A 71,727-nucleotide genomic window follows, 5' to 3' on the forward strand; every position below is an offset into this window, starting at 1 on the left:
GACCATTTCGAGACTCCTCGTCATGTCCGTGATCACATCCGGGACTCTGAACAAACTTCGGTACATCAAAATGCATAAACTCATAATATAACTGTCATCAAAACCTTAAGCGTGCGGACCCTACGGGTTCGAGAACAATGTAGACATGACCGAGACATGTCTCCGGTCAATAACCAATAGCGGAACCTTGATGCTCATATTGGCTCCTACATATTCTACGAAGATCTTTTATTGGTCAGACCACATAACAACATACGTTGTTCCCTTTGTCATCGGTATGTTACTTGCCCGAGATTCGATCGTCGGTATCTCAATACCTAGTTCAATCTCGTTACCGGCAAGTCTCTTTACTCGTTCCGTAATGCATCATCTCACAACTAACTCATTAGTTACAATGCTTGCAAGGCTTATGTGATGTGCATTACCGAGAGGGCCCAGAGATACCTCTCCGACAATCAAAGTGACAAATCCTAATCTCGAAATACGCCAACCCAACATGTACCTTTGGAGACACCTGTAGAGCACCTTTATAATCACCCAGTTACGTTGTGACGTTTGGTAGCACACAAAGTGTTCCTCCGGCAAACGGGAGTTGCATAATCTCATAGTCATAGGAACATGTATAAGTCATGAAGAAAGCAATAGCAACATACTAAACGATCGGGTGCTAAGCTAATGGAATGGGTCATGTCAATCAGATCATTCACCTAATGATGTGATCTCGTTAATTAAATAACGACTCTTTGTCCATGGTTAGGAAACATAACCATCTTTGATTAACGAGCTAGTCTAGTAGAGGCATACTAGTGACACTCTGTTTGTCTATGTATTTACACATGTATTATGTTTCCGGTTAATACAATTCTAGCATGAATAATAAACGTTTATCATGATATAAGGAAATAAATAATAACTTTATTATTGCCTCTAGGGCATATTTCCTTCAGTCTCCCACTTGCACTAGAGTCAATAATCTAGTTCACATCGCCATGTGATCTAACATCAATAGTTCACATCTTTATGTGGTTAACACCCATAGTTCACATCGATATGTGACCAACACCCAACGGGTTTACTAGAGTCAGTAATCTAGTTCACATTGCTATGTGATTAACACCCAAAGAGTACTAAGGTGTGATCATGTTTTGCCTGTGAGAGAAGTTTAGTCAACGGGTCTGCCATATTCAGATCCGTAAGTATTTTGCAATTTTCTATGTCTACAATGCTCTGCATGGAGCTACTTTAGCTAATTGCTCCCACTTTCAATATGTATCCAGATGAAGACTAAGAGTCATCCGGATCAGTGCCAAAACTTGTATCGACGTAACCCTTTTACGACGAACCTTTTGTCACCTCCATAATCGAGAAACATATCCTTATTCCACCAAGGATAATTTTGACCGCTGTCCAGTGATCTACTCCTAGATCACTATTGTACTCCCTTGCCAAAATTAGTGTAGGGTATACAATAGGTCTGGTACACAGTATGGCATACTTTATAGAACCTATGGCCAAGGCATAGGGAATGATTTTCATTCTCATTCAATTTTCTACCGTGGTCGGGCTTTGAGTCTTACTCAACTTCACACCTTGTAACACAGGCAAGAATTCTTTCTTTGACTGTTCCATTTTGAACTACTTCAAAATCTTGTCAAGGTATGTACTCATTGAAAAAACTTATCAAGCGTCTTGATCTATCTCTATAGATCTTGATGCTCAATATGTAAGCAGCTTCACCAAGGTCTTTATTTGAAAAACTTATTTCAAAACACTCCTTTATGCTTTGCAGAATAATTCTACATTATTTCCGATCAACAATATGTCATTCACATATACTTATCAGAAATGTTGTAGTGCTCCCACTCACTTTCTTATAAATACAGGCTTCACCGCAAGTCTGTATAAAACTATATGCTTTGATCAACTTATCAAAATGTATATTCCAACTCCGAGATGCTTGCACCAGTCCATAGATGGATCGCTGGAGCTTGCATATTTTGTTAGCACCTTTAGGATTGACAAAACCTTCTGATTGCATCATATACAACTCTTCTTTAAATCCATCAAGGAATGTAGTTTTGTTTATCCATTTGCCAGATTTCATAAAAATGCGGCAATTGCTAACATGATTTGGACAGACTTAAGCATCGCTACGAGTGAGAAAATTTCATCGTAAAAAACCTTTTTCGACAAGTCTAGCTTTGTAGATAGTAATACTACTATCAGCGTCCGTCTTCCTCTTGAAGATCCATTTATTTTCTATGGCTTGCCGATCATCGGTCAAATCCATCAAATTCCATACTTTGTTCTCATACATGTTCTCATACATGGATCATATCTCAGATTTCATGGCCTCAAACCATTTCGCGGAATCTGGGCTCATCATCGATTCCTCATAGTTCGCAAGTTCGTCATGGTCTAGTAACATGACTTCCAGAACAGGATTACCGTACCACTCTGGTGCGGATCTCACTCTGGTTTACCTACGAGATTCGGTAGTAACTTGATCTGAAGTTACATGATCATCATCATTAGCTTCCTCACTAATTGGTGTAGTAGTCACAAGAACAGATTTCTGTGATGAACTACTTTACAATAAGGGAGAAGGTACAGTTACCTCATCAAGTTCTACTTTCCTCCCACTCACTTCTTTCGAGAGAAACTCCTTCTCCAGAAAGTTTCCGAATTTAGCAACAAAAGTCTTGCCTTCGGATCTGTGATAGAAGGTGTATCCAATAGTTTCCTTTGGATATCCTATGAAGACACATTTCTCCGATTTGGGTTCAAGCTTATCAGGTTGAAGTTTTTTTTTACATAAGCATCGCAACCTCAAACTTTAAGGAACGACAGCTTAGGTTTCTTGTCAAACCACAGTTCATACGGTGTCGTCTCAACGGATTTAGATGGTGCCCTATTTAATGTGAATGCAGCTGTCTCTAATGCATAATCCCAAAATGATAGTGGTAGATTGGTAAGAGACATCATAGTTCGCACCATATCTAATAAAGTATGGTTATGACGTTCGGACACACCATTATGCTGTGGTGTTCCAGATGGCGTGAGTAGTGAAACTATTTCACATTGTTTTTAACTGAAGGCCAAACTCGTAACTCAAATATTTTACTTCTGCGATCATATCGTAGAAACTTTTTATTTTTGTTACGATGATTCTCCACTTCACTCTGAAATTCTTTGAACTTTTCAAATGTTTCAGACTTGTGTTTCATCAAGTAGATATACCCATATCTTCTCAAATCATCTGTGAAGGTCAGAAAATAACAATACCTGCCGCGAGCCTCAACACTCATCGGATCACATACATCAGTATGTATTATTTCCAATAAGTCAGTTGCTCGCTCCATTGTTCCGGAGAACGGAGTCTTAGTCATCTTGCCCATAAGGCATGGTTCGCAAGCATCAAGTGATTCATAATCAAGTGATTCCAAAATCCCATCAGCATGGAGTTTCTTCATGCGCTTTACACCAATATGACCTAAACGGCAGTGCCACAAACAAGTTGCACTATCATTATTAACTTTGCATCTTTTGTCTTCAATATTATGAATATGTGTATCACTACGATCGAGATCCAATGAACCATTTTCATTGGGTGTGTAACCATATAAGGTTTTATTCATGTAAACAGAACAACAATTATTCTCTAACTTAAATGAATAACCGTATTGCAATAAAAATGATCAAATCATATTCATGCTCAACGCAAACACCAAATAACACTTATTTAGGTTCAACACTAATCCCAAAAGTATAGGGAGTGTGCGATGATGATCATATCAATCTTTGAACTACTTCCAACACACATCGTCACTTCACCCTTAACTAGTTTCTGTTCATTCTGCAACTCCCGTTTCGAGTTACTACTCTTAGCAACTGAACCAGTATCAAATACCGAGGGATTGCTACGAACACTAGTAAAATACACATTAATAATCTGTATATCAAATATACCTTTGTTCACTTTGCCATCCTTCTTATCCGCCAAATACTTGGGGCAGTTCCGCTTCCAGTGACCAGTCCCTTTGCAGTAGAAGCACTTAGTCTCAGGCTTAGGACCAGACTTGGGCTTCTTCATTTGAGCAGCAACTTGCTTGCCGTTCTTCTTGAAGTTCCCCTTCTTCCCTTTGCCCTTTTATTGAAACTAGTGGTCTTGTCTACCATCAACACTTGATGCTCTTTCTTGATTTCTACCTTCATCGATTTCATCATCATGAAAAGCTCGGGAGTCGTTTTCGTCATCCCTTGCATACTATAGTTCATCACAAAGTTCTACTAACTTGGTGATGGTGACTAGAGAATTCTGTCAATCACTATCTTATCTGGAAGATTAACTCCCACTTGATTCAAGCGATTGTAGTACCCAGACAATCTGAGCACATGCTCACTAGTTGAGCGATTCTCCTCCATCTTTTGGCTATAGAACTTGTTGGAGACTTCATATCTCTCAACTCGGGTATTTGCTTGAAATATTAACTTCAACTCCTGGAACATCTCATATGGTCCATGACGTTCAAAACGTCTTTTGAAGTCCCGATTCTAAGCCCTTAAGTATGGTGCACTAAACTATTAAGTAGTCATCATATTGAGCTAGCCAAACGTTCATAACGTCTGCATCTGCTCCTGCAATAGGTCTATCACCTAGCGGTGCATCAAGGACATAATTCTTCTTTGCAGCAATGAGGATAAACCTCAGATCACGGATCCAATCCGCATCATTGGTACTAACATCTTTCAACACAATTTTCTCTACGAACATATCAAAATAAACACAGGGAAGCAACAATGCGAGCTATTGATCTACAACATGATTTGCAAAATACTACCAGGACTAAGTTCATGATAAATTTAAGTTCAATTAATCATATTACTTAAGAACTCCCACTTAGATAGACATCCCTCTAATCCTCTAAGTGATCACGTGATCCAAATCAACTAAACCATGTCCGATCATCACGTGAGATGGAGTAGTTTCATTGGTGAACATCACTATGTTGATCATATCTACTATATGATTCACGCTCGACCTTTCGGTCTCCGTGTTCCGAGGCCATATTTGTATATGCTTGGCTCGTCAAGTATAACCTGAGTATTCCGCGTGTGCAACTGTTTTGCACCCGTTGTATTTAAACGTAGAGCCTATCACACCCTATCATCACGTGGTGTCTCAGCACGAAGAACTTTCGCAACGGTGCATACTCAGGGAGAACACTTCTTGATAATTAGTGAGAGATCATCTTACAATGCTACCGTCAATCAAAGCAAGATAAGATGCATAAAAGATAAACATCACATGCAATCAATATAAGTGATATGATATGGCCATCATCATCTTGTGCTTGTGATCTCCATCTTCGAAGCACCGTCGTGATCACCATCGTCACAGGCGCGACACCTTGATCACCATCGTAGCATCGTTGTCGTCTCGCCAATCTTATGCTTCCACGACTATCGCTACCGCTTAGTGATAAAGTAAAGCATTACAGCGCGATTGCATTGCATACAATAAAGCGACAACCATATGGCTCCTGCCAGTTGCCGATAACTCGATTACAAAACATGATCATCTCATACAATAAAGTTTAGCATCATGTCTTGACCATATCACATCACAACATGCCCTGCAAAAACAAGTTAGACGTCCTCTACTTTGTTGTTGCATGTTTTACGTGGCTGCTATGGGCTTAAGCAAGAACCAATCTTACCTACGCATCAAAACCACAATGATAGTTTGTCAAGTTGGTGCTGTTTTAACCTTCGCAAGGACCGGGCGTAGCCACACTCGGTTCAACTAAAGTTGGAGAAACTGTAACCCGCTAGCCACCTTTGTGCAAAGCACGTCGGGAGAACCGGTCTCGCGTAAGCGTACGCGTAATGTCGGTCCGGGCCGCTTCGTCCAACAATACCACCGAACCAAAGTATGACATGCTGGTAAGCAGTATGACTTATATCACCCACAACTCACTTGTGTTCTACTCGTGCATATAACATCAACATATAAAACCTAGGCTCGGATGCCACTGTCGGGGAACGTAGTAATTTCAAAAAATTTCCTACGCACACGCAAGATCATAGTGATGCATAGCAACGAGAGGGGAGAGTGTGATCTACGTACCCTTGTAGATCGACAACGGAAGCGTTAGCACAACGTGGTTGATGTAGTCGTACGTCTTCACGGCCCGACCGATCAAGCACCGAAACTACGGCACCTCCGAGTTCTAGCACACGTTCAGCTCAATGACGATCCCCGGACTCCGATCCAGCAAAGTGTCGGGGTAGAGTTCCGTCAGCACGACGGCGTGGTGACGATCTTGATGTTCTACCGTCGCAGGGCTTTGCCTAAGCACCGCTACAATATTATCGAGGACTATGGTGGAAGGTGGCACCGCACACGGCTAAGAATATGATCACGTGGATCAACTTGTGTGTCTAGGGGTGCTCCCTGCCTCCATATATAAAGGATCAAAGGGGGGTGCGGCCCGCCAGGAGAGGGCGCACCAGGAGGAGTCCTACTCCCTCCGGGAGTAGGATTCCCCCCTTTCCTAGTTGGAATAGGATTCGGGAGGGGGGAAAGAGGAGAGAGAGAAGGAAGGGGGGCGCCGGCCCCCTCTCCTTGTCCTATTAGGACTAGGGGGGAGGGGCGCGCGGCCCAGCCCTGGCCACCTCTCCTCTCTTCCACTAAGGCCCACTAAGGCCCACATACCTCCCGGGGGTTCCGGTAACCTTCCGGTACTCCGGTAAAATCCCAATTTCACCCGGAACACTTCCGATATCCAAATATAGGCTTCCAATATATCAATCTTTATGTCTCGACCATTTCGAGACTCCTCGTCATGTCCGTGATCACATCCGGGACTCCGAACAAACTTCGGTACATCAAAATGCATAAACTCATAATATAACTGTCATCAAAACCTTAAGCGTGCGGACCCTACGGGTTCGAGAACAATGTAGACATGACCGAGACATGTCTCCGGTCAATAACCAATAGCGGAACCTTGATGCTCATATTGGCTCCTACATATTCTACGAAGATCTTTTATCGGTCAGACCGCATAACAACATACGTTGTTCCCTTTGTCATTGGTATGTTACTTGCCCGAGATTCGATCGTCGGTATCTCAATACCTAGTTCAATCTCGTTACCGGCAAGTCTCTTTACTCGTTCCGTAATGCATCATCTCACAACTAACTCATTAGTTGCAATGCTTGCAAGGCTTATGTGATGTGCATTACCGAGAGGCCCAGAGATACCTCTCCGACAATCGGAGTGACAAATCCTAATCTCGAAATACGCCAACCCAACATGTACCTTTGGAGACACCTATAGAGCACCTTTATAATCACCCAGTTACGTTGTGACGTTTGGTAGCACACAAAGTGTTCCTCCGGCAAACGGGAGTTGCATAATCTCATAGTCATAGGAACATGTATAAGTCATGAAGAAAGCAATAGCAACATACTAAACGATCAGGTGCTAAGCTAATGGAATGGGTCATGTTAATCAGATCATTCACCTAATGATGTGATCCCGTTAATTAAATAACAACTCTTTGTCCATGGTTAGGAAACAAAACCATCTTTGATTAACGAGCTAGTCTAGTAGAGGCATACTAGTGACACTCTGTTTGTCTATGTATTCACACATGTATTATGTTTCCGTTTAATACAATTCTAGCATGAATAATAAACATTTATCATGATATAAGGAAATAAATAATAACTTTATTATTGCCTCTAGGGCATATTTCCTTCAGGATTAGCTGCTGGCTCTTCCTCTTCTTCTGGATCAACAACCATGGAAGGTCTTCTGCCAACTACATAGACTGTCCTCTTCCTTCCTTCCTTTTCTTGGTTAGTTCCTTCTCTACAGCTTCTGAGATTTTATCTTTCTTGGAGATAGGAACTTTCCTCACTGTTGTCCTCTCCTTGGAGCTAGCAGATGGCCTAGAGCGTGCAGTTGTGCCATATTGTTTTGCAATCACCAATTTCTTATTCTTTGAGGTCACTTCCTCAAGCTGAAAGTCCTCATCTTCTATGTCTGAGCCCTTAGTTTTCCTTGTTCTTTTGGCAGCCTTAGGCAGGTTGCTGGGAGTGCTCCTGCTACCTTCATCAAAGCTTTCAGCTGGGCTTGACCCTATACTCAGGTCAACATTTGCTTCAAAGGCATTCTGACTATCACCGGCATCTGACATCTTGTCGACTAACCCTGTGAATAGTTGGATATGGGCAGAGTAGATGAGTCATCACAAAAAGCAGCTGATTTCAAAGAAAATTGAGTTCAAATCTTAGTTTCAAATTTTCATAGAAGGCATTTCGGATCAGCCAAGTTGATAATTTCAGTGATACTGAAGCACTTAACAGAAACTTGGCACACGGTTTAAGTCAGACCAATATGTGGCTCGGTGTCTTTGATATGCTAAGGTTTCATAGAAACTTACTTTTGGCCTCACCGATTAGTACAACTCGGTGGTAGCGAGACTTACTAGTGCAATGGCCAAGGCCAAATCGGTGACTCCGAAAATTTCAAACCGGTCGGTCCGAGATGCATTCTGTAGAAACTTAAACCTAAAACTTTTACTCGAATCTAATCTAAGGAGTTTCATGAGGAATGGATATTCCAAACTATGGCATGAATCATGGCGCAAACCGTAGTGCATTGAATCAGAAATTGAAGCATGAGGGGATCGGATTTTACCCTAACTTGGCACAAATCCTCTACGACGGCAACGGAGGGAGAGATTCCCGTTGATGGTGACAGAATCCGGCGGCGTGGGCGTGCTAGATGCAAAGGCGAATGTCCAGAGACTTGGCGAAGGCAGCTGTGGGGCGCAAGGTCGAAACGAGTCAAGAAATCTCAACTGTACGGTCTCGCTGGATATATATACCCATCAGCTGTCGGTGGCTCCGACTGAAACAACTCGGTGGCATCGATATGTGTAACTGCTGGCAGTATAGAACATCAGTGACTCCGAAATGGTTCAACTCGATGACACCAAGAAGGAAAACTCAGATCAGTCTAAATGGTTTCAGTACGACCGAATGACAGTGAGTTGGTCCAACCGAAATCATTCAGAAGGTTTTGGAGTTCAGTCCTTGCCAGATCGGTGGCTCCGACTGCACCTCACCCAGAGGGTCTGAAAAAGACTTGTTCAATTTTTGTAATGTAGCAAGAATAGAATTTGAGACAAGAAAGAATAAATAGCTAGAGAAGGTGCTTAGGCATCTTGTACATCCACTTGGCGAGAAAAACAAACACAAGCAAAACAACAAATGGATGTCCTCGAATGAAGAAAACATGCATGCCAACATGCTCACACAATAAGGTAGCAAATGAAATATGTGCCAAACATGCACAACCAATTCTAGCAACTATCAAGCAACGGGCGATGACTAGGTCATCTATATATGAGTATATTGACTTAGGAGCCAGATAAAAACATTTGATCATAGGTCATACGCATTGTTTAAGCACAAGTCTTAGAGCAAAGCTCCCCCTAGATGTGATATCCCCCAAAGAGGGATGAACTAACCTTGGGTTTTGTCGATGGTGACTTCATGTAGATGTTGAAGATGTGGATGCTCAATATTGATGAGGATCATCAAGAGTTGGGAGCAATCCTTTGGATTTGGGAACTTTCAGTAACTACATGGATTAGTCCCACAAGGATATCCATAGACATAGAGTGGAATACACATATGATGATGTCCATGAATGCATTGAATATCTTGTCCTTGTCTTACCAACAAGAGGGTTTGTGACTCCACGAACTAGTGCAAGATGTTGAAGTTGTTTGCACAAGTCCTTGCCAAACAGAATGTGAGTGAAGTTTGTAGGCGGAGTCACCCTCAAGAACACTCTAGTTCTTCTTCTTTGGGACCCACATCAACTTGATGGGAATTCTTGGAGTTGTGGTTGAACTTGATGTAGAGCTCGATGAAGTCTTGGGAACCCACTTGACCATGGCTTGAGGTGCTTCTTCAAATGAGTCAAACTCTTCTTGAAGCTTGTCCTTGCCTTTTAGCTTGTGGTCTTGTGGTGGAAGATCATCTTGAGCTTGTGTTCCCTTAAAGGAAGTTGGGTCATACTTCTCTTATTGAAGAACAAACTTCGTCTTGGGATATTGATCTTCTTCCCATTCAACTCCATTGGCATTGAACTTTCGTTCAAAACCAATACCTTGATTCTTCCGGTGTCTTCCTTGCTTGCGTACAATTTCCTAAAATTGCTTACTCCTGGCAAGACTCTTGTAAACACCTTTCTCTACAATTCCCTTCAATAAACTATTTTCTTGCTCAAATGTAACTTGGCTAAGAGAATCTTTAGTGGAATCAAGAGAGCTACTAGAAGCAACAATATTGGTTTTAGCATTGTTATTGTTACTACTAGATGAAGAATTCCTACCTCCTAGGAGTCACCCTCACCGAAGAACTCCTACCTCCTAGGAGTCTCCAACCTCCAAGAGTAACAAGACAAGTGCCAAGGATCCAAATCAAGCTCAAACACAAGGTGACTAGTCAAAGCGTGGGGAATGAGTGGATCTTGCTTTTGATGGGTGGTTCCCCTTTGAATCTCTCCAAGAATCAAAGGAAATAGGGCTTGGGAGAGTAGGTGAAGAAAATGTGGCGGCTATGGACGAAGTATGCTTAGAGGGTAGCCCTATTACTAACTGAGTTGGAGTATATACGGTGGAGCTTCAAATCCAACCGTTACAGCCCAAGAATGCACTACCGGACAGTCTGCCAGATCATGTAGCCCTAGATGAAACAGTCATGTAGTAGAACTGAATATAGGGTTTGTCTAGAACAAGGGAGAAGAATTTGACATGTCGGACAATCTGGTCCAGGGGACCGAACAGTCCGGTCTGTCTAGGAGAGAACACAGTTCTATGAGCAAGCAGCCAGATAGTCCACTCAGTGGACCGGGCGGTTGGATGCCCCATCGATCAGTCTAGTCCGAAGCACGGGACAATCTGGTCGATCAAGTGGCAACCACCGTGTTGGCATGGCTAATTTGAACTGTCGGACACCTGGACCAAACAGTTCGGTGGTGCACCTTTTTCAGCTTGGTTATTTTGATGTCTCTTTATTTGGTGGCTATGATATATGAGTGATCATATGAGTGGATGGTTGAAATGTGAATGAGCTTAACTTGTCACCTCACTACTAGCCCCCCTTAATAATGCAAGATCCCCATCAAGGAAAACAAATAGGCCAAAAGACTACCCTAAGCCTTCGAGGATCCACAACTCGCTCCTTAACTTCTAGGGGGACGACGATCATCCATCAACCATCAACCATGGACCTAATACTTGAGATATACTTGTGAATTGTATTAGTCCAACAACATGTGTGTCATCAACACCAAAATTATCTTTAAGTGCTTGATAGCACTTTCAGCAAACATGTGTCGCTTTGGTCCCTCAAGATTGGTCGACATAACTTGTCTAACACACCTCGCATATGGACAATGCTTCTTCTGCTCCCGCTCCCACGAAGAAGTCATGCTAGCCGTCGCCGACCACCTTCATGATGCATGAGTCCCTCTGACCGAGTCCAACTCCACGACGCCCCCAAGAGGAAATACGGTGTTGAGCAAAGCCACTAGCGTAGTCATGGTCGATCCGTGAGGCCATCCTGCCAACCACCCCTACGACACACAAGCACAACGTCAAATCTTCTCCAAAAAAAAAAACACAATGTCACATCTCAACCTTGCAAAGCACGCAGCAAGGACCCCTCCACCACAGGCCCACAAAAACCTAGATGACCCAAAGCCACCGCACGCGCCTCTTCACCAAACCCCCTCACACAGATAATCTCCAGGCTCACCCTATAGACGGTAAGAACCGGTCGCCTACCCAGCAAATAATCTCCTCCCGTCTTACCTACATTTGTTCCATAACTTTTTCTTGAAATATATTCTGGTGGGGAGTCTTTTCCCCGGTGACAATTAAAAAAAAACAGAAGAATGGACTTTCAGCATTTCTCATATTCAAATTATCTCCACAAGACTGAAATTATACCTTAGTTTGTCAGAATTCACCTACTATTGAACAGAGACCTTTTACTTGGTTCAAAATAATTACTTGGTTCTCATTCTACAAGGCGGGAGAAAACTAGTGCGTCTATAGAACTGTCATCAGTATCTCCTAGGTAGAATCAAATCAATGCCAAGAACACGGCTGTGCTGAAACTCATGAGACTACTTTCTGCTGAAGTTACTGCCTACATTCACAATGGACACCAAAAACTGGAACCAGCCACAAACCCATTATACAATCTACCCCATTGTTCCAATGCCGGAGCAGCAAATAAAGCAATCAGTCTCGGCTATAACCATGTATACATGCCCCTACCAAAATCATTTTCTTATGTACCAGCTCTGCTCTGCACAAAAGAAGCAACATCTATCCTAGTAGGGTCTATCACACTCAGGACAACGAAATCAGCATGCTTGCTTCGTTGTCAGGGAGCAGGCAAGAGGGAAAGCCTCAAAGAATATATCCTTCTGCCAACCACAGCACCGACTGTCAACAAGTAGCAAGTAATATAGGCCTTGGCACACAAATGACCATATATTTGACAGCATTTCCCTTCTGTTGAGGTCACTTGGCCTCTTTAGCATACTTTCTCGGATGAGGCCTTTGTCCCGAGGCTTGCAGCCCAGATGGAAGGTTTCTCAATTGTAAATCTTCACAGGCTTCTCATATGTGTGTCGATTCTGCAGTCACCAAGCAAAGGACAGTTAAAGGACGGGGCAAGTCGGCACAATAGTTCATGTGAATTTACAACATAGTAGGTCACCTTAGCTTCTAATAACACACAAATTAGTCGTGTAAACTCTACGCATGGACAAAATCACCCCCAGCTAAAGCATTTGTCTGCATGCTCCCTTGAATATTGACGTTACATAATTTCTTTTTTAAAATACAGAAGTTATTTCTACAAATAAATTTGAAGTGTGTGCTTCAGCTCATGTAATATGTGTGCACTAGGTTAGTCTTATGCTATCAGAAACTTTTCCATCAATTAAGGTCTCTTGCAAAAGTAAATAATAAAGGCAGCTTCAAGAAAACTATTTTCCCTTGAGGATAACTATGGGTGAGAGCCAGATGTTTGCTGAAGTAAGAAGTCAGGACAATAAAAACTTTCTAAGGTCTGAAGGTACATGTTTAAAATATCACAATGGATGGGAACTGGCCATTTATATGTGACTCCCTACCCAAGACCTGTACTGTGGCAACCACCAGCCCGAACTGGTAAAGGAATATACTAGACCAGAAAGAGGTGCTTTCATACTAATTAAAATTGTAACGTTGACGGGGTTTTTGACATAACGTAACCTTGACGTTGATGCTTGTGTAACACGAAATACAATAACACTTCAGAAAAAATAGCAAAATGGAATAGACTGAAAAACACCATTTACTGCATATAAGCCTAGATCTTTACTAAATCTGGTTTTGTTTAAATATGCATGTTTCACCGACAAAATTTGAGAACACATCAAAACTCTTTTTTCTTAAGTATTGCATAATAAGCCAGCACTGCCTACCTGATTAGCTGCGTAAGACCTTTTGGGTGTTGTGTCAGTATGCTCCAAACCAAGGTATTGTTCCCAAGCTCCATAGACATCTCTCCTCTGTAAGATCAGAAGAAAAACCTCATCACGTGAACATATTTAGACTACATGCTAAAAATAACTACTTGCCTGAAAGCGTGCAGACACAGCATCAATATCCTGGAGGTATTCTGGACGATTCATGGATATGAATGCAACCTTCCACTGATCAATAAGAATCATCGGGGTCAAAAATGCATGTTGGCAGAGGAAAATATTATATTCACTAGAACCATGCACAATCATGATGGGAGGAAGATGCGGGGATGCATAACCCTGGCAGGAATGACCGGGTCCTTGGTAGCCTATGCTCGCTTGTGAGCTTCTCCTAGACTCATTTGAACTTTCCCTGCCTTTTGGATAGTTTCTTGTTAGGTGTCATCGGGTTTTCACCCCATATCAAGTGTTTCGATGAAGGGCACTTCCAGTGGGTTTCCTGGCGATGCGTTGAACTCACTTTCCCCTTTCTTTGTTTCCTTTAAACTTGGTCGGTGGACGGATGGTTTTATGTCCCTTATGCTTATAATGGAAAGGGGTTATGCCCGGTTCAAAAAAAAAAGGAATGACCGGGTCCGGCTTAGAAACTTAACCCATGGACCAAGTCGTAATTTTTTTGTTCAAAAGCTGATCATCCAGTGGTTATCTCAAAAACACTGATACGTGACTGGAGCATCGCACCCATATCGGTACATATCTGAAACCGATACGTCCCCTATACATGTTGGATAAGTATCGGCTGAGTATCCCCTGATATAGCATTAAAACAATTTTTAATTCTCAATACGTGCAGGATACTTGCACGATACATGTGGATACCTCCAACCGACCAGCCCATTAAGGGCAGCATAAGCTAGCCATCCCGACCCGATTCGAATCTTTCTCCCAGGTCCCAACCTAGACTGCATGGCCATGCAGCGTCACCAGATGCAACAGCCGGCGGCGACACAGCGGTTGGCTCAGGGAACCTGCAGCAGCTCGCTGAGAGCAAGCCAGCTCAGCTCTCTCTTTCTCCCTCTCCCTCTCTGTTAGCGGCAGCTACCTCCTGGCGGCGGTGCACTGGAGCAGGCACCAAGCAGCTCCAGCAGGTGGTGGGCTGGAGTCCCACATTTACCATTACTTTTTGAAATAGTCAAACGTATCCCCGTATTGGTACTTAGAAATACCGTATTCCCATATCTGAATTGGCCCTATATTGATACATGTATCCATATCTGTGCAAATTAGGCGGTTGTATTTCTAAGTATTTTATTCTCCTTCCCCCGTTCCTAGTCTATATGTTCAAATGTCCCTCTCCAAGTGCTCAAGCCAAGAATTAGAGATAAGTATGACCAAGGCCAACTCCAATGCACAACCCCAAATGGTCCGGCCGCGACCGTTTGGGGGTAAACGGACAAAAAACGCGGCCCAACGCGCGGGAGCAAACGGACAAACGTCCGCTTTTGACCCGTTCCCCACCCAAATTTGGGCCGCGTTTGCATCAAAACGAACACACGCGGACGAGCGGGATGCGTGCCCTTGTCCTCCCCTGGCCCGCCCGTCGGCGATACAGACGGCCCTTTTTCTATTCCCCTCCCGCCTCCAGCCGCCCCCCACCATAGCCGCTGCCATTTTCTCGACCACCTTGCTATCCAGCCCGGCCGTCGGATTTGAGCGCATCCGGCCATGAGAGGCTGCGCCTTGCCATGTATTGGGTACCGGACCGCATGACAACGCCTCCACACCGCATGCAGGTATTGACTCCGCCTCTAGCCGCTGGGATCTATCCCGTTGGCGGTTCACCGGCAACGACACGTCCGGCCGTCGTCCAGGGTCGGTGCTGGCCCAGCAACTCGTCGGCTCACCCTTGCCGCTCATAAAGTGCGACGACTGCCCATGGCAGGGCAGGTCGTTCATTGCGTATCTACAACGCCGGAACATCCCGGATGGGTGTTCATCAAGTGCAAAAACGATGGGGTACGTGCTTGTTCATCGGTTGTGCTCCCGGGTTCGGCGCATTTTCGATAGCTCTTTGCTTATACTCAAATTTGTGTGTAGGATGGATGCAAGTTTTGGCATTGGAAGAAGAATACATCGATCTATTGATAGGACGAAATTTGATAGATGTTCGTGCACTCGTTGTGAGGATAGAGGCTAGAGATGAGACTAGATGTGAAGCAATGTCTACTTCTTTAGAATCGAAGAAGAAAGTATGCAAGATCAAGAAGCTGCAGATCAACAATGAAGATATCGAGAAGATACTAATCCAACTTGTGGGAGAGTTATGAAAGTTGGATATCTTTTAAAATGTCTAATTGTAGTTCTTGTTTTCTTTGGTCTTGCTATTCTAGTCGAGGATTGGTGAATGTACTCCAATGTATCAAAATGCCTTTGATGAAATAAAAGAAATGGGACCAAAAAATGTATACATACGGGCACTAGCCGGCCGTGGCGGATCAGATGTGTACGCGCGTTGGGCGCACGGCCAGCGCATCCATGAAAACGGCCAACGCCGCCCAACGGACGTCCGTTTGGGGTCGTGCGTTGGAGTTGGCCTAAATAATCCATAAAATGGGGCGCAAGGAAGTGGTTGAATAGTCATGGCCCGCATTTAGTCGGTTCGGCTAATTGGTGAGATAATAATATAATAGTAGGAAAGAAGTGGTAGTCTGTTTACTTGTACATAGCTGGCCCTGTAAATGAAGGACCTAGTATGTAACTTGCATCGACCAATAAATAAACCAAAAAAATGCCCCAATAGTTCAGAGCCTCTTTGGACAGGAATGTGCCCTGACATAGGGTGCTTTTCAGAAATACTGTATTCCCATATCCGAATTGGCCCTACACCGATACGTGCATCCATATCGGTGCAAATTAGGTGGTCGTATTTCTGAGTATTTTATTCTCCTTCCCCGGTTCCTAGTCTATATGTTTAAATGTCCCTCTCCAAGTGCCCAAGCCAAGAATTATAGATAAATATGAATAAATGATCCGTAAAATGGGGCAAGGAAGTGGTTGAAGAGTCATAGTCATGGCCCGCATTTAGTCGGTTCGGCTGATTAGTTCGGCTAAGTGTCCAATGTATTAATTGGTGAGATAATAACATAATAGTAGGAAAGAAGTGGCCGTCTGTTTACCAGTACATAGCTGGTCCTGTAAATAAAGGACCTCGTATGTAACTTCGCATCGACCAATAAATAAACCAAAAAATGCCCCAATAGTTCAGTGCCTCTTTGGACAGGAATGAGCCCTGACGTACGTCCGAGGGGGACCTCGTTACACTCTTGTGTTCTGACCACCAACCCCCATCTCCAACCATACCTTCAGCTTCCATACACACGAATCAACAAAAGATAACCACCTGAGAACATAGTAGGGATAGAAATGGATCGCACACGGTAAAGTGGAGAAAGGCGTATTCCTACTTTTGTACAAGACACATAGAAGATTATTGTCTGGATAACAGATGTACACAAACATTTTCTGACAAGTAACTTATTTCAATTTAAATACCATTAAGGATCTTGATTGGGGGTGTAGGTAAGTATTTGAGTTTTTGACACTTCAACTCCACGCTCATATCCTCAACAGACATGGGTTGGAAATACCAGAAACGTCTGGAAATTTTGGGTATGCAGAACTGGAGCAACAGACATACTAAATCCAACAAACCTCCTCTATCTATACCAAAGCAATACATGCAGGCAGAATAGTTCATTCCAAACAGATTATTAGGATATGTAAGTATGGATTACCTTGGCGAATTCTTCATTGGGAACTCGGAGTTTTTTCTGCACACGGTCCATTACCTCTGCAGCAGTCTCACCTTCACGGATGACCAGCAAAAAGGGATCTCCAAAATTCTGAATCTGCTGTTGGCCATGATAACGATCTCAGCTTATATTGGTCCAGCATATCGGTAGCTACTCCATGCAACACACCATAGACTAATATCTTTTAAGGTAGAAATATGGAAAGTGTGGTACCTGGTTCTGATTAGGATCTTTCATGAAATGATAGACGTGAATCAACCGATCCTGTGCAGTGAGATTCTTCTCCTCCTCTGGAATCTGTTTCAGTAGAAACAATGTAGTGCAAGACAAATGACATAAAAAAAACGTGTGCAACATAACTAGTATGTCAACAGGTCAACATCATCAAACAAAACAGAGATAATGCCACGAACCTCCTCAGCACGTAGTGTCCAGTACTGATCATTTATGTTCTCTATCTTCTCATGAGGTGGAAATATCTGCAGATAGAGGTAAGATTATTTTATTCAGTGATGCCAAAAGAACGTCGAAAGAGTATGCCCGGATGTACAGAAGCACTGTGTATAAAGTGCACCATCTCCATTTGCAAATAAACATGCACGGACCTTATAAATCTTGTGGTAGAAAACTTCAAGCAAGCGGAGCTCAGCATCAGGATTGGATAGTTCAACCTGTTGAGCATACAACCACGAGATAAAGGGTTATAGTAGCTACTCAATAGATACCAGCCATGGGTTACATTTGCATCCAGTCAGGCTATCCAATTCTAGCTTCAGCTCCGAACAGAAGAAAAAAAGGGCTGAATAATCTGAAATGGTAGATGAGTGCTAACCTTGGTCTTCAAGTCAGTGATCACATCACTGATGGTGCTATTTTTCGAAAGCCTGATGCTGTGAATTACAACCTGGCAGATCATTTGCATTAATGATGCGGCAACTGAAGATGGAGATAAGAACATGTACCAAGCACTCAGGCAGCCAAACAAACCTCATCTTTCGTTGCATGGTGAAATGCAACTTTAAGTGTTTTTAAACACTGCAATTCTGGCAGTGGAATGTCCAAGACTTCATAATACAGTATGTCAGAAGTCTGAAAGGAAGGTAGGCAGAAAATTAGTATGAAATCGGGTCATGTTACATCTTTTAAATAATAAACTGGCCTTCCTGAATAAACAAAAGAAAGATGAAGCTAAACCTGATTATAATGGACAAGCATATCCAATAGATGCTCTACTCCACGATATCTGATGGGCTGTGGTTTAGGTTGCTGAGAATAGCAATTGTGAGACGTAAGCCGAACTTTTGATGGATCATCCAATCCAAGTTGGCGTGCAACTCTCTCAACAACATCATCATAAGTATGAAGCTTCGACCTAAGTGAAGAAAACTATTATATCTTTTCAAGTTGACTAAAAAGAAATATGTAAGTACAAAATTGGGAATGATTTGTGACCCCTCACAATTCCAAACAAAATCCCTCCTCCTTTGGTTTCTCCAGACACCGGAAGTGCACAACCTATGGTACTCAAAACAAATATTTATCTCAGTAATAGTAAACAAGACCCTGGGAAAAAAGAAGAGCAGTGAACAAGTTTAGCTGCAAACAGAAAAAAGAAGTTATGTATTGCATGTCTGCGATCTAACTAACATAAGGTATCAACTAAACCTGGGCATTCTTTGGGCCGGGTCGGGTTTCAGGCCAGGCTTGCAGAAGTTGACCCTCAACAACCAAGTCTGGGTGCCCAAAGCCCGGATATTGTAAGTACAAGCCCAAGCCCCGCCCAAGCAAAAGCCTGAAACCCAAGACCCAGTCCAAAAGCCCAAGAGCTCTACTTGGACAGCAGAAAAAATTCCAGGTGGTACATACTATGAAAATAATCTCTGAAATTGGCCAAAAAAAATGAACATCAAACAACGACACGGATACAAGTTGTACAGATCAATTTGAGCTCCAAACATACAAGCACCATACACCATAGGGCCATACACATCCAGCAATACACCATGGTGGCCTAGTACAATCGGCAATCTCTTCTGGATCAACTTGATATAGCAGCCAGCGGACCATGGCCAGCGAGACGAACCGCCGCGCAGGGGAGCAACTGACAATGGGAGGACACCGCAGCAGGGGAGAAGAGGCTGTTGGAATTATTGGGCTTTTAGCCCATTTTACTATTTCCAATATTCCTAGGAAATCCGAGAAGCCCACATGGCCCATTCATGCATGACAATGTGGAAAGTTTAGTCCCACCCCGGTTGTGCAGCATGTGTTGGACCAACATATAAGGTTGGTTCCTTCACACACCACTAAGAGCTTCAGAAGAGGCGAACCAACCCGTGGTTGGATGGTTAGAGGGACTGGTATCCCCAGCCCACCAGGGTTCAAATCCTGGTGCTCGCATTTATTCCTGGATTTATTTCAGGATTTCCGGCGATGCGCATTCAGTGGGAGGAGACGTACCTGTCGACGACGAGGTGCCTACCGTGACTTCGTAAATTTCAAGATGATATGCCGGCTCAGTATTTCGGAGGTGCTCATAGGGGTAGGGTGCGCGTGCGTGCGTTCATAGGGGTGAGTGTATGCGCGTGTATATGAGCGCTTGCGTCTGTACTGTGTTAAAAAAAAAAGAGCTTCAGAAGAGGGCACACACGCGCTCTCCTCTGCCGCCCGCCTGGCCTCGCACACGCGTCGCGTTTCGTGATTAAGCTAAGCCACACTAGGACCTATGCCACATGTACGTGCTGCCTTATTTTTGTCATGTAGGAAATAAGTTGAAATGTTTTTTTACTAGTGGAAATCCAAACTAACGTGGACTGTTCCTCTCCCTGTAGTGGATCAGTTTTTGTTTTCTTTGTCTCCCTGGTGGAGCCATTTCACTTTTTTCTACAAGAGCTCGCTCCTCTAATGTAGATGCAGCCATTTGACACCACACCTATGCCTCCTACTCCCTCCGTTCCTACATATAAGACCTTTTAGGTATTCCAATATGGACTAAATACGGAGCAAAATGAGTGAATCTATACTCTAAAATACAACTGTATACATCCGTATGTAGTCCACATTGGAATATCTAAAAGGTCTTATATTTGGAAACGGAGGGAGTAGTTCCAAAACCTTGCGCCTGCGACTTTCTCACTCCGCTTCATGGCGTGCACCGTGAAGTGCAGGCCTCTGAAACCACAACTCTTGTGATCCTGCACGGGAGAGAGGCGATCAAGTTTTCGAGGAGCGCTCTTGCGCGACTGCTGGATTCTTCTTCAACGTGGCTGCACCCAAGTTCTTCCCCAACAACTACTTCCCCGACGTCAAGACGACATAACTACTGATATGAACGACTCTTCTTCCATTTCACTGTATATGTTCTTATCCCTTTTGTTAGGGATTATGTTTGGACTATTGGCACTACAATTGATCTGGACATGTTACTTTTATCAAATGTCTACCATGCGTAGTACTTCTGTTCATTCGATCATTATGTTTAATATGTTCGTCATTGTTCGATGAGATATTGATCGTGATTAATATGGTTCATCATTGTTCAACGAGATTTTGTACATATTACGTGCAAATAAGAATAAATAAATAAAGTGCATCAAGTTCAACACACTTGTTTACGGCATCCATCACATTCGTGAATGTGTGGTGTTTCTACACATCAGTATACATGCATGGCACACCATGGCCAGATATACATGTGAAGTAGTACTGGTATATACGTATATACCAAATGGCCAAGTGGTACAGAGGCAAATGACCACGTATTCGTGCATGCCCAACCGATCAGGAGTTGTGGTGCACCGCATGCTTAGTTGCGTACATGCGCATCACAACTTAATGACCAGCCGGATAAGCAGGAAGAGATAACGATGACCCTCACAAGTACGTACTTATCTTATCTGCAACCATGAGGTCTCACCTGTGCCCTACCATCTGCCTATAAATACTAGAGCAGAACGATTAGCGGGGGAGGATAAGAGATACACGGAGGGAGGAGAGGGGGGAGGAGCCTGCGGAAAAGGCCCTAGCACTCGGTGCACTCGCACACAATGCAGCCACGGGGCAGCAAATGACGCCATACGGCGACGAGCATGTGGCTTGAAACAGGCCCACGGTGCCTTTTTCCATCAGTGAGCACGCAGCATACAGAGGCAGCTAAGGAACACAGCAGCCGTGGACGACGCACTGACATCGGCATGGCACACGTGCCCGAACCAAAAGCCAATCCATGGTTGTATGGCACCGCCGGGACAACACAAAGAGGAGGCTGCGGCATGGCACACACGGCCGAAGAACAAACGTTCAGAAAAGAAGCCCCGGTGCCATCTCCACGGCGTCAATGAGACCCTCAGTGGCAGCGACGTCAAGACTTGCATCAAGGCCGAGTCGATGCAGGAACCATGCACATTGATTAATATCTCTACTGTTCTCTTTACCTTCTTCATTAGGCAGATTAGGGATGCGAAGCCCATTAGCTGGACAGTGAAGCATGCATCCAAGGAGGGGCATAAACACACAGCCGGGAGGCGTACACATACAGCTGAGAGCAGCGACACAGAGCATGCCCCAACAAATTGAAAAGCATGCATCCAAGGAAGGGCATACGCACACAGCCGGGAGGCGTACACATACAGCCGAGAGCAGCGACACAGAGCATGCCCCAACAAATTGAAGACTGAGCGAGCGTCCGCGCGCGTCCAAGGTGGCCGCGGACAACGCGCCAGCGACTAGGGATTACATCCAGCCGGTGAAGCAGCACAAGCATCCATCAGGTGAACAAGCGTAGCTGCACACGCGCCGGGAGGAGGAGGCCGGTGTCAAGGCTCCACCACCATCTACCTCAACAAGGAGAAGAATGAAGTCACACACAGCGTCCATCTTTTTCAATGGAATGCCTGCCTAATTAATCCTCTCTCTCTATTTCTCCCATACTATCTCTCTCATTTCAACACATCCAGCGAGCAAACGATGGGAATAGCAACGGAGACGATGGTGGGATTATAAGAGCTGGCCCATGTGCCGCAGACTGCTAGCTCTGCCCTCAGACTACATCGCCAAATATGTATCATACGACGGTGCTGCCGGCGAGCGATCCAGCCTCGTCGCGGCCCTAACAGCCGAAGATAGAGGAGCTTCTCGTGTGCGGCCTGCCCGTCGATCTATTCCTTGCGCGCATCCGTTAAGGTGACCATACATCCTTGGCGTGCATCCGTTAAGGCAGCCATACATCCATAACAGGTATGGCGCCACTGTCGTTCGCCTTGGATACAAGCATTCGCTGCCTCCAGGCACATGCGTCCATAACGGATGTATGGCCGCCTTAACGGATGCGCACCAGGAACAGACCAACGGTGCATGCCTTCTCTCACCCATGCCCAGACGTACATCCACGAGCAGACCAGCAGTGCCTTCTCCCATCTAAACCAACATGCTACTTCTATGTCAACACAAGTGCGGAGGCGATGCGCCAAGCGAGAGAGGACAAGGCAGCAAAGTACACCAAGGGGATGGCACTAGAACGTGGCTTCGTTACACCATGTTTCTTCCACTACATGCACATATATACTTTCAGGTACAAGATGTTGCCTGCATATTGACTTTACCATGTCGTCGTCGACCGAGCTGCCACATGAGCCAACGCCATCACCAACCGTGACGCTCGACATATCAACACCTATCTTCACCGACCCAGGAGCTAGTTAGCTCATCGCACGGAACCGCGTCGGTGCCGTCGTCATCAACCTTCAGCTCGACGAAGGTGACTATATCGACATGGTGTTGCCATCTTCATCTACTTCGCACCTGACATGGACATCGTCACACTACCATCAGTCTACACTGACCAATTGACATCTTTCTACATCAACTCCTCATTTGGCAGGGACATTGTCTACATTGGCATGGCGTCATTCATCTACGTCAAATCTTCATCTAGTGAGGACATCATCTACATTGGCGCGCGCCAGACACCTACTTCGACATGATGTCGTCATATTCACAGACTTATCGCCCGCGCGGACGACTGCACCCGTACACCACCATTCTTCTACGTCAACCGTCTACACCAGGCAGAGGTCATTTGCCTAATTCCAACGCCCCGAGGTCTACATTGTCAAGCTTGCATTGTCGTCTATCATCAAGCAACGTCGCCACACGGCGAGGCTCAAGTCTACTTCAGCTTCTACATCAACACATCCCCAACATCGACCAAGCTCAGACGAGGTGAAGCCACTTCACCAACATGTCTTTTTCCAATGAAGTAATCCATATCTTGCCGGGCACCGACACGGCAAAGGCAAGCCACCATATTCGAAGCCTACGAGGCGGGCACCACTAGGCCGAGCACCGATAAGGCGAAGGCCGCCCATCTGTTTGAGCTAGAGACAACTTCATCATCGAACATCCACAAAGCCGGAGGGATACTGCTAAGCATCGTCGGAGTGACGGATGCACCACTCCACCCTTCTAGTCCACCACATCATCACCATCCTCTACACCGAGCACTTGGAGAAGACAAGACTTGAAGACGACCACCATTGTAGCAGCTTAATCGGAGGTGGTCCGCGACTTTGACTCGCGGGCGTAATTAATCGTTTGCTCTCCAAGCCCCCGTGAACCAGAACTTCACAATCGCCCAAGTCATCTCGGCCGCGCTAGATGGCCACGGAGTGCGCATATGTAAAGGGGTGTTGTAATTTTGTTTCTCCAATGAGAGATCAATAAAGTGCATGTTTCCCTATATTTATTTGTGTACTTAGTACACTGGCACACCAGCAATGTTTATTTCCCCTGGCGCATAGAGAGATAATAATATAATAACCACATTATTTTTATTGTTTCTCATGCCAAACAATCATGATTTATCTACCGCATTTCTGGAAAACTTAATGGAAAATTGCTCATATACTCAACAGAGGCCAATGGGAGAAGCCATTGCTCATGGAAGCATCGGCTAGTGGTAGGAGCACGTGGGGAGGATGGCAACGCACTCTGTGCAGCAATGCATGTGAGGCTAGCAGGAGTGGTGGGGAGGATGGCGACCGCCGCCGCCCTCCGGTTGAGGCACAACTTCGTCGGCTTTCCTGTGTCCCCAGCGCCAAGAGATCGACCACCACTATTTGTCTGGTTGAGGTGGTGAGGAGGACCGCCAAGGTGACAGAGGGGGACGCCGCTGCAAGGTTGGTTGTGTGGGGAGGGAGAACATTGTGCTCGGTAGTTTGGGGTAGTTTAGGGGAGAGGTGGTCCAGAACTCCAGATCTGCTGTGGAGGCTAGGGTTATGGGGGTGGGGGGGGGGGGGGGGGGGGAGTGATGCGACAGAGGGAGATTTATATGGCAGCTGGGGACTAGGCCGGATCTAGATCTGAGGTAGTTCAGGCCAGGTCGGGTTTATTCTGGGCTGAAAATCTGAGCCTGTGCCCGGCCCAAATTGTCTTTCAGGCTGCAGATTGAGGACTGAGCCTAGCTCGGGTGTCAACCCCAACTCAACCCAGCCTAGGCCCAGGCCGGGTCGTCGGGCTGGGCGGCCCATGCCCATATTTAGTATGAACACACGGCACTTCTGTTTATGTACAAGTGCACACCTAATGGATATACCATCATATTATTACAGAAAATGGATATATCGTAATATAGCAAAAATCTAAGAAATTATTGTAAGGGATATAGTGTCATGAAAACACCCTAAGGTCTATAGATTCTCTAAAAGCTCTGTTCTGAAACTGTTTTGGTACTTCGACTTGGAGATTCAAGCTTACCATGAACACCCAACTCTTGCCCAACTAAGTAAACGGCTACATAGAGAAGAACATCATACCAGATTTACAAGAAGATTATAAGTACTTAAGTACGTAATGGTAGAATAGAGTGGCGCAAAACAAATGAGTCAAGTTGAAAACACAACACTTGGTGCGGTAGAGTAGACTGGCGCAAAGCAAATGAGTCAAGTTGAAAATACTACACTTGTATCTGAGTATACCTGCCTATTATGAACATACTCCAAGAAAGAAGGAACATCTTTATAGCGCACTTGAGTATCGCCACCTGGTATAGATGGCTTTTGGAAACTGATTATGTCCCCATCTTCAAGCTAACACAAGAAAGAGTAAGTGGAGGAACCAATGTTTATCTTTTATAACTGCAGACCTGAAAGAAATTTGTATCTGAAAACGAGTTTTTTTTCCCAAACCTGGCTAGATCGGAAACTAAGTTTCTTGTCAATATGTTCACACATCACATTAGGCTCGAACTTAATTTCCTGCAGCATAACAATGACAAAAAGCTCAGAATATTCATATAGGGAAGATAATTACTATAGGTATATGCATGTATGCCACAAGATCATTGACTTCCATCCAAGGTACAATTTAGCAATTAACCACAACGAAATGAGTACAAGAATGCATACATAGCAAGAGAAATAAAACATAGTTGTACATAACTGAATATTGCACTCACCTCATAAAGTTCGATTTCTTCATTTGGGGAAAATCCAGCCATTTCATTAAGTTTTGTCAGGATATCAGATGGCTTTCCCAAAGCCTTAACAAAAAGCCTACCAACAAAACTGTATAACAAAATGATGTCAGTGTCTGAGTCTTTTGTATCAAAAATAGAAGTTGATCCTTGAGAGGAGATATACCGAAGCTCTTCCTTTTCAGGATTATAAAGCTTGAAGAAAAGTAAAATATCTTCCTTGCTCTTCTCGGGAGGACGAATTGGGCGCAAATCCTACACAGGTAACAATAAGACATGGTCAGGCATCTCTAATTTAACGATAAAATAGGCAAAATATGTACACAAAAGAAACAATAAACTGAAACTGATTTATACGATACCAATCCTAGCTCTACTTCAAGAAATAGCTTCAGCTCAGCATTGTGTGCCTTGTTTGATACCTCCCTAAGTTGCCCCACCTGTGCAGCACGTGACAAGTAATGAGATACTATATTGTAATCACAACACAAATAAAATAGAACGGAAAGTAAAAAGGCCAAGGCATTATCCACCATCTTCAACCTAAATAGACCTGAAGGCCATACAAACTGCTCTAGTATAGGTATGAATTGTGATGAAAGAACATACAAAGAGCAACAAACATAGGAGCAATAAATCATACCTCAAAAAGTCATAGTGATTTACTGCACTGACACCTCATTTTAGCAATTCAACTGAATTGATGGATTATGAGACCAAATACACCAATGCACCACAATATACTTACTTGAGAGATGACCACAAACAGCCCTTACAGTAAGAAGGGTACAACTTTCCATTTAAGTTACCAACTTACCATCCAATTGCAACTTATGTGTGCTCGCAACTAACAGAACTATCAGATTAACCATTTTGCATTGACATGACGGCAAGAGACCAGAAAGAATGAAAAAGGAAATATCGAGCAAATAACACCAAACAAACAGTTTTCCACCCATCAAAATAATTGAAATGTTACAAGTTCAATCTTTCAAAACAGTTTATCACTCACTGATTGTGCTTCTTCATGAGGGGCCAGCGGACGATTGGGCCGGTATGTATGATTTTGCCTCTTAGCCCACAACCAGAAGCGCTGAGACTGTACCGGAATGCCATATTCCTTTGCAACTTCCTCCTATCAAACAGCACATTTGGCAAAAGAAAAAAAGAGATCCAAATGAACCAAAAACGTAACTGATTAAATTAATGTAGATTATGTTAGAGAAATAGCAACTTGTATTCCCATGGGGCCATAGGCAGTATATATACATATACAGGAACCCCCCGCCCTAAACTCATGGTGGGTCAACAACAGTATGTTTGGAGAGACAAAAAGGCGTGTTGTGCTCTAGTTTGTGCCTTAGTGAAGAAATCCACCAACTATAACTCGAAAGGCACATGCTGAAGAGCAATCACCTGATCATGCGCACAAAGGAAGCATCAACACCAATATGCTTGGTGAGCTCATGCTTCACTGGGTCACACACAATACTGATAGCACATGTACTGTCAAACAAGAGAGGAGCAGGTGTGGTGATAGAAACACCAAAACCCTCAAGCAACCACCGTAGCCAAGTCATAAGAGGCGGCGAGAGAGTACCACAACTCAGCCTCTGAACTCGAACAGGCTCCAGTATGTTTCTTCGTCTTCCAGGAAATGAGAGAAACTCCAAGAAAAACACAAAGTAAAAAGGGACAGACAATCTGAAGGATCACTAGCCCAAGTAGCATCCGAATAGGTCTGAAGACAGAACGAACTAGAGCATGGGAAGAAGAGACGGCGAGAGAGTCCCACAAAGATATCGTAGAACACGAAGGAGGTGATTGTAGTGGACCGAAGTGGGAGCAGAGACGAACTGACGCGTAATGTGAACGGCGTAGGAAATCTCGGGATGAGTCACAACTAGATAGACAAGACTCCCAACAAGATCACGGTAGCGCGTCGGTTCAGATATAGGCTCACCGTAAGAAGCACGGAGGTGGGCGTTCATCTACATCAGGGTCTCAACAATGCGCTCATCAATAAGAGAAGCACGAGCAAGAAGATCATGGATTCATGGGTATACTTCTCTTGGGAGATCAAGGAGCCATCAGAGATAGAAGAAACCTCAATCCCAAGAAAGCAGCCAAGAGGATCGAGATCAGACCTAAGAAATTGCTCACTAAGACGAGCCTTCACAAAGGCAATGTACTCAAGAGTCATCGCTAGTGATGATCATGTAGTCGACATATAGAAGTGGAGTCCGACCACGAGACGGAAGGTGGACAACAAGCGCGTAATCATGAGCACTCACCGAAAGATCGTTTTTGCAAGGGCTTGAGCTTATGTTAAAAGTACGCGTGTAAATCTTAGCGATGAAACCTTGTGGTAGACCACATGACTGTTGTAAGACCTTTTCTTTCTATCTAATGCACATACATGCAATGGTTTGCATGTTCTCAAAAAAAAAAAAAAACCTTGTGGTAGAAAATAGAGCTATGCTTTAGAAATATTACCTTGAATGAATTAAAGGGTAATTGTTTCTGTATACGAAAATTACGGACTTTTTCATGGTCCACCAGATCAAAATATATATTCTTCCCAATCTGCTCCTTCAAATCTTCATCTCGAGCAACCTAAGGTTGATTTATTCCAAATAGAGAAATATTAAAAGGAGTGCACCAGTAGAGCTAACTGGTATGACTGACACTAGCAATTAACAAGACCTTTATGATGGTGTAGAGGTGAGCTTCAGCTTTTTCCTTTTTCTTGTGTTCTTTCTCTTGTTGTTCTTTCTTCAACCTTATCTGCAAAAGAACAATTGAACTGACTCACTATTACAAAAGGAGTACACCATACTGACTAGAAAGAGAGGAGAATATAATGACTCACCCTCAAATGCTCAGCAATGTCCTTCTCATCAACATTACACATTATTTTCTCCTTGTCACTCTCACGAATATATACAAGCATGTAGGCATTTGAATACTTTGTGAACTTAAATGGGGTGTTATTGAAACCAGGGTTAACTTGAGGCAACTGTTCCCTCCAAAAGAAGACAAAAGAGAGACGAAGGTTCCATATTACACATAAAAGATGAGCGAAATCCCTAGAACCAACAGGTCATATACTGGATGAACTGTTGATAAAAAAAAACTTACCTCTTCCTCGCCCCCGTACTGCTCTTCAAGCGCTTTTTTAGTATCTTCTTTTGTTACTCGCTCATCATCAAATTTATACCTGAAAAAAACAGAAAGAAAGAAAAAATCAACACACAACATTTGCTGAACTGCTTTCAGGTGTACAGCAATCAGAGAGGAAACATAATGGTACGCAAAGGAACACAAAGTGGTTTGGTGTCACAGCTCGTTGAACACGTTACGGTGCAAGCAGACTGCATGCAAGTAACTCTGTCAGAAGCCATCCTTCAGTTGCACTAAATACAAGATGCCGATGCAGCCAAAATACGAAATGTGAGCAGAAGCTAATTTGAATACTCAGCCAAAATAGGAAATGTGCACAGAAACTAATTCGAACACTGTATACCCATAGGAAGTGTGCACAGAAGCTAATTCAAACACTGTACACTGTATACCCATCTCAAACCCATAGAGAAGAAAGAAATGACGAGCGGGATCAGGGAGCTGCCAAGCGGGTCCTATTCATCAATGATAAGGGTGGTTAGACCATACTGTTAAACTGAGTGTCATGTACTGAAGTTGTTCCTGGAGCAAATGAAATGGACTGAATTTCTCCTGTGTCTATCCTTTCTTTTTCTTCCTCGAGTTGGTGAAATTGGTCAAGAGGGGGAGAGCAGTAGTACATTAACTCATTTGGCTCATGTGACACAAGCCTCGACCTACAGTCCTACACTGGTGATGTGCAGGTTGGTGCACCGACTCAAATTGGTAGCGCGCCTGCCAGTGTGCCGAGGTGGACAGCAGAGCAAGAGGAGCAGCTCAGGACAACTAGATCAACCACTGACGGAACAACAGGATAGTGCTGATGTAATTTTCACCTCCTCTGATGGGGATCAGGCTGAAGGGTCAGGAGCTACAGAAGGGTCAACTGATGGGCAAATTGCTGAGGAGAACTACTCGAGCAACGGCAGAGATACCAGAGAAAAGGTATGGGTTCGATGTCATTGATGTTGGAAACTATATTTCTATGAAGCATTATCTCCAGCCTATAAAGCATCTGTTGCTTCTCTTCAGTCTGTCAATTCCTACGAGTAGAATGTTGAATCTTAAGTAATGTTTTCTAGAGTGTTCTAGCTATAAGTAGGTCAGATGTGAAGGCTTCCCAAAGCCCAACAAAAAAAGAGGTCTTCACCTCTAGTTTGTAACCAGGCTATGCACCCCACTACCTATAATAGAATTTGGTGTTCTTATCTAAAATCTTGGACTAGATCTTGTGCTCTAGGGGTTTTGGATTGAACTCCTGCTACCACATTGGCCTATTTCCGCCTCTAGAGCGATATCTAGTGCAACTTGTTCAAGTAGTTCCTTCCACACTTGTGATGTACACTTTGTAGCAGCAAGGTGGAGTTGCTCCTCCACAACCTTGTGCTGCTTCACACTATTTGGTGATGTGTAACAGCAGGAACAAAAATAAACAGTACCCAAAATAGTCTTTTCCTAAGGTACAAGTACTGAGATGCAAGGACAGATAACTCCAAAGATAAAACTCACCACTGGTCTGAGAGTGTAGGCCGTATGAAAGCGTAGTAGTGACCACCATGTACTCCTCCACTATGAACAAGAACACTGAATAAAAGCATGTGACCAACATTAGCACCAACAAAATACAGATCACATCTATCTGAGACTTATTGCAGTAACATTTAAACTCGTATGGAACTGTGACTATGAAAGTAAACTACAGAAGTAACAGGTAAATTTCCAAAGTACCATTTCAAACTGTTCTGCACAAAATAGTGATTTGTTTATTGGAATTAATAGTTTCTACATACATCAAAGATTATTGTTCATGGATGTTCCCTTTAGTATAATAAATCATTCAAAGAAATGACTGAACAACACAACGTGTACCAAAATGTCAGACAAAACCTATTACCTGTGAAGAGTGTAAAGGTTCCTAATACTTCTATCTGCATCTGGAGTAAGATATTTTCCATCATCCTTATCAAGATCGAGTTGTAGTGGGAACTCATAACGGTCATTAATCTGCAGTAGGCATTATTTTTATTAGCAACTCATAAGCATCCTTCCAAACATTTCTACAAAAAGAAATGAACAAACAATATGATTTTAATTACTTGAGCAACCAAAACGCAAACAGAGATCAAATGAACAAAAACAAAAAATGTTAATCAGAGAGAACTCCTAATGAAAGGTTACAAAGAGAACAAAATGGGTAAGTAACTTGTCGCCAATTTCATACAGAATGAAAGATAGGATGGCATGGATCTCACATTAAATGGTTCCAAATATGATTAACTATATGGGCTGTGCTCAAGGGTGTGTTTGGTTTGAGAACGAAGTGGAATGGAATGTCATGGTTCCATTCCACCAGAATGGGTTGGTTCCATTCCTGAGTTTGTTTGGGGATAAAATGTGGAATGGAATGGTTATATTTCAACGTTTGGTTGGAGAGTTGGAATGGAATGGATTCTGAGATTACCTCTCACATGCATATGTACAATATGAGCAATTAGAGCCTTTTTTATGTTTAACAACAAATTATGCAAAATACATTTCAATTTCACAATGATTTATCATCCACATATAATCTGATGTCTAACTCCGCCTATGTTGTCTCAACATAGCCGGTCCCAAGCCCGGGTAAAGGAGGAGAGTTGTGATAGGCTTGGCGAGCCAACGTAAAAACTCAGCCACTCTTATGGAGATGAAACCCAAAAGATTTTCGTTGGGGCGTAACCCTCTCAGCGACGCGCTACATCGGAACCCGGGTGTGGTGGAAAATGGGCAAGGGCCGGGCCGTCACCCCCAAGGTGGCGCGCTGTATCTTGATCCGGATACGGTGGCAAGTGAGCGAGGATCGGGTCGTCGCATCCTTAGTGGCGCGCTACATCGGCGCCCGGATGTAGTGGAAAATGGGCAAGGGTCTTCGCATTTGACTCGATGAGTGCGAAGGGTAAGGAAGCTAGCCGAGCCTAGGAGGATTCGCTTAGGTAGCTGGAACGTAGGGTCTCTGACAGGGAAGCTTCGGGAGCTAGTTGATGCAGCGGTGAGGAGAGGTTTGCGTCCAAGAAACCAAATGGAGAGGACAAAAGGCGAAGGAGGTGGAGGATACCGGCTTCAAGCTGTGGTACACAAGGACAGCTGCAAACAGAAATGGCGTAGGCATCTTGATCAACAAGAGCCTCAAGTATGGAGTGGTAGACGTCAAGAGACGTGGGGACCGGATTATCCTGGTCAAGCTGGTAGTTGAGGACTTGGTTCTCAATGTTATCAGCGCGTATGCCCCGCAAGTAGGCCACAATGAGAACACCAAGAGGGAGTTCTGGGAAGGCCTGGAAGACATGGTTAGGAGTGTACCGATTGGTGAGAAGCTCTTCATAGGAGGAGACCTCAATGGCCACGTGGGTACATCTAATACAGGTTTTGAAGGGGCGCACAGGGGCTTTGGCTATGGCATCAGGAATCAAGAAGGAGAAGATGTCTTAAGCGTTGCTCTAGCCTACAACATGATTGTAGCTAACACCCTCTTTAGAAAGAGAGAATCACATCTGGTGACTTTTAGTAGTGGCCAACACTCTAGCCAGATTGATTTCATCCTCTCGAGAAGAGAAGATAGGCGTGCGTGCCTAGACTGTAAGGTGATACCTGGAGAGAGTGTTGTACCCCAGCATAAGCTGGTGGTTGCTGACTTCCGCTTTCGGATTCGTGTCCAGCGGGATAAGCGTGCCAAAGTCGCTAAAACGAAGTGGTGGAAGCTCAAGGGGGAGGTAGCTCTAGCGTTCAAGGAGAGGGTCATTAAGGAGGGCCCTTGGGAGGAAGGAGGAGATGCGAACAATGTGTGGACGAAGATGGTGACTTGCATTCGTAAGGTGGCCTCGGAGGAGCTTGGAGTGTCCAGGGGAAGGAGAAGCGAAGATAAGGATACCTGGTGGTGGAATGATGATGTCCAGAAGGCGATTAAAGAGAAGAAAGATTGCTTCAAACGCCTATACCTGGATAGGAGTGCAGACAACATAGAGAAGTACAAGATGGCGAAGAAGGCCGCAAAGCGAGCTGTTGGTGAAGCAAGGGGTCGGGCATATGAGGACCTCTACCAACGGTTAGGCACGAAGGAAGGTGAAAGGGACATCTATAAGATGGCCAAGATCCGAGAGAGGAAGACGAGGGATATTGGCCAAGTCAAATGCATCAAGGACGGAGCAGGCCAACTCTTGGTGAAGGACGAGGAGATTAAGCATAGATGGCGGGAGTACTTCGACAAGCTGTTCAATGGGGAGAATGAGAGTTCTACCATTGAACTGGACGACTCCTTTGATGAGACCAGCATGCGTTTTGTGCGGCAAATCCAGGAGTCTGAGGTCAAGGAGGCTTTAAAAAGGATGAAAGGAGGCAAGGCGATGGGCCCTGATTGTATCCCCATTGAGGTGTGGAAAGGTCTCGGGGACATAGCGATAGTATGGCTAACCAAGCTTTTCAACCTCATTTTTCAGGCAAACAAGATGCCAGAAGAATGGAGACGGAGTATATTAGTACCAATCTTCAAGAACAAGGGGGATGTTCAGAGTTGTACTAATTACCGTGGAATTAAGCTGATGAGCCATACAATGAAGCTATGGGAGAGAGTCATTGAGCACCGCTTAAGAAGAATGACAAGCGTGACCAAAAATCAGTTTGGTTTCATGCCTGGGAGGTCGACCATGGAAGCCATTTTCTTGGTACGACAACTTATGGAGAGATATAGGGAGCAAAAGGACTTGCATATGGTGTTCATTGACTTGGAGAAGGCCTATGATAAGATACCGCGGAATGTCATGTGGTGGGCCTTGGAGAAACACAAAGTCCCAGCAAAGTACATTACCCTCATCAAGGACATGTACGATAATGTTGTGACAAGTGTTCGAACAAGTGATGTCGACACTGATGACTTCCCGATTAAGATAGGACTGCATCAGGGGTCAGCTTTGAGCCCTTATCTTTTTGCATTGGTGATGGAGAGGTCACAAGGGATATACAAGGAGATATCCCATGGTGTATGCTCTTTGCGGATGATGTGGTGCTAGTTGACGATAGTCGGACGGGGGTAAATAGGAAGTTAGAGTTATGGAGACAAACCTTGGAATCGAAAGGGTTTAGGCTTAGTAGAACTAAAACCGAGTACATGATGTGCGGTTTCAGTACTACTAGGTGTGAGGAGGAGGTTAGCCTTGATGGCCAGGTGGTACCTCAGAAGGACACCTTTCGGTATTTGGGGTCAATGCTGCAGGAGGATGGGGGTATTGATGAAGATGTAAACCATCGAATCAAAGCCGGATGGATGAAGTGGCGCCAAGCTTCTGGCATTCTCTGTGACAAGAGAGTGCCACAAAAGCTAAAAGGCAAGTTCTACAGGACGGCGGTTCGACCCGCAATGTTGTATGGCGCTGAGTGTTGGCCGACTAAAAGGCGACATGTTCAACAGTTAGGTGTAGCGGAGATGCGTATGTTGAGATGGATGTGTGGCCACACGAGGAAGGATCGAGTCCGGAATGATGATATACGAGATAGAGTTGGGGTAGCACCAATTGAAGAGAAGCTTGTCCAACATCGTCTGAGATGGTTTGGGCATATTCAGCGCAGGCCTCCAGAAGCTCCGGTGCATAGTGGACGGCTAAAGCGTGCGGAGAATGTCAAGAAAGGGCGGGGTAGACCGAATTTGACATGGGAGGAGTCCGTTAAGAGAGACCTGAAGGATTAGAGTATCACCAAAGAGCTAGCTATGGACAGGGGTGCGTGGAAGCTTGCTATCCATGTGCCAGAGCCATGAGTTGGTTGCGAGATCTTATGGGTTTCACCTCTAGCCTACCCCAACTTGTTTGGGACTAAAGGCTTTGTTGTTGTTGTTGTTGTTGTATATAATCTGATGTCTATGTAAATTGTATCATCACAACAACTATTATAAGAATAGACAAGAAATCTTAATTAAGCACAAAATCTAGATCACACAAGTACTAATGACAGCAAAAATAAAAAAAGAATAGTGTTCCTTTTCCTGCCAGGCAGAGTGCTTCTTCCAACCTTACGTACGTTCTCCTCTCCCTCTCTCCGTTGTGATTTTTTTCCCTCCTGTCGCTGGTTTTTTTCACCAATTTTCCTTGAAAACCGTCTTAATTGTCTCACCTTTTATTGACTTGCCAAATAAAATTATGTTTCCTTTGGTAAGCCAATAAATTCTTAACAAATAAGTGTTTTTATTTAGGTAGGTAAATCATGGGCAGGATTTTATAAACATTTATTTACACAATCACATTTATATGCGCAGGTAAATCACGGCTAAGGTACTAGAATATTTATATCCCCCTTGCAACGCACAGGCAATTATCTAGTGGTAGAAAAAAAATCATCAATGTTAACATAGAGCACACAGATCTAGCAGTAATCAAGCAATGCCAAAAAAAGGGAGCCCGGTGCACATAGCTCCCACTTGTGCAGGGTCCAGGGAAGGGTCGGACCACTTTGGTCTGTCAATAGATAATTGCCCGTGCATTGAAGGGCAATGCCAAGCTAGAAAAAAACAATCAGTTCACTCGATCCAGCTTTGCTGCTTGCCACCGCCGCTGCTTGCTCTCTGCTACTTACGCTGCTTGCCACCCCAGCCGTTCCCTGCCCGATGCTGCTGCTGCCCAGGTGTGGCCACCACCGGCCGGCTGGCTACTGCCCCTTTCGCCGCCGCCGGAAGACAGATAGGGAGACGAGCCAACCGTCACGCGATCTGATGCTGCTGCTGCTTGGCGCCGTTGCCTGCCCGCCATCCAAAGGACACAGGTGGACGCCTATTTCCTGCTTGCTGTCTCGTCGTACCGCCACAGCACCTCGGATGAGCCATTCCTGGCTGCCACCACCCCGCCCCTGGTGAAGGAGAGACAGGTCTGCGCCATCCCGGCTACCGCCGTTGGAGGAGTTGATTTCAGGAGGAGGGGCTGCTTGTAGGTGCTAGCCCGCCACCAGTCCTCTACCCATCCCCGCCGCCGCCTATGCTCCGTGGTGCGGCGCAGAGAGAGAGAGAGAGAGAGAGAGGGAGAGGGAGAGAGGGAGAGAGGGAGAGAGAGAGAGAGAGAGAGAGAGAGAGAGCACACTAATCCACCAAGGACCATGTCATTCCGCCGATTTGGAGGAACCACCGCATTCCGCATCTGATGGGTGTATTCCCTTTTGAGCAATCGGTGCTCTTGCCCAACCAAACGCGGGAATAGGTGCCAACAATGGAACCGACCAGTTATATTCCACTTGATGCCACCAACCAAACACACCCCAAGATAACAATTACATGTTTGGATCCCCTTATATCATGTATATTTTGACATTTGTGTTAAGATGACCCCATTGGCATTGGCATGAGAAAAAGTATGTACAGCAAAACAAGTACTCATTTGAATATCTAGAAAGTAAGCATGGAACTGCAAGCTGGATGTATTAGTGTGTTACAGCATGTAGGTCATGCTAGGATTCTACTACCAATTAGTGAATCTGGTTTCTACAGTCATCCCAATTAGAAATGGCTAATACACAAGACAAGAGGATGAGGTGTGAACTGTAATGACTACTTTCAGCCAGAAAGATATCCAAGTATCCCTGAAATGCTTATTGAAGCAGCATGGTACTAGGCTACCAGCGTCAACCTAAGAAAACCATCAGAATCATCTTTGTACCAAAATTCTATAAAGCAAACACCGGCTGTAACGGTGTATTTAACATTTGCCTACTTCCCTGAGAAACCACCTGATTCTGCCAGAAAAAAAAAGTGTGCATACGATGATTCTAGCAAAGCTGGCACATTAAGCTTATTTCAATGCAATTACAAAATAAATCAGTCATATATTCATGCACAAATAGGTTTAGTAGCCCCAAAAGTAAGTGCAACAGGTGTATCGACACGACATTCTATGTTTCATCAATCTAATACACAAAAGTCCTTCATACCATATCCAAATGCACACCATGATGTTATGATAACCATTATTTTGTAGAATCAAACTCAAAAAGGTCAATCCTACAAAAGATGTCAATTAAAGGTAAAAGGGTAACCAGTCCAACCTTAACCATTGTGTCTCGCATGTAATCATATTCGAAACGCTTCAGTTGAAGTTGCAAAACAGGAGGGAAATCAAGAAAGAGTACGCCCTTTCTTGCATCCTGCAAAAAAGATTGACTGCAATTCAGGTGCCAAGGAAACAAAAACAGAAAATCAGAGAAATATAACCATTACACCAATTTCCTTCATTAAACAGAAAGGACCGGTTCCATCAATGCAGCTTTCCTGGATCTCTGAGTAGTAGAGAATTAAGGGTATGTTTGGTTCTATCCAATGCTTGCCCTACCAAATATTTGGCCAGCCAAATTTTTGGGTGACCTTTTGTTTGCCCCATATGTTGACCAGCGTTAGCAAGAAAAATGAACTAGCCATGTCAAAAATATTCATAGGGTAAGTTTTGGCCACCATCCAAGCATACCCTAACTGTTGTGGCATCTTAGAGTCCAGTTGTCTATCAAGCTTAGTCTAGAAGTATCCAGGGTGTGTGTATCCTGGTAGAAGTATCTGTTTGTGGGAGGAGTCTAGTTATCTCCCAGAATAACCCAGCCTAGTCTAGAATTATCCATGGTGTATATGTCCTAGTAGAAGAGTCTGTTTGTGGGTAGAGTCCAGTTGTCTCTTAGATGGACCCAGCCTAGTCTAGAAGTATCCAGCGTGTGTTGAAGTACCTAAAGGGTCAATATAAGGATGTTTCCCCCTTGTAAGAAGGCAAGAAATGAAATATCTAGTTCCTGCCTATGCTTCTCTTCTACCCCTCTAATTCTCCAATCTTTCCCCACTACCCTTCTACTGTACCACAGCGCCTACACGGTGACGGCACGCGCGTCCTCCGAGTATCCCACTCTACAACTTCCGTAGACAACGTCAGCTACAACACTAACACCTCTTTTATCCAAAATTGACTAATGCAAGCAAAAAAACAGGGCAGCCCGGTGCACGTAGCTCCCGCTTGCGCAGGGTCCGGGGAAGGGTTCGACCACTTTGGTCTTTTGTACACAGCCTTTCCCTACATTTCTGAAAGAGGGTGTTTCCAGGACTCAAACCCGTGACCTCATGATCACAAGGCAACATTAGAAACATTAGAAAGTAACCATTAATAGAGCAAGCAAAGGTACCCTGCCATTCATATGTACAATGTACCACACCAATATTCCAAAATATTTAACAACAAAGATAATGCAACTTAAGATTCAGGTTCAAAGCCATGATTTGTAGGAACCTGTAAGCCATGTTGTTCAGCCTGGTATTTGTTATCACCCTCTAGACGCTCCACTTCGACATATTTATCAAATGATGCATAAACATCATGACAACCTTTGACATCAAGTTGTAGATCTGCAAGGCCAGCATAAGTGACCATTAAATAATAGATGGATATAGCACATAAAATGCAAACACAATTCAAATTATAGGTCCTACCATAAAAGGACTCTTTTCTGTTAGATTTATAGTCAACATTAATGCACTCGATGTAATTAATGTGGTGGCCTTCAAATAGTTGTTCAATTGTTCCTTCCACAACAGTTCCCTGGGGAGAAAGCAAAGTTAATGACAAGTAATTGGCATAGAGGTAATTGTTAGTATAACATCCACCTTCATTTTGTCTTCAAGTTTCTCGCATAGAACTCTATTGAGCTCTTGCACATCATGCTGCATGAAAGAATCATAGGTGTCCCACCCGAAAGATTTAGTCAACTCTTTTGTAGCTACACTATTGTCGCTATACTGGAGCTTGTAAAAAAGGCTCTGCAGGGCTAAAGGAATACTCCCAGATGGCATGTCATTCTCAGTAGTTGGCATGTGATACACAGCCTAAGAAGAAAACCAATGAATTGATTCAAAATTAGTTCAAAATTCAAACTCACAACAAAGCATGTGCGGTACGACAAAGCAAGGTCTCACACCTTCCGAAAGTAAGGTATATGATACAGGGTTTGCAGAAGAGAGTTCATATAACAGGTAGCACCCTGATTCTTGAGACCAACATAACCTGTTTCCTTTTTCGAGTCATAAGTCCAATAGTCAACCATTTTGCGAACAGCAACCTCAGCTTCAACAACAACAGTATCATTCACGAGATAGCCCCTACTTGGGTCATACAGCTCACTCAGAGGCATAAAAGATGTGAAACCCCAGTCACTCTCACGTGCATTAAACTGATGTTGAGTATCTGCCAAACATGGGACCAACATACAGCCTTAACCAGAGAAATTTTGCAGAAATATTTAAAAACTCACAATATCACCGAAGCACCGCTACTACCGAACTTCATTAGCTACCACATAAAATAACAAGCCAAAAGAGTCTTTGAAAGCATGAGGGCACAACCGAGTGGATGACATGGAACAAAACTAATAATCATTATACCATTACTAAATGCATGATAAAAAATAATTGAAGGTTCAGGCTTCAAGCAACAATAACTGACCGAGAAGTACTAAAACAATATGAGTGGAAATATAAGGATTTTTTCCTCATGATAGAACATAATCTGGTGTGCATTATAAAAATTATCAACTACTCCCTCCGATCCATAATAAGTATCGCAGTAAGTTTCTCGAAAGAAAGAAAACGATCAACTGCAGATGTTGTGATTTGTGATTTACGGATAACCTAAAAGAAGTTTCATGAAATTAATTCCCAAACTGTTACCTGTATATATACATACATACATACATACATACATACATATATATATATATATATATATATATATATATATATAAAACAATTTCAGCGCCACCAGTACCATAGAAATACAATGTCAAACTAGAGTCCACACAATAATTGAATTACTTTAACAATGTTGACCACTGACCAAGAACCCACAAAAAAGAGATGCACAGCTGAGAAACATCCAGCTCCCAGGTATAAAAGTTGAATGATCCTTAGACATTGAAGTATTGAAGTAAAGACTAGACAAGGTTTATATCAAACTTTACAAGAAAGATGTCTGCTTTGCATGTGATACATCAGTTATGAATATTGTATATCTTGATCTACAAGAATGTACTCCATCTCACCAAAAGAAAGAAAAAAGGGGGTTGTGTGTTATCGAGCATCATTATTGCATGATAACCTAGGCATGTACTGTGCACAGCTTCAGTTGCACAGCCAAACGGATAACATGCGGCAGTACATGCACAGAATTTTAACTGATCAATGGGTTCATCCTGTTCCACGTCAGCTCAAGACTTCAAGGTTATATTCCCTTGAAACTTCCATGACGGATGGCTTAAAAAATATGATTACAGCATTAATCCAAGAAAAGCAATACCTTTGCGTGCTGTATACTTCTGATGGATCTGGTTTACAATGGCTAGGCTGAACTGAGCATACCGGCTCCATCCGTAAGGGAGGTTCCCCGAGTCTGCAACATCCAAGTACATCGAGAGATGGTCCACATTATTTCCCTTGGGGAAAATTAGCACACGCCTACGTCCAAAACAAGCACATCCATCAGTACCTTCAACGTCCAACATCTCCCACATTAGACGCATTTTCACGGCGAATCAAAATGGCAAGTTGTCCAAAACTCACCATTTAAATCCACCAACGACAAACACATCCGAGTAGTGCTTCTTCCCGCTGACCCTGGTGAAGTTCTCTATCGTCCAGGTGAACCGGGAAGTCTGCGGGTCCTCAGGTGCTTGGCTCTCCGCCGTGTTCGTAGGCTCCGTCTGCGCCACCACTAGCAACGCCAACAAGAGCACCACCGAGACCAACACGCGTGCAAGATCAGTAAAAGGTCGAAATGCAAACACCCGGCAATCACACCGCCGTGACAGACGGACAAGCATGCTGGGGGGTAAATCGCGAGGCTCTCAGTCTCACCTTCCATTGGCTGCGCGGCGTCTGCGGCGGAGAGCTCCTGGTGTGGCACCAGCATCTCTTCATCCTCCTGCTGCTGCTGAGAGGGGCACGGAGGGGGAGGGTTCAGATCCGGGAGGTGCGCGTAAACCCATGGAGAAAGAGGAGACCCCCGATCGGAACGGAGCAGTGGGGCGAGAGGAGCCGGGGAGATCAGGCGAGTGAGGAGATAGGGCACGTACCTCGAGAGGGGAAGGGGTCATCATAGTCATGGAGCCGTCGTCGCTGGCGGCGATGGCCGGTGAAGGGGTAGCGATCCGGGAGGCGGCTGCCGCGCGCGAGCAGGCAGCGGCGGCGGGCGGCGGGCGGCGTGAGGCGGCGGACGGGGAGGAGCTTGGGGAAATGGTCGAGGGGATTTCCCGGGCCCAGCAGGTCACACCAAGAGGGGATGACAAATTCTAAATTTTCACGTCATGCTCTCTTGTGCTGTCAGCGAGGCGAAGCTCGAAGCCGAACGTTTGGATCTGACCAGAGGGAGTGTCGTCGCGCCCGGAGCACATCGCGTCCTAGACCGAGGGTAACCATGGGCGTGTTTAGTTGCTGCGGGGCCTGGCTCTTCTGAGCTAGACCGAGCAGGGCCTGAGTAAGCAAAAACAGGGTTAAAAATGTAGATGACTAGTTGATTGGTTGCCTGTATTGGAATCTTGTTATCAAGATGCAATTTCCACCTGGCGTTTGGTTGCATACATTATATGATTACCAGCGTTAACAACAAAACTTAACAGCCATCAGATTGGGCTTGACATTTTGTCAAACACTTTGAGCGCGTCGGAGCTTCCACTGCTCATCGTGCCCACCACCGGCTTCCGACGACCGTGGACGCGCCCGACTCGCTGCCGTGATCGTGGCCGCGCCCGGCTCGCCGCCGTGGACGTGGTCGCGTCCGGCTCGCCGCAGGTCGTGGATGAGCTTGAGCTGGCGTTATTGAGGATCTTGCCGCGTCTGTCACCTCTCGGAGAGCCTCTGCGTCGACCGCCTCGTCTTCGCTGCCTCCCCCGCGCTCTCGTCGTCGTCGTCGCCGACAACAGCGGATGCCGCGTCGCGGTCTAGCTCGGGCATGGCGCCGGCGCCAGCTCCGGCCGCTACACTCACACCAAAGACCAAACCCAGTAGACGTCCCTGAGCAAAGAAAGAAGCGGATCCATGGATTTCTTCTTGGAGGCACCTGCATTGAGGAAGCTCCTGCTGCGGGGCGGCGGAGCCATGACGCGGTCCCTGCGCGACGCCGGCCTCGGCTTCTACCTCGACGACGCGGGGCGCTTTCTCGCCCCCTGTGGGAGCTCATCAAGCAGAAGGTCGTCGAGCTCGCGGCCTTCCTCGCCGGCCTCCTCGCCGCGCTCGGCAAGAAGGGCGACGAGCTCTTCCAGTCGGAGACCCGCTCGGAGATGCTCGCGCAGTGGGTGCATGCCGGCGTCACCGTGGTGCTCCCGGGCGCGCTCGCCGCGCTTGTGCTGCTCTGGCTCGCCCGGTGCTGCTGATGCGGCCGCCGCGGCGGCGGGCGAACAATGGTGGCTCCAGGCCGCGGCAGCGCGCTCATGTCGCGCGACGCGTTCGAGGGTAATCCCCGGACATACTTCCGCGACCTCCGTGCAAAGAAGTTCCTGCTCCCATGGTGGACGGGATCGACGGGATCGCACTGGAGTAGAGGGAGCGAGAGGGGATTGAGGATTAGGGAGAGAGAGAGGGATTAACTCGAGACACACGTCTCCGGAGGGCCACCCACGTGCGCCTCGAAGCATCGCTCGGGCCTGGCTCTCGGGAAACTGTCAATTCGACCGTTACCAACGGGCCAGGCCTAGGGGTGCTTTAAGAACTGTACTATGCAGGCTCAACAGTGTATGCGAGGAACCAAACAACCGGAGTCCGAAAAGATGTTGCACCGCGCGGGCCTAGTTGGGCTCGATGCGGGCAACCAAACTCGCCCCATGCCAATTGATCCACAACAACTATTGATACCTATGCAATGCTTCTTTTTAGGATTAAGCAACATTACATTATCCACAAGTTTCAGAGGGAGAAAGGGCCTCCTCCGCCTAGAGCGCTCTGCCTAGCCCCCTGTCGGTGTCAAAACCGGCCGATCTCGGGTAGGGGGTCCCGAACTGTGCGTCTGAGGATTGAAGGTAATGGGAGACAAAGAGGACACAATGTTTACCCAGGTTCGGGCCCTCTTAATGAAGGTAAAACCCTACTTCTTGCTTGATTGACTTTGATGAGTATAGGGGTTATGAGAGTTGATCTACCTCGAGATCGTAATGGCTAAACCCTAGCCGTCTAGTTCTGATCGCCTCTATGAACTAAACCCTCTGGTTTATATAGATACCAGAGGGGCCTAGATCTATTCTTGTTTTTATGCCTAGCTAGGGGCGTTAAACGATAGCGCTTGTTGGGAGGCAACCAAATTTTATTTTTGTTCTTTGCTTTTTGCTCCTACAAGAGGTGCCCCCTCCTGGGTGGCGTCGCCTTCACCTGCACCACCGGTCGAAGGAGCGGGGGCGAAGGCGTCGAACTTCTCCAGCAGGGCTTCCACCTGATCTTTCATGGCTGCGGCGGTGGTTGCGCGGTGTTCATCAGCCAGAGGCTCCAGCAGCTCGTCAAGGCGGGCAGCAGGATCACGAAGATGGAGGTGGCTGAAGACGCGCGTCAGTGCGGCTGAAGAAAGGACGCGAGCCTCTGCCTCTGCCATGGGGCCGATGCTGTTCACGACTTCCTCAAGCGCCTCGACCAAGTAGGGAAGCAACTGGGCGGGGCCGTCCTCATTGGTGGCCAACGACTTCTCCAAGCCCTTGTCACAGAGTGACTTCAGGGCCTCGCGAGACCTCTTCTCCGGAAGCGCGAAGGCCGTGCGGTCCTCGGCCAGAACCTTCGCCTTGGCATCGAGTTCGGCCTTTTCAACCTACACCTTTTGCTCCAGCTCCTTTAGCCGTCCGCGCTCAGCGGCCTGCGCCTGCGCCAGCTGCTCCAGCTCGGCGTCGCGACCCTTGATGGCGTTCTCCCGGGCCTTCATCCTCTCTTCCTCCGCCTTACGGCCACAGACAACTTCAGCACGCTCGTCACGCGGGATCTTGAGCTCGGCCTCCAGCACCTGGCAGCGACCTTGGGCGGCCTCGACATCCTTCAGCGCCGCCTCACGAGCAGCCGATGCCTGAGCTGCGGCTCGCTTCTCCCCCTCAGAGGTCGCCGCGACCTGGCTCAGCGCCATCCGAACGGACACGTCAGAATGGAGCCAACCAGAGACCAGCTCCAGGCGACCAGCCGCCAGGAGGGGTTCGACACTGAAGATCTTCTTGCAGCCGGGCCATCTCAAAAAGGGCCCGCTCCAGGATGTCAGGAGAAGCGGAGGAACCTGGGGTCAGCAACATGGCAGAAGAAGGAGGAAGAGGCGTCGTCGTCACCATGGCCTAGGAGGCAGGAAGCTCCTGAGCCTCTTGGACCTCAACACCCGAGCCAGACACTAGCACCTCCTGAGTCAGCGACGCTTCGGGGGCTGACTCCTCCCGAGGATGCTCCACCCAGCCTCACGAGGATGATCAGGCTGGAGAAGCATGAGCACTGTCCACACCTTTGCTCATGGAGAGGGGCGCGGTCGCAGGAGGCGACCTGGACTCAAGCAGCACCAGCTCGCTCTCCCTTATCCTCTTCGCCGCAGGTGTCAGCCTGGTTACACAACAAGGAAAAGGAGTCGGAAACAAGCATCATCAGCAAGAACAAGGCAAGACGGGGACACTTACTGATCCACCGCGACATAGTCCCTCTGCTTCGGGAGCTTGAAGCCGGAGAGCTTCGTAACCCGAGGTGCGGGCGCGCCAACTCCGAAAGCAGAAGCAGGAGCGGCAGTGTCGGGTGGTTGGTGCGACATATGCCAACGGATGACTTATCATTGTGGGAGCCAATAAAACATCGCCGGTGCCTGGAAACGGGATAAGGCGAAGACATGCACGCTGGCGAATCTTACCCAGCTTCAGGGCTCTCCGTGGAGATAACACCCCTAATGCTGCTCTGCGGGGTCTCCGCATGATCGCTAGCTCGACAGGCAGCTACAGGATGCTCCTTGAGCTGTTCGGTGAAAGGATGAAGGAGGGCCAAACTAGCCCGTTCCTCTCCTCGTTGTGGTGTCTAAAACTATCGAGAGCGAGCTCCCCCTGCATGGGTGCCCTGGGGGTTTATATAGGCCTACCCCCTAGGGTACAATGGTAATCCGGCTGGGCGTGGGCCCTAGCCTTCTGTGTCTATACCCGCCGGCTTCTCCGCCGACCGGTGGGGCCCGCCGGCTGCCAGTCCTCTGGTCGACAGGTCAGCCCCACCGCTCGGGGGCCTTGTCGGGGGCTGGTTACTGTGGCCTCGCCCTTAGTGACGAGGGCTTTATCTTGGTAAGCATGGCTACAGTGCTGCCGTCGGGCGGCTCGTTGCTGTAGCCTTACCTCATCTTATCTCCTTAATGGGGCGTCTCCTTCGAGGGAGTGGACTGGCTGGCTACTGGGAATCGGCCGTACCCCAGGCCGACTGGGGAGGCCCGGCCACCTTCGGATGTCTCTATGACGGATGGGGCCCGCCACCCACGGGTCGTACTGACGGCTTGCCGTGGGTGACATCATGGTCAACATGGCAACAGTGTCGCGCCGGACGGGTGATGGTCGCCCCGTACGGCGTACTGTGGCCAGGCGTGCTCCGGGATTCGGGGGTGGCAGGTTTCACTGTAGCCACGCCCTGTCTCATCGCCGTTATGTGGGTGCAGATTTTGAGGGCACGATCTGGGCCGCATGCTGAGGGGGGCCGACTTCTTGGAGTCGGCCTTCTTGTGGCCAACTTCATGGAGCCGACCCTCTCTGGGCTTTCTTCTTAGAGATTTTTAGACCTGGGCCGCCCTCGCACAACCGACCTGAGGGGCAGTCGGCTGGAGGAAGGCGGCCCCGTGTCTTGGAAGCTTGAAGGCTTGATTGGCCTATAATTTTTCTGAAGTGCCAGGGGGAGCCGGCTAGGCTACCCATGGTCATTTACTCCGTCAGTAGTCTCCGAAGCTGGTTGGGCTCCGAGGCAGAAAAAAGAGAGTCGAGAAGCTCAAACAGCTTCCTGTCTTGAGGGGCCGGAAATTGGGAGCCGGCTTTGATTAGGTACGCCGTCTTCTGGAGGGCTTCGAAGCTTGTAGGCGGGGACCAAGCGGCGCGCGAGTCAGGCTGCGGGCTGACCGCCCGTTGCCCGCACGCCACGTGGCACTCCGTGACTCGAAGGGCCTGCCAGCCCACGTGCGTGATGGGACGCCGCCACAGTCTGGGGCCCGCCACTACTGGGCCACGGCCCACGCTCGGATTTTCTGCGGCCTGGGCGGACCGCGTGCCTCCCAGCGGCGGTTACCGCACGACGTGGAAGCGCAATAAGCGCAGGACGTGGGGGAGTGGGCGCAGTTAATCCCACGTCCCCCCACGCCTCGCCTCCTCGGCTTCGCCGCACGAGGCTATAAGTAGGGGGGAGGAGGGGGAGCGGAAAACGCTCGCACGCTCGCCCTCGCCCCGCCCCTTCCTTTTCTTCTTCTCTGTCGCCACAACTCCCCACCGCCGCCCGGCTCTTCCGCCAACCTCCTTGGCTCGCTGTCGCTTTGTCGCGGCAGGGTCGCGCGTCTCTCCGTCGCCGCAGCTTTCTCGTTGCCACGCCGTTCTCATGGCGTTGTCGAGCTCCTGGGACGGCTCCAACGTCCACGACGACCATGTCAACTTCCTCCGCCGGACGCGGTGGCTGCCGGGCGCGGACTACGTGCGGGTTCGTCTCACGTCGGAGAGGTAGATCTCGCCCGCACCGGAGGAAGACGAGCGGGTAATCTTCCGCTCGCATTGCCTGCGCAGCTTTGGCCTGCCGGCGAGCGGGTTCTTTCGCTCCTTCCTCGAATTTTAACATCTCCAACCGCATCACCTTACTCCAAACGCGGTGATGCTGCTGTCAGCCTTCGTCACCCTATGTGAGGGTTTTCTTGGCGTCCTCCCCACCCTCGAACTGTGGGGAGAATTCTTCCAGTGCAAGCTTGGCACTGTTGTCGCGGGCGTGCCCGCCCCATGCGGCGCCTTCATCGCCGTGCGGAGGACGAGCGACAACAACCTGTTTCCGTCCATCCCGGTGATCCAGTCGGTGAAGCTCTGGCAGAAGTCTTACTTCTACATGAAGAACATCGCTCCGCAAGGCGACTTCGTCAACCTGCCGGCTTACGTAGCCGGCCCGCCGGCTGGGAGGCAGCCTTCATGGTCCTTCCGGGCCAGGTCGCTATCTCCGGGCGGGGCCGCCTCCGTTGCCCGGCTCCGGGTGATGATCCAGTCGGAGGGTCTGTCCGGGGCCGACCTGGTGGCCGCCTTCGTGGAGCGCCGGGTGCTCCCGCTTCAGGGCCGACCTCATATGATCGGCCAGATGAGTGGCCGCTTCGACCCGTGCCGGCTAAGCACCAAGGAGATGCCTCACGCCGAGGTGTCTTATATGGTGAATTATATTTCCAACTGCAAGCTCACCGAGGAGTGGCAGTATGGCAAGGAGCCATACTCTCGCGCCAATCCTCCGCCCATGGTAAGCTTCTCTTCCTTTTTTCTTTGCTTGTTGCCGAGTTCTCGATGGCCGACTCCTGACCAGCCGGCTTATTTTTGACAGAACCCCATGCTTCCGCCAACAGCCGGGGCCGCGGGGGTGGAACGCCAGTTCCTCCCCGACCACACGATGGACGACGTAGATGACCCGGACCTGGGGGCGGCCGCCATGGAAGACGACGTCGCGGGGGAAGGCGGCGACGCAGGCGGGTCCGGGCTCGGGGCCGCCTTTGAGGACTGGCCGGACGACGACGAGGCCGAAGTTAATCCGCGCCGCCGACCGGCGCCCGATCACCAAGGCGCGGGCCCATCTGCCGGGCCGGCTGCCCATGGCGGCGCGTAGAAGCGCTGGGCCGCGACGACCCACTTCGGCAGTCGGCCAAAGAATCCCAAGAGTACCGCGGCAGCGACCAAGCGGGACGAAGCGGCCGCGAAGGCAGCCCGCTTCCGCAAGGTGGTGAAGCAGCCGCAGGCAGTCTCAGCGTAAGTGTCACTGTTCTCACGCCTTTCTTTTTTCTTCTTCTTCGGTTGATGTTTTTCCAAGCCTTTTTCTCAACTTATCAAACAGGGACCCCCTTTCCCTTGGGCGGGTCCCGGCCGCCTCCATAGTCGGGGCCGTGGGCGGGTCTTCAAGCTCTCGCCATGTGGATCCCCGCGCCGACCTCCTAGAGGCGACGGAACGAAACGCGCGGGAAGTGCGGGAGGCGGAAGAGCGGAGGGCGGCTCGGGAGGCGCGGGTTAAGTCGGCGGAGGCGCGAGCTAGCGCGGCCGCCAAGGCCCAGGAGGAGTCCGCAAACGCAGAGAGGGAGGCGGAGGCCCAGCAGAACCAGCCTCCGCAGCTCGTCATTCCCCTCCGTGTCGCGGCTCCCGAGATCCCAGTGCCCCCGCCGGAGGAGGCCGGCCGCGGCCAGCCGGAGGTGGAGAGGGAGGCGGCGCCGTCGCTGCCGACTGGAGCGGACCGAGGAAGCCGGCCTGAAGCGCCGCCCGTGTAGCCGGCTGGAGGCGAGCCGGTCATGGGAGGGGATCTTGTGATCTCGTCGCCGTCTCGCCGGCGCGCGGGGAAGGCGACTTCAGCACCGGACGCGCAGAAAACTATGGACACCGGCTTGTCGGCCCAGGACCTGGAAGTGGCCAGCGATAGCTCGTCCGGGTGGACGCCGGGCGGCGGGACGGCCGTGCTGAACATGGCGGCGCAAGACGTCCGGAACCGGCTTCAGGCCCAAGCCACCATGCTGAAGCAGTACACTCAGGAGTTTCTCACGACACGATCGGTTATTCGGGTGAGTCCTCCTACTCTTCGTTGATTGCTCTTGATTTCTTCCGTGGGGGCGCGTCAGTGCACCCACTGGGTGTAGTCCCCGAGTTCCGAGCCGGCTGCTGAGCAGGCGGCTTGGAACTTCTTGGAAAACTTGATTGCCGTCTTGTTCTGACTCGCGTCCCTTGTCTTATCTACAGGAGTACCAAAACCTCCGCGCAGCTGCCTTCAACTCCCAGGCCCAGGAGTTGAATCAGAAAGCCAGTGATCTGACCGAGAGCCAGAGTAAGTGATTCGTTCGTTTTTTTTGAGTGGGGGCGCGTCAGCGCACCCACTGGGTGTAGTCCCCGAGATTCGGGCCGACTGCCGAGTAGTTGGGTCGGACCTTTTCCTGATGACTTCTTTCTTCATATTTGTAGGGACCAATGCTGACTTGAGGGGCCAGTTAAGCGGAGCCCAGTCCTCCCTTCGCGCCAAGGAGGCCGAGTGCGCCGCCCTAGCCCAGGAGCGCGATCGCCTGGCCAAGAAGCTGACCGACCAGGAGGAGAGCCACAAGGCGGCCCTGAAGGCGGCATAGGACAGCGAGGCCGCCCTCAAAGCCGAGTATGAGACCGAGGCGGCGAACTGGGCCAAAACGCGGCAGGCGCTGAGCCAAGGCTATAGCCGGGTGGAAGACTTGATCGATGGTAGGCCGCCTTCTTCTTTGCTTCCTTGCCTGCCTCCTACTATCTGGTTCGTCTTTTGACTTTGTGCTACTGCTTTCCTCTTTGTGCAGATTACTTTCCCGGCTACTCTGCTGCCGCCACCCAAGCCATCAAGGCCTACCGCGATGCGCGATGGCAGGCGGGGACCGAGATCGCACCGGGTGCCAGCCGGTCACTTGAGGAGCAGCTTCTGGGGCTTCAAGCCCGCCTGCAGCCGGCCCACCGCATGCTCCGCCATCTCCAGCGCGCCGGGGCGCAAGTGCTGGCCGCCCTCTAGCCTGGCGAGGTGATTCCGTGCACCCCAAGTCAGACTGCCGACTGGCTGGAGGTCGTAGTCGGCTGCTTCGAGGCTTGGAAGGCGTCAGCGGCCCGGTCCGGCGCTGGGCGGGCACTGGAGTTCGTCTGAGCCTGGTATCCTGGGCTGAACTTGGACCAGTTGAGCACCTGGCGGCAGGAGGCTGATGAGGAGCTGGAGGCGGTGCGGCCGGCTATCGTCCAGCGCGCCTCAGCGGTCGCCGAGTACACCGACACCAGCACCTTTGCCCCTGAGGTGGATGATGCCGGCGTCGCTCAGCCGGAGGAGTGGTTCGGGCTGAACCCGGCAGAAGGTGAGGACTTGGCGGAGGAGATTGCTTTCAGCGATGAGGGCGAAGGGGAGGAAGGAGAGGATGGTGAAGACGTCGTGCCAGGCGGCGAAGCGACCAGCCCGCCTCAGCTTGATCGTGCCTCTAGCAACGATGCCGAGACTTGCCAGCCGGTCACTCCTCCAGCCGGTACTGCCGACTCCACCAACCTGCCCAACTCGCCCGTCGTCCCCTTGGCCTGATCCGCCGTCCTTGCTTTCCTGCTTGTTACTCTTTTGAACAATCTTTAAATTTACGCAGTTCCACCCACTGGGGGTGTATTCAGACTACGTTGAATGCTGGCCTTTGGAAGGTCTTTTGTGTAAATATTATGCATATGTTTGGCTTCCGTTCATGTTTTGCTTTTCATCCTTTTGGCTTTTTCCTTTGCCGCCTTCCCTTGGCCACCGCCTTCCCAGCCGGACAGCTGCTCTACAGTCTGTGGCTGGAGAAGGACTTGGTCATTTTGGGAAGGTGAGTACTCGAGCTTTCTTAGATTGTAGCAAGGTGAACGAGAAGTCGGCCAGCCGACTGCTCTGGTAGCCGGCTAGCGAGGCGGGAGGCCGGCTCGTGTTATATAAGTTTGTTGGTCCTTAGCCGTTTTTCGTGTGGGCATCCTTTCCTGCCCTTGGCTCTTGCCAGTCGGACAGTCGATTCTTCGAGCTGTGACTTTTCGCAAGAGGGGGCTTGGGTGCCGGCACACTACTTGTCTGACTGCAGGTAGAACTTCAAATATAACTTGAGGCGGCGAGTCCTCGGGCCGACTGGTCGAACCCGGTGCCGGACGAAAAAAAGGCAAATGTAGTAACGTAATCGTATGCGTGATACTCATCATTCATAGATAAAAGGGGCTAGTCCCCGAGTGCTCCTCGGGGTACCCCTTGTCTCGTACTTAGTACAAAAGGTAGCGTGCTACGTACTGCTTTTTAACTATAAAATCTTCGGAGGAGATTGGCGTTCCATGGTCGTTCCGACTCCTTGCCGGAATCATCTCGCTTGCGTGCCTTCGGCTTCTGCGCGTCGATTAGGTAGTAGGAGTCGTTGCCTAAAGCTCTGCTGATGATGAAGGGGCCCTCCCAAGGGGCCGAGAGCTTGTGCTGGCCGGCTGTTCGCTAGATCAGTCGGAGCACAAGATCGCCCTCTTGGAAAGATCTTGGCTTGACCTTCCGGCTGTGGTAGCGGCGCAGGCCCTACTGATAGATGGCGGACCGGCTGAGGGCTAACAGCCGGCCCTCTTCCAGTAGGTCCGCGCCGTCTTCTCGTGCTTCCTTGGCCTCCGCCTCTGTGTACATGGTGACCCGAGGCGAGTCGAACTCGATGTCAGTTGGGATGACGGCCTCGGCACCATATACAAGGAAGAAAGTGGTGAAGCCGGTTGACTTGTTTGGGGTAGTGCGCAAACTCCAGCGGACGGCCGACAGCTCATCGAGCCAACAGCCGGCCGAATGCTCCAGTGGCACGACCAGTCGGGGCTTGATGCCGGAGAGGATGAGGCCGTTTGCTCGCTTGACCTGGCCGTTTGACTGGGGGTGGGCAACGGACGCTAGGTCCAGTTGGATGCCGTGTGTTGCGCAGAAACGTGCCAGTGCTCCCTTTGCAAAATTTGTGCCGTTGTCGGTGATGATGCTATGCGACACACCATACCGGGTTGTGATATCTGCGATGAAAGTGACGATAGTCGGCCCATTCAGCTTCTTGATCGGCTTTGCTTCAATCCACTTGGTAAATTTGTCCACAACGACGAGCAGATGTGTCATGCCGCCGCATGCTGTTTTGAATGGGCCCACCATGTCCAACCCCCAGACGGCAAAGGGCCAAGTGAGGGGGATGGTCTTGAGTGCAGAAGCCGGCAGGTGTTGCTTGGAGCTGAAAACTTGGCACCCTTTGCAGTGTTTGACTAGTTCCTTGGCGTCATCCAAAGCAGTCGGCCAGAAGAATCCATGGTGAAAAGCTTTGGCAACGAGTGATCTTGAGGCCGCGTGGTGGCCGCATTCGCCTTGGTGGATGTCCCTGAGGATTGCTATGCCCTTCTCTGGTTCGACGCAGCGCTGGAAGACTCCAGTGACGCTGCGCCTAACAAGCTCTTGGTTGACGATTGTGTAAGCTCCGGCTCGGCGTTGAACTTGTCTTGCCGAGATCTCGTCGGTTGGCAGCTCTCTGTTTACTAAGAAGTTGAGGATGAGCTGGGCCCATGATGGAGCTGTGACTTCTTCTATTGTCAGGACTGCCACTGTGAGCAGGGCGGGTGGGCCGAGTGGTGAAGAGTTGGAGTCGGCCACCGCCTGTTGTGTCGATGTAGTCCCCGGGCCGACTACAGTAGCCCCCGGGCCGAGTTCCGAAGTCCTCGGGCCAGGTGCGACTACGGCAGTCCCCGCGCCGCCTGTCGGAGTCCCCGCGCCGCCTGCTTGGTTTCCCAAGTCGGATGCGACTGCGTCGGGGTCCGTTGGCACGAAGATGGAATCAGATTCTGGAGACGACTTGATAGACGGCTTGAGGAGGCGATGGAGAGAAACGCTGGCTGGTATAGCTTGCCGTGTGGAGCCTACTCGTGCCAGGGCATCTGCTTGCATGTCGTCGGCACGTGGTACATGAAGGAATTCACATCCTTCAAAGTATCCACTAATTTGCTGAACGAGGAAACAATAGCTCGCCATGTTCGCGTCCTTGGCATCCCAGTCGCCAGATGACTGTTGGACCACCAAATCCGAGTCGCCATAGCACAGGATCCGGCAGATGCCGAGCTCTTTGGCTAGCCGGAGCCCGTGTATGAGCGCCTCGTACTCGTCCACATTGTTGGAGGCGGCAAAATGAATTTGCACTGTATACTTGAGCTTGTCGCCCTTGGGAGAGGTGAGGACGATGCCGGCTCCCAAGCCGATGTGCATCTTGGACCCATCAAAGTGCATCCGCCAGTGAGTGGAGTCAGGGGCCGGTGGTAGGTATTGGGTTTCGGCCCAATCGACAAGGAAGTCGGCTAGTGCCTGGGACTTAATAGCGGTGCGGGGCTGGTAGAAGATCGCGTAGGGGGCCAGCTCAATGGCCCATTTGGCCACCCGGCCGGATGCATCCCGGCTGCCTATGATCTCGGCGAGCGGGGCAGTACACACGACCGTGATGGGGTGCTCTTGAAAATAGGGCTTGAGCTTCTTGGTAGCGAAGTACACACCATAGCACATCTTCTGGTAGTGTGGGTAGTTCTGCTTGAAGGTGGATAATACTTTGCTTAAATAATACACCGGCCTCTGGGCGCTGGACTACGATGACTGTGCTGACCACCCGGCTAGTAGCGGCAATGTAAAGGAGCATGGGCTCTTTTTCAGCCGGTGCCGCCAAGACAGGCGGCGTGGTCAGCATCTTCTTTAGCTCGTGGAAGGCTTGGTCCGCCTGCTCGTTCCACTCGAAATGGTGGACTTCTTCATGAGTCGGTAGAGGGGGAGGGCTTTCTCTCCGAGCCGGCTGATGAAGCGGTTCAGGGAAGCCAAGCACCCGGTAAACTTCTGGACGTCTCGTAGCTTGGTGGGAATCTCCATTCTCTCTACGGCTTTGATCTTCATCGAGTTGCACTCGATGCCGCGTTCGGAGACCAGAAAGCCTAGAAGCTGGCCGGCTGGTACTCCGAACACACATTTCTCGGGGTTGAGCTTGATTTGAAATCGGCGCAAGTTTTCAAATGTCTCTCTGAGGTCTTCCAGCAAGGTGCCGCACTTCTTCGTCTTCACCACAATATCATCTACATAGACGTGGGCATTTCTGCCGAGTTGCTTGAGGAGGCACTTCTACATGCAACGCTGAAAAGTGGCGCCGACATTTCTCAAGCTGAATGTCATAGTCAGGTAGCAGAAGGCTCCGATGATGAAGGCGGTCTTCAAGCGGTCAGCTGGATCCAGCTTTATCTGGTGGTAGCCCGAGTAAGCATCCAAGAAGCTCAACAGCTCGCATCCGGCTGTGGAGTCTATCACTTGGTCAATCCTTGGCAGGGCGAAAGGATCTTTGGGGCAAGCCTTGTTGAGGCTAGTGTAGTCTATACACATGCGCCACTTGTTGTTTTTCTTCAGCACGAGGACCCGGTTGGCGAGCCACTCTGGAAAGAAAACTTCCATAATGAAGCCGGCTGCCAGAAGCCGGGCTATTTCTTCTCCTACAATCCTTCTCTTTTCTTCCGATAGTCGGCGGAGAGGCTGTTTGACTGGTTTTGCACCTTCTCGAACGTGTAGCTTGTGCTCGGCGAATTCCTTCGGCACACCCGGCATGTCCTTGGGGGACCATGCGAAGATGTCCCGATTCTCACGGAGGAAATCGGCGAGCTCGCCTTCCTATTTGTTGTCCAGGTTTGCCCCGATGGTGGCAAACCTTTCTGGGTGATCCGGGTCCAGAGGTACCTTCTTTGTTTCTTTGGCCGGCTGAAAAGAACCTTGGGCATCACACTCCTTGGGTTGGGGGACAGGGCCGGCTGCTTGCCGGCCATGGCCACGACTCGGTCCAGTATCTTCTTCTCTTCAGCAATCACAAGGGACTCGGCCTGCCGGCTGCTGGCTGCTGCACTCTCGGAGGATTTCTTGTAGTCTCCGGCTATGGTGATGATGCCCTTGGAACTCGGTATCTTCATCTTGAGGTAGGCATAGTGGGGTACAGCCATGAACTTGGCCAGAGCAGGTCGGCCAAGCAATGTGTGGTAAGGGCTCTCTAGATCCACCACCTCAAACCACACCGCCTCTCGGCGGAAATGATCCTTGTCCTCGAAGAGGACATCTATCTTGATCTTGCCGATTGGGGAGCAGGACAGGCCGGGAGCAATGCCATGGAACACAGTCCGACTGGACATGAGCTGCTTCGTCTTGATGCTTAGCTTCTCCATAGTGTCACGGTACAGTATGTTGATGCTGCTCCCACCATCTATCAGCACGCGGGAGAACCGGGCGGCTCGCCTTTCTGTTGCGAGGGTGGCATCCAAAACCAATGCGTAAGAGCCGGGAGACGGCATCACCTCTGGGTGATCTGTCCGGCTCCAGCTAATAGGCCTTTCTGACCAGTGCATGAACTCTGGGTTGTTGGAGGCGACCGCGTTGACTTCTTGGTGTTGTCGGCGCCGGCTACGCCGATCTTCTAGCTGGCTCGTAAAGACGACATAGGCGACATGCTCATCGGGGTACTCGTCTTGAACAGCCCCGACTGCTGGTCGAGCAGCCGACTGTGGAGGAGCCGGAGGCGGCTGACCAGCAGGCGGAGGTGGCGCCATCCCCTCGCCCTTGGAGATCCGCGTGAGCCAGTGGCATTTTCGGGTTGTGTGGTTTGAAGGCTTCGCGCCGCTGTGAAACTTGGAGGGGGCATCAAGTGCTTGCTCGTAGGAGAAAGCCGGCTGCCAAGCCGGCCTGCCGCCCTTCTGCTTCTTGGGCGCGGGCCGCCCTTCGGGTGGTTCGTCTTCAACTGTGGCCACCTGCCGACTGGTGGAAGGTGGCGGGGGAGCCTTGCGCTTGTGGTCGTTCTGGTACGGGCGGCGGCTGGATTCTCCAGCCGGCGTCTTGGGACTTGGAGCGAGCACCTTCCCGGAGGCGTCTACTCGGAACTCGGTCTTCATTGAGGAATCAGCCGTAGTGTATTTATCAGCTATGATCAGCAGCTCGTCAAGGGTAGTCGGCTCGTCGCAAAGGAGTCGGTGCTTGAGGAGGGTGCCTTCTCGGCACCCGGCGGTGAAGTACTCTATAGCTTGAACCTCGTGTACTCCCTCGCAGGAATTGCGGAGCTCGGCCCAACGCGTGAGGTAGTCGCGAGTCGATTCGTTGGGCCCTTGGACACACAAGGAGAGCTGTCGGGGCTTGGGAGCTCGCTTGTAGGTGCTGGTGAAGTTACGGATGAAGGCTTCAGTGAAGTCTAGCCAGCTGTTGACGCCGTAAGGCTTGAGGCTGTTGAGCTAGGTGCGCGTCGTGCCTTGGAGCATGAGGGGCACATATTTTACGGCAACACGCCTGTTGCCGTTCGCGATGCTAACCGCGGTGGAGTAGTCGATCAACCAATCCTCCGGCTTCACGGAGCCGTTGTACTTCGGCGTGTCTCTTGGGAGCGAGAACCCTTTGGGGAAGGGCTCGTCGTGGATGCGGGGGCCGAAGCAAGGCGGGCCGACATCATCTTCTTCTTCCAGAGCCAGGGATTGCGCAAGGCGGTCGATCCGGTGGCTGGCATCATTCTCGCCGACTCCTTCGCGGCGACCTAGCCGACCGCTGAGAGTCGGATGCGTGACAGGCGGCGTGGTAGGGTATCTCTCCCCACGAGGCGGAGGAGGAGGGGGGTCGCCCCGCCACTCCACGGCTCGAGGGCGGCCCTTTGCGTCACGCTCGATGGAGATTCGAGTCCGGCTGCGGCTGGCAGCCGGCTCCTTTTCCTTTCTTGCGTGGGTGTTTCCCGCAGTCAGTGTTCGGGATGTCGCGCCGTGCTCTCGGCGCGGGCACCGGCTTCATGCCATTCTGTGGCCGCATCGATAAGTTGCTGGATGCGTCTGGTCATGTAGGGGAGCTCGTTAGGCCCCATCCCATTCAACTCGTCGCGGCCGCCTGGGCGGCGCGCAGGTTCTCGAGAGGCGTGGCATAGACTGGGCGGTCCGCCCCCAGCATGTCGGCGATAGCCGCGCCGTGTTTCTTGATGATGCCGACGCGGCTCGGCCCGTTGGGAGGCGGCGTGCCGAAGGCGGCACGGTCGACCTCGCGCTGGTGAGCCTCGGTGAGGCGTCTCATGGTGGCTAGCTTCTGGCCCTCTGCAACGAGGGCGAGGCGGCGAGCCTCCAATGTCTTGGCATCCGTGTTGGCCGGGATGGGGGCAAGACAAGTCGTGCAGCGCCGTTTGCAGGGCGTCGTGGGCGTTTTCGCCAGAGGCAGCACCATGGCTGATGACCAGTACCTCGGTGATGGCACTGCCACTGCTGTCGGCTCGAGGAAGAGGGTCGTTGATGATTACCACGTTGGTGGGGAAGGCGTCAAGGGATGCCGTGTCGGAGTCGACAAGCATTGGGTCGGTGGAGCCAATCGACTCCAAGTCCGCGGCAAGCTCGCCGGAGACGTGGAGTTGGTCGAGGAGGCTGACGAGGTGGCTCTAGGGGCAGCCTGTGCCCGCGTCGGATGCGGGCTCGTCGGAGATGCAAGCCTCGCCAAGAAGATCGGCGAGGCAGCTCGCCGCGCAGGCGTCAACGACGTCTTGCAGCGCGTTGGGGCAAGCGCCATCGGGCGAGCCGGGCTAGCTACGCACGTTGGGAAGGAAGAGGGTTCCCGTCCAGAACAGGTCTCCGGACGACGGTGCACCTGGCCCCACGGTGGGCGCCAAATGTCAGGTGGTTTGTGCGACATATGCCAACGGATGGCTTATCATTGTGGGAGCCAATAAAACATCGCCAGTGCTTGGAAACAGGATAACGCGAAGACATGCACGCCGGCGAATCTTACCAGCTTCAGGGCTCTCCATGGAGATAACACCCCTAATGCTGCTCTGCGGGGTCTCCGCATGATCGCTAGCTTGACAGGCAGCTACAGGATGCTCCTTGAGCTGTTCGGTGAAAGGATGAAGGAGGGCCAAGCTAGCCCGTTCCTCTCCTCATTGTGGTGTCTAAAACTATCGAGAGCGAGCTCCCCCTGCATGGGTGCCCTGGGGGGTTTATATAGGCCTACCACCCAGGGGTACAATGGTAATCCGGCTGGGCGTGGGCCCTAGCCGTCTGTGTCTATACCCGCCGGCTTCTCTGCTGACCGGTGGGGCCCGCCGACTGGTAGGCCCCGCCAGCTGCCGGTCCTCTGGTCGACAGGTCGGCCCCACCGCTCGGGGCCCTGTCGGGGGCTGGTTACTGTGGCCTCGCCCTTAGTGACGAGGGCTTTGTCTTGGTAAGCATGGCTACAGTGCTGCCGCCGGGCGGCTCGTTGCTGTAGCCTTACCTCATCTTATCTCCTTAATGGGGCGTCTCCTTCGAGGGAGTGGACTGGTCGGCTACTGGGAATCGGCCGTACCCCAGGCCGACTGGGGGAGGCCCGGCCGCCTTCGGATGTCTCTATGATGGATGGGGCCCGCCGCCCACGGGTCATACTGACGGCTCGCCGTGGGTGACATCACGGTCAACATGGCAACAGTGCCGCGCCGGACGGGTGATGGCCGCCCCGTACGGCGTACTATGGCCAGGTGTGCTCCAGGATTCGGGGGTGGCAGGTTTCACTGTAGCCACGCCCCATCTCATCGCTGTTACGTGGGTGCAGATTTTGAGGGCACGATCTGGGCCGCCTGCTGAGGGGGGGGGTCTTCTTGGAGTCGGCCTTCTTGTGGCTGGCTTCATGGAGCCGGCCCTCTCCGGGCTTTCTTCTTGGAGATTTTTAGCCCTGGGCTGCCCTCGCACAACCGGCCTGAGGGGCAGTCGGCTGGAGGAAGGCGGCCCCATGTCTTGGAAGCTTGAAGGCTTGATTGGCCTATAATTTTTCTGAAGTGCCAAGGGGAGCCGGCTAGGCTACCCATGGTCATTTACTCCGTCAGGAAGCTGGGCCGGAAGCGACTCCAGGCGGCGTCAGAGCAGAAGCAGCGTCCTGGGAGATCAACGTCGATCGGCCCCTCGTCGGGATGACGGGCGGCTCTCCCCTCTCCAGGTGGACGTCGGCCTTGTCGTCGTCAGGAAGGGTGTGGAGGATGTCAGCTTTGCTCAAGGGGGTCCCTTCAGGGGTCACCTCCGAGTCTTCCTCCTCCCCCTCTTCCTCCCTGCAGGACTCACCAAAAGACAGCTCCACCGGCGTCGGTGCCACAGGGGCCCCGGTGGGCGCCGGCGGCACCAGTCCGCGCCCGTCAAAGGTCGACTTGGAGGCCACGACCAGCGCCCCGTCCTTGTGGCAGAACAAGGGAGTGAAGACATTCGGCGGGCACTCCTGGTCGTCCCCGACCAGGATGCAGAGAGCCGTAGCCAGCTCATCATCGTACAAGGCTCTCAGGCTCAGGCGAGCCTTCTCCTCTTCATTCCCAAGCTCCCACAAGGGGCGCGTACGTGCCTGGAGTGGGGCCATGCGCAGCATCAGGTATTCCCTCAGGAGCATGGCCCCTGTCACCTTTGCCGCCTTCGCGTTACCCGAACTCAGGTCGGCGTTCATCTGCTCCAGCACCAACATCGCCCGCTCGTCCGTGAGCTTCACGCGAGACCACCCCTTGTCGGACTGGGGCATCTCCATCGGCAGCATCAGGCGTGGGTGGGCGCACTTGGTGTCCATCATGGCCCACTTGCTCCTGAAGCCATCGGCTTTCTTCCCCGTCTTCGAGATGGAGTTGGCCTTTCCAGCCGCGATGAAATTGGCACACCCGGAGGTACGACCATCGTTGATGCGGAGGAAGAAGAAGTGGCGCAGCAGAGCCACAGACGGCATCACGCCGAGGTACGCCTCGCAGTAGTAGGCGAAGATCGACAAGAGAAGGATAGAGTTGGGATGAAGATGCAGTGCCTCCAGTCCGTAGTGGTCAAGGACCTCGAAGAAGAAGTCAGAAAAGAGGGGAACCGGCACCGCGATGATGCTGCTCGTAAAGAAGGGGAAGAAGATGCTTCCCTCGGGCTCCGGCACATCGAAGCCGGCCCGAAGGCCGGTCTTCCCCTTCTTGTTGCTTTCCCCTGCCGTTAGCAAGCGCGTGGCGGCGAGGTTCTTCTCTGAGACGTTGGGCGCGTCGAGGGCTGGCTCATACCAAGCCGACGACGAGGCGGGCTTGACCCTCCGGGGCGCCATTGGTCGCTGATGCGGGAAGGATGGGAGTAGATCTGGAGATTTCGGAAGCAGGGAGCAAGAAGGGGATCTGGAGCAAGGCGAAAGGAAGCAGTGAAGGCAAGCACTGTCCACGCCAACCTTTTGACAGTCGGGCAGTTGCTGAGGCTGCGTGGGGAAGCGGAGACGTCCACGTCCAATCAACCGCCACGCGTCGACCAAGGCCGCGGGCTATTGGGGCCCATGATGCTCCGCACTTGCCCCTTGGCTTCGCCTCGAAGCCAAGCCTGAGCGTGCCTTGGGCCCGGGGGCTACTGTCGGTGTTCTCGGAACGGGGGTCCCCAGACTTGCCTGCCTGTGGCCCACGGCGTGGCTCTGCAAGTGGGCCCGTATGGCCCATCTTCACCAACAAGCATTCAAGACCCTCGCGAGGGGCCAAGCCTCATGAGGCGGACGACACTAGACCTCCTCAGGAGTGGCCTCACCAGGCTGGCTCGCGAGGGGCGAAGAGATTAAGGCCAGGCAAGCCTCGCGAGGTTCCAATGACATGAGCCATGACGATCGAGACCAGGCGGGTGCCAGGCGGGCACCAACGCTCGCAGTGTCCTTGTTTCCTCTTTGGTGTTAAGGAGACAGGCGCAGGCGAAGAGTACCAAGGCGTCAAGCAATTGTTTCCATATCGGTGCAACGAGACCAAGACCAGCAGGATAGCAGGACAGAGGTCACCGTGGAGCCCAAGACGACGTCACCACCAGAGCCTTTGGCAGGCGAAGATTGCTCACAGGATACCTTGTACTAGTTGTCCCCTTTCAAATTGGCCGTTGTTGGCTCCCTTCCCGCTCAATATTTGGGGAGAGGACCAGGGCCTCTATAAATAGGATTAGCCACCACCATAGGGAGAGAGAAGGGGCGGATGGAGACCTAGATCCAACCCATCCATACACCAACCAAGCACAAGAACACCTCACCTCAGGAGGCTGTTCTTCCCCTTGTATTGTTCATTATCAGCCCAAGAGGCAATCCACCACACCACACTGGAGTAGGGTATTACACTGCACCGGTGGCCCGAACCAGTATAAATCTTGTGTCTCTTGTGTTGTGAGTTTGTCGAGCTAGCCTTTAAGATCGTGAAGTGCTTGGGGGTGTGATCGGTGAGGGAGAGATCTTCGCGCGCACCCCAGTGTTCGAACCTTAAGGGTTTTGGCGGAACCCGAAATCCGACACAGGCTTCAACGACGAGGTGTCCGGCGCGCAGATTGTCTTCGGCATTGCAAGGCGGGTTCCTTCTCCGAATACTCCAAAATAGATCTCGAACACAAAGAACATGTCCGACCCTGTAAAACAAACACCACATATATCCGTAGAGAATATAATATTTATGAGTCTAATCCTGTCACAGCCCCAAAATTGGGTTATCAATTTTTGTGCTATTATTCCTTCCTGGCACTCATTTTTCAAAAATTTCTCCTGAGTTTGCTGGATGACTCTGATGATTCTTGTCATTTTTAACCTTTCAAAACCCTGCTCATGTCTTTGTCAGTGGGCAAGACCTCATTTGCATCATCTCAACCCTCTCAAACCCTAATTCCAAAGTTTTGGAATTTGGATGTGGCCTTTGTGATTACAAAGGAGCCATCATTTTCCTTGATCTGTTGATCCTCCAAATTGTTCCCAGAGATCCTCCTACCCTTCTAATCCTTGGATATGCAAAAATATTGCTAAGTCTTATGCAATATTTTTCATTTGGGATTTATTCTTTTTCTTGCCTTTCTGAGGAATAAAATCCAAAGGCATATCTAGCTATCTCCTAAATTCATGAAAATTGTTGGAGTTGATACTTATGCCTAATCCAAGCTTTGGCAAAAATATTGGCTCTAATTAAATAAGTAAAATTGCCTTTTCCTATTTAATGCCAATATTGCACTTCTGCCATTTTCCAAAGGAACTACTATTTTTATAGCAGATAAAATTCCCACATAAATTGTGGAGCTTGTCCTTGATATATAATCACTATTTCCATCCTTATCTCATGTTCCACAAATAAAAATTTGGCACATGATCCAATGCAAGTTTTTGCCTTCTCTAAAATTTTGCAAAGGAAGTGCTTTATTACTAATTCCAATTGAGCTGTAATTTTGCAGGGTGATTAACATGGATAAGTAACCCATGGATGCCAAATATGAGCTCAATCCATTCACCCTAGCTCCCTGTGCAATTTTTCAAAGTTTCTGACCAGAACACCACTTTGTGAAGGAAGTACCTTCATAGAGTTTCCAAATGGGATGAAAATTTTCCATCCTCTCAAGTATCGCAAATCATTATCCTCCACCTAAATTCACTTCATTTAATTGAACTATGTGAGCACAAGAGCAATTCTTCTTTCTGTAAAAAATTTCGGTTTGTGAAGCAAGTGTATTTTATCTTGCTTCATTATGGCTGAAACTTTTTTCAGACCTTCTCCTATCCATATGATCCATCTCCACAAAACTTTGGACCATTTCAGTTAGCCATTTTCCTTGAGGTATTTTCTGAAGTTTCAGGACAAAGGAGATGTTTGTGAAACAAGTACCATTTTGGCAAGTCCATTTGGTATGATATTTTTGCAGCATCTACCTATGATCAAATCATCAGGCTTTGCCAAGTTTTAACCCAATCCAACACTCCTAGTGAGTGCTTGTTCATCATTTAGCTTCTGGACCAGATCTGGTAGTTGTACAACAACTATGGTAAATAGTGGTCCAAATTACCTCACAACTCCCAGGACCGTAGTCCTTTCTACCCTAAGCCTCCCAGACAACAAATTTACCTTTTACCCTCTCTGGTTTACTCTCTAGGGTGTGGCCAAGTTTGCAACAGCAAACTTGTGGAGCTTATCAGAGCCTTCCCCGACCTTAGGAGCCCCCTGCTTGATTGAATCGCTGGCGTTGTTGAGTCTAGAAAAATGTTTTGAGTCATTTAGGAATTATATATATCGGAGAGTTAGGACTTCTTTTTACTCCTTAGTCCCTTCGTCGCTCTGGTGAGGCATCCTGACGTAGAGTTTTGACTCTTCTCTTCTCAAATTTCACTAAAAGTTTTTTAAGGATCACGCGGGTATTTCCGGCTTATTCTGCGAGCCAATCCTTTGTTTGTTTTGAGTTGCGGTATTCGAGTTGCTTTGAAGTCAAGTGTTGATTCCATACCCTTTCTAAGCGGTGTTCTCATATTTCTTTGGGAATACTAATCCTTCTTGGTCATCGAGATTGCCATGTCAATCCTTTTCTACCGGCGTGTTTCTCTTCAAGTGGATCCGATCATTTTCAACATCCGCAAGATCAATTATCACTTCTTTCAACGGTGTTCATTTCTTCCGTCCTAAGCTGTCTTTGTTTTCCCGCCCTCCCACCCTCTTTCCTTCAAGGATTCGGAATTCTTAACCAACTATTATGTTATTGATGAGAAGTCTCTCCATTCTTTCTCGTCAATGTTCTTACCCGGTGGTTCTCTTGAAGATGCTCTACTCGTTCATCATCCTTCATTCTTTTCTTCTTCGATGGTCTTAATTCAAGCTTTGTTGATCGCATCCTTTTTCCTCGTTTCAAATACCTTCTCATGCCGGTGCACCTCATAATCTTCCACTTCTCTCTATTCAATTATTCCGGAGTGCTGAAGATATCTCGGAAGGCTCGTCTTTTCCTTCAGGATCCGTTCAACCTATTTCGAGGTTGTTATCTCATTCAAGCCATTTAATCTTAGCGGTGCATTCCCTCTTTTAAATTGTTCTACGGTGTATCTTTTGAGTGGGCCCTAACCCACAGGTCTTTTTCCAGGATCTTACCTGACTCTTCTTATTTTCCCGGAGCTATCCTCAAATTTCTTTTCGAAGTTTGACATAAGAATGATTCATCATCAGTTATATGTATTTCTCCATGATCGTTCAAATTCTTTCATCGTTGGTTCAACCTTTCCAATTTAAATTCCGGAGTGTCTGAATAATTCATGGTGGTGTTTCTCGTCGTCATTCTCCGATTTTGAAGACCGAAGAAGAGTTTTTCCCTCCATATCTTATCCGCTCTCTCAGAGATTCATGATGCTAGCTTACCGCCATCCTCTCATCGTTGTATTCGATTGTGAGAATTCTTTTCACCCATCCGGAGCATTTCATGAGTTGTTTTCCATTTCTTTCCTCCGAAGCCCATCATTTCAGAAGACTTATTCATTCTCAGCCATCAACTATCTTTCTCTAAATCTTACCGGTGCTTCGTTCATATATCCTCTTATCAGTTCATGATCTCTTTGTTCTCATGTATCTAGTTTGTCTCAAGTATCTTTGTTCATTTTCTAATTCTTACTGGTGTTTCATCTCTTTTCTTCGTTCATTTCCAATTCTTACGGTGGTTCGTTCAAGATTTCTCTTCTTTCATTATCATATCAGATTCATTCGTTGTTTTCAAACCTTCCGGTGGTTCGTCGAAGGCCTTCTCAAGTTTGCGCTATATCTCTCTTAATCCTTTCTACGAGAATAAGTAGTGTGCCAAATCCATTGCTTGTCATCAATTTGAATTGGTGAAGGATAAGCATAATGTAATTCTTATTCTTGTTTCATCGAGTGAACTCAATTCCCTATTCCGGTGGTTCCTCAAATTCTCGGTTTCACTTGGTTCATCTCTCTTTTCCCAGAGTTCCAAGCTCTCTCAATTTTCTCGTCATGGAGATCCATCTATATCATTCCAAGGCTTCACCTTATGTTCTCAACTTCTATTTCTTTTTATCATCCTTTTTGTTACCGGAGCTCTTCATGGAGGTTCTACATGTTGGTTCATTAAGGATTTAATTCCTTTTCGAAGTATTCATCGAGATTCTTTTCAAAGGAGCTCAAGTATTCTTCATCTTGCTTTACGAAGTGCAATTGGTTTTCTCCCTTATCTTTTGAGGTGGTTATAAATCATTCTTCGTTCACAAGAATGAGATATTTAAATCCATCAACCTCTTCGTTGGAATTATCTTGGGTTATATTTCACCTAAAGCTTTTCCTAACGATTGTTGCTAATTATGGTGCTTATAAATGACCCAAGTTCTTCTTTTATCCTACCGGTGAGATAGTTTTCTCGTCGCCTGGGTCATACCAATCCAATTCTTTTTCCCGTGAGTGGCAGGTTGTCACCTCATAATCTGAGATGTATTCCATAAGCCCATATCAAGCTAATCCTCTTCGTTGTTGTTTTCCCAACAACCCCGTGCAATCTTTTCTTGCAAGGATGCTTTCCAAGTTCAATTGTGGTAGGAGTTGTCATTTTCTTCTCCGTTCTTTTGTTCCGACAATCTACCTTTGATTCTGTCATCTGGAGGCTTTGTGATGTTGCTCTTTTCAACCCATCAACTCATTTCGTCAAAGATCGTGTTCTTTTCGTGCTTGTCCATTTAACCGGAGTATTGTGCCCCTTTGCTCAAGTTCTTTCATCTTATCAAGCATTGCATCTCTTTTCAACCGGAGTGTTGTCTGAGATCTTTCTTACCCCTTGTTCCATTCGTCCAATAGTTCCGGAGGCTGTATGTTGTGATTTCATCAAGTGTCTTCTGATCTTATCAAGTTCGTATTCAATTCCTTTTCTTTTCAACCGGAGTGTTGTTCGAATTCGTTCTTCCTTGTTCCTCTTTCTAACAGAGTGTTTTTTTCAATTTCGATCACCTCCGTGGTTTTATTCCTTTCAAGTTGTTCAACCTTTCAAGGTTCATTGGTTTCACTCGTTTGTCAAAGAAGCAACTTAGCTTTACCTCTCATCTTTCTCTTCCGTTGTCCCTCCGGTGCCATTCTAGATCTCGGGACGAGATCCTCTCGTAGTGGTGGAGTGTTGTAACGCCCCGAGACCGATGTGCCAGGTGTCCTCCAGTTATTCGCTGTTGTTGCCTTGTCATTTCTTGCGTGTCATGCATCGCATATCATTTCATCATGTGCATTTCATTTGCATACATGTTCGTCTCATGCATCCGAGCCTTTTCCCCGTTGTCCGTTTTGCATTCCGGCACTCCTATGTCCTCCGGGGGTCCTTTCTACCTCTTTTCGTGTGTGGGCGTTAAACGTTTTTGGATTGGACCAAGACTTGTCATGTGGCCTTGGTTTACTACCAGTAGACCACCTGTCAAGTTTCGTGCCATTTGGACTTCGTTTGATACTCCAACGGTTAACCGAGGGACCGAAAAGGCCTCGTGTGTGTTGCAGCCCAACACCCTTCCAAAGTGGCCCAAAACCCACCTAAACCTCCTCCATCATCTCGGTCGTTCGATCACGATTGCGTGGACGAAAACCACACCTCATTTGGACTCTCCTAGCTCCCTCTACCTATAAATATGTGTCTCCCCCGCAGTCCAAACCCTAGATCCAACTCCCGTACGCCGCCGGACATGTCCGTCCCGCCGCTGGATGTGTCCGCCGTCGCCGCCGCCCCCACGCCCAACCGGAGCCCGCCACTTGTCTCGCCGCCGCCCTACCACTGCGCGGCCTGGGGAAGCCCATCGCGGGCCCGCCCGGGCCCGGATCTGCGCGCCGCCGCCGCTGGGTATCGTCGCCGCCCGTGCACCAGGCGCCCCCGTTCGCCGGCGTCCTGCCTCGCCGCCTCGGTCGCCGGACCACCGCGCCCCGCCGCCTCGGTTGCAGTGCTCCGCCGCCCAGCGCCACTTTGCCCCACCACCCGAGTTGCTGCTCTCGCCGGCGCGCCGCTCGCTGACGCCGGGACCACTGCGCCTCGCCGCCTCGGTTGCCGTGCACCGCTGCCTCGCCGCCGGCGAACTTCCCCTCGCCGTGCCACCTCCACCCCGCCGGCGCTCGTCTCCGTTCGCCGCCCCGGCCAGATCCGGGCGGGTGGACGAGATCCACCCGTCCCGCGATCCAAACGCCGCGCCCCGCGCCTGGATCCTCTCATCCCGCACCACCTCGTCCGCCCATTGACTTTTCCCGCGGGGTAATATTTCCACCAAGTCCCGAGATCTCAGTAATTTTGTGCACTTTTCATCGCATCATAACTGCATCATCGTAGCTCCGATTCGTGCGTGTAGCATATCAAAATGTTCGTCTCGACGAGTACATCATTTCATCTCATTGCATCATTTTCATTTGAGCTCATCTTGATACCCGAAATGCTGTTGGAAGAGGGCTATGTGATGAATTTGTCAGTTCTATTTCAGCAAATGGCCTTTTGTCATTTTTGCCATGATTAATGTGTGCATGCTATGATCCTGAGCTCTACATGTGTTTTGTTATATGCCATGCCATCTTTATAGGGGTGTATGCCATGTATTTTTGTGATCCTTATGGTGACTAGCACAAGCATGCAAAGTAGCTTACTCGGTGATGCTGATTTCAGGGACTTAGAATTTCATCAAGGACTTAGAATTTCACTAAGTCCTTGCCCTGTCCTTATTTTTATGCCATATGTTCATGTTGTTTCCTAGTGATCCGTGCCTATTTTGAGGATGATCAGTAAGGATGTTTTGTTAATATTGTGGTGCTCTATCCATCCATGTCTTTGTTTGCAATTATGGAGCACCCTAGCTTGAGTCAATCGATCTCTACTTTTGCTATAAAATGTTCTTGGCAGATTGTTAACATGTTTAGCGATTTTGCCGAGCTTGTTGTTGTTGATCCGTGCATGCTATGTTGTTGTTTTTGCCATGTATAGCTTCTATGCCATGTCTTCTTGCTGGGTGTATGCTTAGTTTATCATGCCATGCTTTGTAGTGAGTGCATCGAGCTCGTAAACATGCCTACTTGTTAACTGTTTTGCCATGCTCCAGTTTTTCACTAAGTCTGAATCTGTTTATGTTTTTGCTATGTTCACATGCTTGCAATTGTATTTTCTGATCCCTTTTGGCTTATGGTCACTAAGGGACTTTTGTTATATGCTTTGAGTAGCTTCATGCCATGCCTTTAGTTGCCATGATATCTTCCTTTAGCATGTAGTTTTCATGCTCTAAACTTTGCTTCCTGATGATAAATTCCTGACTTGTTATTTCTCTAAGTCTGAAACCTGTTATCGTTTGCACTTTTGCCATGATTGTTTGAACCTGTTAATGTGTGAATTAGCCGTAGCTCAGTGTTCATCTTTTGTCAAGCATCATGAGTGGATTCCTGCCATGTATTTTGTTGCCATGTTTGAGTGCTGTAGCATATTTATCTTGATGCATTTAGATGGCTACTTGCTGTTTATCGCAGACCGGTGCCATATTTGTTTTGCTTGCCATTTCCAAACCGTGCATCCGATTCCGGTGATCTTTATATCGATTTCAACCGAAATCACCTCAGCTTTCCAGTGGCACTCTTGGTTTTCCAAGTTGAGGCCAGGTTCAATCATTCCTTTCCAAATCATGCATATGCATCACATACCGCATCCCGCATATCATGCCATGTTCATGTGTTGGTTGTTTACTATGTTGTGTGCTTCTTTCGGTGTTGCTTCTTCGGGTTGGTTCCGTTAACGTCGCGTTTGTGAGGACCCGTTCGACTACGTCCATTTGTCTTCTTCATGGACTTGTTCTTCTTCCTTGCGGGATTTCAGGCAAGATGACCATACCCTCGAAATCACTTCTATCTTTGCTTGCTAGTTGCTCGCTCTTTTGCTATGCCTATGCTGCGATACCTACCACTTGCTTTATCATGCCTCTCATATTGTTAAGCCAAGCCTCTAACCACCTTGTCCTAGCAAACCGTTGTTTGGCTATGTTATCGCTTTGCTCAGCCCCTCTTATAGCGTTGTTAGTTGCAGGTGAAGATTGGAGTTTGTTCCTAGTTGGAACATGGATATTTGTTGGGATATCACAATATCTCTTATTTATATTAATGCACCTATATACTTGGTAAAGGGTGGAAGGCTCGTCCTTATGCCTGGTGTTTTGTTCCACTCTTGCTGCCCTAGTTTCCGTCATATCGGTGTTATGTTCCCGGATTTTGTGTTCCTTACGCGGTTGGGTTATAATGGGAACCCCTTGACAGTTCGCCTTGAATAAAACTCCTCCAGCAAGTCCCAACATTGGTTTTACCATTCTCCACCTAGCCTTTTCTTTCCCTTGAGTCGGCCGGCTCAAGGGTCATCTTTATTTAAACCCCCGGGGCCAGTGCTTCTCTAAGTGTTGGTCCAACCCAGAGCACCGTGCGGGGCCGTCCCTTGGCAACTTGGGTTACGTTGGCTCCCGTACGCTTAGCTTATCCGGTGTGCCCTGAGAATGAGATATGTGCAGCTCCTATCAGGATTTGTCGGCATAGCGGGTGGTCTTGCTGGACTTGTTTTACCATTGTCGAGGATGTCTTGTAACCGGGATTCCGAGTCTGATCGGGTCTTCACGCTAGAAGGAATACCCTTCGTTGACCGTGAGAGCTTGTGATGGGCTAAGTTGGGACACCCCTACAGGGATTTGAACTTTCGAAAGCCATGCCCGTGGTTATGGGCAAATGGGAATTTGTTAATGTCTGGTTGTAGATAACCTGAAACTTAACTTAATTAAAATACATCTATCGTGTGTGTAACTGTGATGGTCTCTTCTCGGCGGAGTCCGGGAAGTGAACACAGTGTTGGAGTTATGCTTGACGTAAGTTGTTCTAGGATCACTTCTTGATCATAGTTTCTCGACCGTGCTTCGCCTTCTCTTCTCGCTCTCATTTGCTTATGTTAGCCACCATATATGCTAGTCGCTTGCTGCAGCTCCACCTCATACCTTTTCCCTTCCTTTAAGCTTAAATAGTCTTGATCGCGAGGGTGTGAGATTGCTGAGTCCCCGTGATTCACAGATACTTCCAAAACCAGTTTGCAGGTGCCGATGTTACTGAGCAGGTGACGCAACCGAGCTCAAGGAGGAGCTCGATGAAGATCGTGTTCGTAGTCTTGTTTCGTTTCCAGTTGATCAGTAGCGGAGCCCAGTTGGGGTCGATCGGGGATCTGTGTAGCATTTGGGGTAGTCTTCTTTTATTTTGCTTCCGTAGTCGGACCTTGATTGTATTTGGATGTTGTAATGCTATTCTTGTACTATGTGAAGTGGCGATTGTAAGCCAACCATGTATCCCTTTCCCTTATGTATTACATGGGTTGTGTGAAGATTACCTCACTTACGATTGCTTTCAATGCGGTTATGCCTCTAAGTCGTTCTTCGACACGTGGGAGATATAGCCGCATCGAGGGCGTTACAGGTTTACTCTCTAGGGTGTGGCCAAGTTTGCAACAACAAACTTGTGGAGCTTGGTTTACTCTCTAGGGTGTGGCCAAGTTTGCAACAGCAAACTTGTGGAGCTTGGTTTACTCAGCTTAGTTTGTCTCTGCCCGTTTCCTTACCATAGTAACGCTCTATCTTTGATGGACTACGCGGTAGACATGAGCTGGCATCAGTAAAAACTCCGGAGCATGCCTTGTCCGTGGTGACCACGAGTGTAACCAACCCAAAACGGTGGTCTAGCCACTGTTCTCGTCGGCAGCGCTGCTCCGATCGGCTCTGGCCTCGCCATTAATGCCCAATAGTTCCCCCCTCGCCGTCGCCTTCCCCTGGACCTCTTGCCCCCTCTGTTTTCTTCTCCGGCGAGCCGTGCCAACGACCGAGCAGTGAGCGCCCGTGTGCACCGTCGCCTTCCTCCTCTGTCTTCTTCCTCCCCGAGCCTCCTTGGCGTTGCGTTGCTCCGTGAGCCTCTGCAGCTTGGCTGTTTCCTCCTCGCCGCCTTCCCGCCGCTTCCCGTGAGCCTTGGCCGCGCTTGCCGATGCTGCGCCCCTCGTTGGCGCGCAGACACGTCGCCTGCCGCGTGCCACCTCCTCCCCTCCTTCCCGAGTTCTCCCCGCGGCTATAAATAGTGCCCCGAGCTCTCTCGCAGTCCGCAATCCCTCCCCGAGCCTCTCCCCGAGCCCGGAGCCCCTTTCTGACCACCACCATCGCCATAGCCGCCGCCTCGGGTCTCGCCTGATTCCGGTGACCCCGAGCCCCCCGCCGCTCCTCCAACACCACTGCATCCCCCATGCTCCGGTGAGCCTCCCCGTGGCCTCAGCCTCTCCTCTTCTCCACTGTAGCCCCCACTTCACCTGCGACCGAAGCTCCTTCCCGCCGCAAGCTCAACCGCGGCCAGTCCGGCGCTTGTCGGCGGCAGTAACCACCACCCCGAGATGCGCCTCTCTGTCATGCGCATTTCGGTAGGTCGCACGCCGCTAGCGGTGGCCGGAATCGCCGGTGATCGTCGTCGGGGTGTCCACCTCCCTCGGCCAGGCGCGTGCCCGAGCGTGAGGTTGAAGAAGCTAGGCCAGGCAGCTCCCCTTCTCGCGCGACCCCACCTGTCGGCGACCGTAGGGCATGGCCCCGCTAGCCACGTCGGATAAGTGGACGCGCCCCAGCCGCGAAGCCGCTTTCCCCACGCGAAAGCGTATTCCTGGAAAGTGCGCTTTCAATCACCGAAAGCGTATTCTTCCTCTTCTTCGGCCGGAAATACGTTTTCCTCTTTGGAAAACGTATTCTCAGAAAAGACACGTTCTGTTTAAACTACCAGGGACCTGTTTGTAGAAGTACTTTTGCAGACTAGTCCCTGAGCTTTAAACGTCAGTATCTTTTTACCCGTAACTCCGAATGAGGTGATTCCAACGCTCATTTTCTCTGTTCGTCGAGCTCTTTTTGATGGGACTATTTTCTTGATGTTTGCACATTCTTAAAATGCCCATTTTTCCCTTTCTCTAATTCAGCCCCTTTGAGAGAGAACCGTTCTCCGGCAAATCTTTCCGCGATCGTTTCACACTTCTTCCCGGAGTATTTATCAACCCCAGGCAAGCAAACCTCTTATCATGAGCCCCAAACTTGCATGTTGACTTTGCTTGCACCTCGTGTGTGTGTAGTTACAGTTGCTACTTACCGTTTTCGTCTGCAGTTATTCCGTTATGATTATCATGCATGCTTATGTTTTCATGATATCTTTTCCCATGCAAATTAGAATGTTATTATCAATATTGCTTGGAGTTCTAGG

The 71,727-nt window shown here is 48.9% G+C and overlaps 1 protein-coding gene and 1 pseudogene across 5 annotated transcripts; one reads left to right on the plus strand and one right to left on the minus strand.

Annotated features, from left to right (window-relative positions):
* Positions 1 to 12,201: 12,201 nt before the first annotated feature.
* LOC125508540 (ubiquitin C-terminal hydrolase 12) lies at positions 12,202 to 41,424 on the minus strand. Of its 5 annotated transcripts, none has more exons than XM_048673272.2 (32): positions 41,123 to 41,423; positions 40,905 to 40,980; positions 40,611 to 40,761; positions 40,348 to 40,505; positions 38,975 to 39,240; positions 38,664 to 38,882; positions 38,490 to 38,598; positions 38,290 to 38,405; positions 37,073 to 37,171; positions 30,915 to 31,024; positions 30,530 to 30,604; positions 29,000 to 29,078; positions 28,731 to 28,877; positions 28,565 to 28,645; positions 28,355 to 28,474; positions 26,871 to 26,993; positions 26,221 to 26,298; positions 26,025 to 26,113; positions 25,841 to 25,949; positions 25,572 to 25,640; positions 25,362 to 25,472; positions 18,848 to 18,903; positions 18,583 to 18,760; positions 18,376 to 18,477; positions 18,221 to 18,292; positions 17,994 to 18,059; positions 17,802 to 17,867; positions 17,602 to 17,685; positions 17,371 to 17,484; positions 13,730 to 13,804; positions 13,574 to 13,660; positions 12,202 to 12,739 (listed from the first exon to the last, which is right to left on the minus strand). In XM_048673272.2, the coding sequence occupies exons 1-32, from the start codon at positions 41,150 to 41,152 to the stop codon at positions 12,698 to 12,700; spliced, it is 3,357 nt and encodes a 1,118-aa protein (XP_048529229.1). In that variant the 5' UTR covers positions 41,153 to 41,423; the 3' UTR covers positions 12,202 to 12,697. The 5 variants fall into 5 exon arrangements, with proteins under 5 accessions (XP_048529229.1, XP_048529228.1, XP_048529227.1 ...); XM_048673271.2 differs by having other exon boundaries at positions 17,371 to 17,487; positions 40,905 to 40,977; positions 41,123 to 41,422; XM_048673270.2 differs by having other exon boundaries at positions 17,371 to 17,487; positions 41,123 to 41,422.
* A 659-nt stretch (positions 41,425 to 42,083) lies between these two features.
* Positions 42,084 to 43,593, plus strand: LOC125506977 (uncharacterized; annotated as a pseudogene).
* The last annotated feature ends 28,134 nt before the right edge of the window (positions 43,594 to 71,727 follow it).

This window comes from Triticum urartu, chromosome 5A (genome assembly GCF_056163025.1).
Source record: "Triticum urartu cultivar PI428250 chromosome 5A, HENAU_Tu73, whole genome shotgun sequence".
Lineage (NCBI taxonomy): Eukaryota > Viridiplantae > Streptophyta > Magnoliopsida > Poales > Poaceae > Triticum > Triticum urartu.

Bases quoted from the DNA above. Each gene is read 5' to 3' on its own strand.
- LOC125508540 (XM_048673268.2), bottom strand. From the start codon at position 41,152: ATGACTATGATGACCCCTTCCCCTCTCGAG. The intron at 40,762-40,904 runs GTGAGACTGAGA...TGGCGTTGCTAG, and splicing joins CGCCGCGCAGCCAATGGAAG to TGGTGGCGCAGACGGAGCCT. The intron at 25,473-25,571 runs GTTTGGGAAAAA...TTCTTGTGTTAG, and splicing joins TTAGTTTCCGATCTAGCCAG to CTTGAAGATGGGGACATAAT.